Source organism: Chenopodium quinoa, unplaced genomic scaffold (assembly GCF_001683475.1).
Source record: "Chenopodium quinoa cultivar QQ74 unplaced genomic scaffold, ASM168347v1, whole genome shotgun sequence".
NCBI classification, from domain to species: domain Eukaryota; kingdom Viridiplantae; phylum Streptophyta; class Magnoliopsida; order Caryophyllales; family Amaranthaceae; genus Chenopodium; species Chenopodium quinoa.
In genome coordinates, this window is record NW_018743218.1 from 1035106 (window position 1) to 1107194 (window position 72089).

The 72089-nt window shown below is 41.1% G+C and overlaps 1 protein-coding gene across 4 annotated transcripts; it reads left to right on the forward strand.

The window, feature by feature from the left end:
• Positions 1 to 25594: 25594 nt before the first annotated feature.
• LOC110734725 (protein CHROMATIN REMODELING 4-like) lies at positions 25595 to 48046 on the forward strand. 4 transcript variants are annotated; one of them, XM_021914862.1, is made up of 11 exons: positions 25595 to 25752; positions 25996 to 26486; positions 27556 to 27657; positions 27822 to 28604; positions 31179 to 31277; positions 31454 to 34096; positions 36932 to 37086; positions 38679 to 38793; positions 43133 to 43215; positions 44634 to 45276; positions 45395 to 48046. In XM_021914862.1, exons 2-11 carry the CDS (start codon positions 26265 to 26267, stop codon positions 47705 to 47707), a joined length of 7158 nt encoding a protein of 2385 aa, XP_021770554.1. In that variant the 5' UTR covers positions 25595 to 25752; positions 25996 to 26264; the 3' UTR covers positions 47708 to 48046. The 4 variants fall into 4 exon arrangements, with proteins under 4 accessions (XP_021770554.1, XP_021770557.1, XP_021770555.1 ...); XM_021914865.1 differs by having other exon boundaries at positions 36935 to 37086; XM_021914863.1 differs by having other exon boundaries at positions 26029 to 26486.
• The last annotated feature ends 24043 nt before the right edge of the window (positions 48047 to 72089 follow it).

Below are 72089 nucleotides of genomic sequence, written 5' to 3' on the forward strand. Positions count from 1 at the left end.
AGTATGACGAGTCCGAATGTTTTTTGGCAAACAGGAACTCTCAAACCACTACTCCTACTAGGTGAACACCCTTTGAGTAAATAGCCAAGCAACACTTGGCGAATCAAGGGGACCATCCAGCCTCCGCTGCCTGGTTACTCTACTACTCAAACAAAAGTGGCGGCACCTGGTAAACCCGCGTGGGTAACCAGTCGTTCCACCAGGTATGGAACCAAAAAGTTCGAGAGTCGACTATTTTTTGGCAAACAGGGGCCCTAGAACACTATTCCTACTTGATCAAACTAGAATTACATGTGGCTATATCCATAGAAACAATTAATTCAAACAGGCGGCTCGATAACAAGCAGCCTGTTCCCTTCAAACTTGGTAAAAGAAATAAGGTGTCCAACCACCTATGTAACGCCTTAACAAAGAATCCGACCTAAGTTAAGGCAAGCTTAATATAGTTGAACTAGTTGGCACCAAGCCACTACGACTAATAAGGCAGCCCATAAATATTAATTTACAAAGCAAAGGTTAGAAGACCTAATGTATTTGCTAAAAAATGTGTTGCGGTCCGACTGGGTTCATGGCCGACTAGTCGCCAATTCTGGAACAAAGACAACAAGTCGCCCAAGGGCATAAGCAATCGGCACCATGAGTAGTCGGCACCTGATAAACCTCCATCCTAGCCTACTATACCTCGCAAAAATTTTATCATTTCAAGACAAACAAATAACAAGCTAATACAGTCGGTATGGCATTCAAGCGGATATCAAGGATCCTCTATACTTGACAAAAATAAGCATAAACAAGATGGAGAATCATTGATCAAAGAAGACCGAACAGTCACCAAATTAATATTAACAGTCGGTCGTAACGGCCATAAAAACCAGCAAAATAGTCACAAACCCCGGCCCCCTGGCAGGGTAAAGAAGATACTAGAACAAACGGCTCGCAGGCCGAAGAAGAGTTTAAGAAAATAAGCAGCTTAAGCATTGGAGAGAGGGGTCTCAGTAACGGCGGCCGCCTGATCAACTTCAGCAATGGGCGCCTGCTCCTCGAGTACACTCTCTTGTGGCTCATTAGCCGGCGCCTGTCCTTGGTTGGCGGTCTCCACCTCTTTTTCAATCTCCCCTTGTTGGCATCCACCTCCTCTTCATCTTCATCCTCACCTTCAGAAGAGGAGCCGGCCGCCTCATCCTTCGCTTCATCCTCATCGTTCGCCTACTGCATAATCTTGATGTTATATTCTTCAGTGCAGGCGGCGAATTTGGACTCCCATTGCTCATAGCTTAAATCTGGGAAAAGGGCAGTCCAGGTCATCTTCATGATGGCCGAAGAGTCCTCCATCATATCCTGGACAAGGGTCATCTTCTCAAACTCAACCTTAGCGCTGAGTTGCTTGGTCAGGGCCGCCTCCTAAGTTGACAGGCGCTCCCTTAGCTTCTGGTTTGACTTTTTAAGCTCTTCGGCCACATGTTTTGCATGTTTAAGCGGCTGAAGCTGGTCTTGAAGATCCTTGACCGCCTTCTCTAGCTCCAAGTTTTTCTTCTTGGCCGCCTCCAATTCGGCTTTGACCTGCAAGGTGGCAGTCGCCTGATAATACAGAATGTCAGTTGTCATAATTTCATTCTGGGCAATCTGAAACATTGCCCGATCACAATCAGAGGCGGTCATGGCCTTCGCAGCCTTTACCTCCTTATTCTTTTCGTTGATGGGGCGGCGGAGACCATGTATGCGAGTAAGGCCTATGAATCAACAAAACAGGCGTCAGAATCTTTCAGAAAATAGGCGGTAATTAAATGCTAATGATTGTCTAATGACGAAGAAAATTCATCAAGGTTACCTCAGAGAGTAGACCCATGATAGAGTCCAAGTCAAGGGTACCGACTCCCCTGACCGTATCCTTTCATCTAAGGGAATGGCCTTGACCATAGACTTGGCCATCTGGACCAAGTCCGGCTCCTGATGGCTACCTGCAATAAGAAGTATGGAAAACTTATCAGATAAGAGGAAAGCAACATGCCGCCTGATCTAAGAATGTTAAAATTGACAACGTAATCCATGAAATAAGTTATACCTCTTGGAGGCCGGGTGTCCCTAGGGACGGTTGTTTTTTTCGCCCCACTTTGGGGGGTCCGCGCCTGTTTATCAGACGGATGTTTCCTGGAAGAACCAGTCGTACTCCCAGCCTTCTGCTTTCGAACCTTGGGGTTCGGTTGCTCCGAGGGAGAGGTTCTGAGTGCCCCACCCTGCAACAAGAAGTCAAGATCGTAAAAAAAAAAAGAAAGGAAAAAGAAGAAAAAAAGTAATAGCATGACGAAGTGTTGCTCACCTTGGACGTCTTCTTTAAGGGAGAGTCGGTAGAAGGCCGCTTCTGGTTAATTATAGCCGCACGAAGAAGGGCGGCCGCCTTCTTGGAAGCAAAGATCTTGTCCATGGCTTTGTCTGCAAAGGCATCTCAAAGTTAGTAAAAATTCAAGCAAAACTAAAAATGCGAAAGCATAAAAAGGGGCCGACTACCTCTAGGGGTCCGTTCACTAAGGTCACAGGCGGCCAAGAAATACTCGTCATACAGCCAATTGAATTTGGGTATGCAGTTTAAGGGGATTAACTCTCGTACCCCCGTAGTAGAGTTGGCTTTGATCTCCACTTTGAAGAGACCTTGATCAAGGATCTCCTCCTTGGCTTTACGAGGAACAGGCGGCAGGCTAGAGCCGTCTGCGAGGAGAGGTGGATCCCTGTTCCACCTATTGTACCTCTTTTTAAGAAGTTTGTTGGGGCTAGAAACAATGAAGAAGGTATTTCTCCAGTCCTTCCACTTGTTCTCCTTCCCCCTTGTCATCAAGTAGCCCTTGTGGCTGGAAATCTGGTACCAGCCGGTACCGCTTGCTTTTGGGGTCCGGCTCAGATAATTCATTTGGGCGAACGCTGCAAAATTGGGTTCAACCCTATACATTTCACAGCCGGCCACAAAGCCGAGAATATTGGACCACGAGTTTGGGGCCAACTACCAGAGCCCCACCTGGTATCCGTCCAGGATTTGTTGAACAGTCGGATGCAAGGGGAATCTTAAGCCAGCCTTAATGGCCGCCTCATAGCAGCCAAAACAGGCGTCCCCATAGCTGGACCCCTCCGGCCAGACTACTGTATCCTCAACATCCGGCACAGATAGAAAGTAGTTCGGACCCATTACTTGGTCCGCCTGAAAGGTCCCTAACCTCTCGGCCATGGCCTTAATTCGGCCCTTTGGGACATGACAATAGTAGGGAGTGTTCAACTCCCTATGAGAAGCAAATGACTCATCCTAGTTGACTCCCTTTTCAACCGTATGAGACGCTCTCGCCTCATGAAGATGAGAATGTCTCTCTTTTGAGTCTAGAGACTGCCAGCTGGAGGAGCTAGACTCAGAATCGCTTGAGCCTTTAGAGGAGGCAAACTCCTCTTTCTCAGAAAGGACCGGCTCTAGTCCTGACATATCAACAAGCATGAGAGTGGCCCCCTGAACCTCCTCCGATTCTCCCGAAATTGAATCACTCGGAGTGTTTGGGGGACCAGGCGGCTGGTCCGAGAGCTCGCTCATCTGAACATAATATGAGGAGCCATCCGAATTTGTATATCTGGTCGTCCTCTTTGTTCTGGCCATAGCGTCCTACACAGACACAGAGATAGTCGGACTTGGAGCACAAGGTAGAGATTGGTCCAAAAAGGGGCAGGCGGCACTCCTAGTCCTAGATTCAGCCGTCTCCGGTGACCAACTAATCACTAACTTAGGTCGTGCTTGGTGCTTTTGGGATACCATATCTTCAAAAGAAAAATGCAAAGAAATGAAAAAGTGCAAGAGCAAAACAGACGGTTACCTGAAGTGTGTGTACTGAGAAAAGGAGATGGGAGTCTTAAACAGCCGGTCACCACGAACAGTTGGCTAGCGCGAACAGTTGGTCGATTATTAGTCGTCCAAAAGTCTCAGAGCACAAGTTCAGGGTTTCGAGTTCTCTTGCAAAGTTCACAAAATGGGAACTAGACTTTGGTCAACATGCCCTTATATAGGGTTATTCGAGAATTTGAAGGGTCACACCCCAAATTCAAAAATAGGCGGGAAAAACAGACGGCCTACCACAAGCCGACACCTGTAGCAGGTCGTCGCTTGTTTCAGGCCGACACCTGTCACAGGTGACATGTGACCAGTCACGTGCCACCTGTGAGGGGCAAATGATTAGGGGATTTTCCCCGCCCAATCACAGTCTGCCACGTGGACCAATCAGATCCTGCCGCGTGTCCGTCACATGGACCAGCCAGGGCCTGCCACGTGTTAGGTAGTTTATCAGTCCAGCATGGACCAATCGCGCCACGCCACGTGGCCCGCTATCTACCAACCTCGAAAACGTTATCACTGGTCCAATTACCGAGGAAAGCCCGATCAGACCTAGGTTTACCAATGAACCTAGTATTGGGCACGCATCCCAAGGCTATAAATACAATAAATTAGTCTTCAATAAGGGGATTCAGAATCAATTACTCTCACCAAGAAAAGCCTAAACACACGTGCATACTAATCGCTAGACCAAATTTAGCATTATTTGCACTTCTTGATCACTCCTCTCCCTAGAGGAACCAGATCACCCTTTCACTTTCCGCACCTTTTTACTCCACCTACAAGTACTAACTTGATCGTCGGAGGCGGAGCTCCCACCACCCAGAGTCTCCGTTGTTTTGCAGGTACAGGCGCACGGATCCGGTCCCGGAATTGTAACTCTCCCGCAGGACACCAGAAAACCCCGAAACAAGTTTGATTACCCATAAAAGGGAAAAAAGGTTTTAATGATTTAAATATGATTTCCTAGTCTATAAGTGATCTTTTATATTAAATAAGTATGCTGGAATTTTATTTAAGTCACCAAAAACTAAGTCTTTTTGAAAGGATTTAAGGTATCCACTTAAAGAAACTATTTATGGCTTTTATACCATTAAATTGGGTTAATTAGTACGGCCTAAAGAGTATTATAGTTGCTGGAAATTTGTGAGAGTAGTGGATTAATTATACTTATTTATTTTTCTTTGTAGGAAGCTTTGAGCTAGGTGATTTCTAGCGAGTGTGGCCGAATTTATGCACTATTCAAGGTACGTATGTGCACAAGAATATTTGTGTATGCGTAGTATCATGCTAGATTGTAAAGTATGATTTGAGTGATGAATTAGTAGCATGTTTGGTTGATTATATGCTTGGAATTGTTGTTGGATGAGCATGAATTATTATGAAAACATGTGAATGTTATTTGAGGCATGATACAAGTTGAATATGTATAAATCATGGAAGTATAATTAATTTTCAAGTATCAAGAAAGCATGAATTTAATAAGCAAGACTTATGATTAGGGGATTTATATCCACCAATCACCATCTGATACGTGGACCAACCAGGTTTCGCCACATGTCCTTTATGTAGGGCAATCGGAGCCTGCCACGTGTCAATCAAAGATACGTCCTCCATGGACCAATCGCGACGCGACACGTGTCCACCCATGCCAAATGGGAAAATCAGCCAACAAGGCCCAATCTTTGGGAAGCCCATTCAGCCTTAGGTTTAACCTAAACCTTGTATTGGCACGCATCCCAAGGCATATAAATATGCTCATTAATCCTCATTAAGGGGGGATTACGCACATTTAACACTCTCACCTAGAGAGACTAAATTACATTTTCCGCATTAATTACTCCTTAATCAAGTACTAACTTAACCGTTGAAGGCGGATCTCCAACCATCCGGAGCATCCGTTTGTTTTGCAGGTACAGGCGTCCGGTTCCAGTCTCGAAATTGTAACTCTCCCGCAGGACATCTGAAAACCCCGAAACATTTTGGCGTCGTCTGTGGGGAGAGTACTTTTGAGATGGCATCCACGTCTGTACCGACTCTTGAAGAGAGGCGTCCCCTGGACGACCCTCAAGTTTAGTCAGACCATGATACTGAAGAAGAGTTTGAATTTGAAGCTCATACAGCTTCACACAGGACCCTAAGGCCAAGGCGCACCCGTCATACCGAAAGGAGAGAACGGGAAGATCCTCAAACTGGACTCAGCAATCCAGTCGGCGCACCGCCTGCTCAGCAGCAGCCGGCTGATGGGTCTGCTCCCATTACAAGGAGCGAACTCATGACCTTCATGAGGGGCTTTAAGGGAGAGATTCAGGAGTTGATCAATAAAAAGACGCCTGCTCTGGCCAAGGAGCAGTCGGCAAAGAAACCTTCCTCTTCAGGGAAGAGGAAGCCTGTTCAAGGGCGAGAGGCGACCCCTCATCCTAACTCAAGGAAGTGGGAGCCGCCTGTCCTTAATTTCACAAAGTACCGCTTTCCTACTCCAGGAAAGAGGAAACCCGTTCGTCATATTCAGGCGGATGGGTCGAAGAAAACATATACAGATGCTCGGCTATTGCTAGAGCAGAAGAGGAACGACCGACTGTCAGAGCCGGCCTCTACTGCAGATTTTCAAGACAGTCTGCGCAATAATTCTATGAGGTATACTCAATCGCATCATGAGAGTCAGACAGGCGGTACCTCTCGTCAGTCTGGTTTTCATAGTGACCAGGCGGTACCAAACTTACCATTTGTACCACAACAACAATATTTCTTGCAGCCACCTCTGTTTGGAGGACATGCGGCAAAAAATGTCCAACCTATGGACTGGCAGCTACGGTTGCTTAGACTTGGGGAACAGCCGTCGACCTTCTCCAAGGAAATTACTGAAGCCGCTTAGCCAGCCAAAGTGAAAAATGTGTTAGTAGGCGCCTATGACGGCACTACTAACCCAGAAGACCATTTGATGGCATTCACCAACCTGATGTACCTTCAAGGGTTGGATGATCCCACTTGGTGCAAGTATTTTCCAGCGACTCTTAAAGGAATCGCACAACAATGGTTCGGCAACCTGCCGACTGGTTGTGTGAATAACTTCAGGACGCTTGCTTACTTATTCACCTCCAAATTTGCCATGAACATACCTGCGAAGAAGACAACCCTTGATTTAGGGACAATTCAGCAGAGTGAGGGGGGGCTTCGTTCTTACATCAGGCGGTTTAACCTGATGAGAATACAGATTCAAGGGCTACCGGATGAGGTGGCCTATACTGACTTTTTCAGAGGCCTCAAAGACGAGTCGACCTTCAAGTTTGATCTGGTTCAAAAGAGGGTGGCGACTCTTCAAGAAGCTTTGATTGAAGCAGAATCCTATATACAGGCGACTGATCTTTGTAGTACGGGAAAACAGTCGGACGGGAAGAGCTTCGACAAAAAAGGACGACAGAAACAGTCGTCCAACAAAGATGAGAAAAGGAGAAAAGAGGTCTGGGCGGCTGATTCCTCTAAACAGCCGGCCTAGAAAAAGAAGAAAGAATTCAAACCATACTCCCCAAAGTATGCGTTTAACAAGGATAGCCAAGCTATCCTAAAAGAAATCAAGGGACGGATCTCAATTGAGAAGCCGGCCCCCATGAAGGGTTCTGCGAGCAATCGGAACCAAGGAAAATTATGTGATTATCATGAAGACGTTGGTCATGAAACCAACGAATGCATCAGTCTCATGCGGTATCTGGACCGCCTGGCTGAGCAAGGCGATCTTGACTCTTATGTCAAGAAATCCAAGGGGAACACTTCCTCGAAAAAGCAGTCGGTCAAAAAGAATCAACAGGCCAACAGCTCTAATACAGATGATGCAGTCATCTACACCATTGCAGGCGGCTTCTCAGGAGGCGGCCCCACTATTAGGGGCAACAAAGAAAATATCAGGCGGCTAGACGTCAATACCGTTCACCAAGAACGGTCCTCCAAATATTTATTTCCTGAAATTGTAATCACTGAAGAAGATTTAGGAGGGGTAAGAGGGCCGCATGACGACCCTATTGTTATTGAATGTAAAGTGGCCAATCAGAGGGTTGGCCGAATCCTCATAGATACCGGCAGCTCCTTAGATCTTATCAGTAGCAAATGTCTGTCAAAGCTCAAATATCAGACTGATTGCATACATCTGGTATCCCACCCTCTAGTAGGGTTTGGAGGAGGAGTCGTCCACCCAGTGGGACGAGTGGATTTACCCATCCGCCTGGGTGAAAAAGGGGAAGGTCGACACATGGTGGTCCGGTTCTTGGTAGTTGAGGAACTCTCGGCCTACAACATGATTCTAGGACGACCAACCCTGAATAATTCCAAGGCTGTTATAATCCCGTCTCTTATGTTGCTCAAGTTTGAGAGGGATGATGGAATAGTCGGCTCCCTACGGGGAGATCAGAAGATGGCCCGAGAGTACTATCTCTCGGATATCAAGCCCATTGTCATGGCCGTTGGGTCAAGTGGTGGAAAAACAGACCTTGATAATGTCAAGGAGAGTACGCTTGTTTAAGAAGCAGGCGGCAAGAAGAGAAAGGCTGCCCAGATGGGGGCCGCAAGAAAAGAGAAAAAATAGCAGTCATTGGCAGAGGAGCGGTCAGGTGAATTCCGCCCTCAGCCGGCTGGAGAGAATACGGACCTGATCCTAGACGACTCGCGCCCTGACCGAACAGTTAGGGTTGGGACGACTGCTCTGAGAATTATGGGTGATGACTTTCACCAACTTTTGAAAGAATACAAGGACATCTTTGCATTCGAAGTCCATGAAATGCCAGGCATCAGTCCTGACCTGGCGGTACGTAAACTGGTCGTGGATCCTAAAAAGAAGTCGGTAAGGCAGAAAAAGCGGAACCATGGCGAAGAAAGAAGTCAGGCGGCAGCCGTCGAAGTTAAGAAATTACTTAATGCAGGGTTCATTCGGCAATGTTACTTCCCAGACTGGGTTGCAAATGTAGTGCTTGTTAAAAAGCCGAATGATACCTGGCAAATGTGTGTGGACTACACGGACTTAAACAAGGCGTGCCCCAAGGACAGTTACCCTCTGCCTAAACTTGATAATCTGGTCGACTCAACAGCCGGCCATGCTCTGATGAGCTTTATGGACGCCTACTCTGGTTTCATTCAAATTCCTCTATGGAAGAAAGATCAGGAGAAGACGACCTTCGTCACTGATCAAGGGTTATACTGTTACACGGTCATGCCGTTTGGTCTGAAGAATGCCCCGGCCACCTTCCAGCGACTGATAAATAATGTGTTCTTTGATCATATTGTGAGGAAGGTCGAGGCATACATTGATGATATGATCGTTAAGTCTAAGCTTCAGATAGATCATCTGTCGGACCTCCGAGAAACTTTCGCCACACTCAGGCGGCACTATGTCATGCTCAATCCCAAGAAATGTGTATTTGGGGTTGAGTCTGGGAAATTTCTCGGATTCCTTATCAATCAGAGAGGAATAGAGGCGAACCCTGAGAAGGTGCAGGCGGTCATCGACATGCAGTCGCCTCTTACCGTCCGAGAGGTTCAGAAGTTAACAGGTTGTCTGGCGGCTTTGGGAAGATTTCTAAGTCGATCAGGCGACAAATGCTTATACTTCTTCCTGGCCATTAAGAAAAAGGCAAGGTTTGAATGGTGGCCGGATGCTGAGGCGGCCTTCCAAAAATTGAAAGTTCACTTGCATTCCTTGCCGAGGCTGGTCAGCCCTTTGCCCAAAGAAGTACTTTACATGTATCTGGTCGTCTGAGATCATGCTTTAAGTGCTGTCCTTCTTGCTGAAAGAGACGGCTGCCAGCTCCCGGTCTACTTTGTCAGCCATGTACTGAAAAATGCTGAGTTGAGGTATCCCTTAGTGGAGAAATTTGGTCTCGCACTCTTCATGGCTATTAAAAAATTGAAGCCCTACTTTTTGGCACATGCAGTCGTCGTGTATACAGATCAACCAATCAAGCGGCCACTGACCACCATGGAGTCGTCAGGCCGGATGATCAAATAGGCCATAGAAATTCTGAGCCTCGAAGTTACATTCAAGCCTAGAAAAGCAGTGAAGGGGCAAGCCTTTGCTGATTTTATTGTTGAGATGACTCGTCCCCCTGACTCTCAAGCTCTAGACCAAGTCTGGAAGGTATATGTGGACGGAAGCTCTACTTCAAATGGTTGTGGAGCAGGCGTCATATGTCAGTCGCCGGAGGGCGACAGGTATGAGTATGCTCTACGTTTCAGTTTTCAGGCCTCAAACAATGAGGCAGAATATGAAGCTTTACTAGCCGGAATTCGCATGTGCAAGGCGGCAGGGGCAGAAAGATAGACGCCTATTCTGATTCACAATTAATAGTGAGTTAATACAATGGTGAATACGAAGCAACCCATCCGACAATGATCAAGTATTTACAGGCGGTACGACAAGCAGTCGGATCCCTTGAGGATTTTCATCTGACTCAAGTGCCGAGATCAGAAAACAACCAGGCGGATGCTCTTTCAAAATTAGCATCCTCGGCCTCCTGTGATACTCCCCGAACTGTTTTCTGGGAAGTAATGGAAAAAAGAAGCATTGAGGAAGACCTCATTGGAATCCTAGATAGATGTTCAACCTGGATGGATCCAATCAGGGCATATCTGACAAACGGCACCTTGCCGGATGATCATCACCAGGCGGCTGCACTGAAAAAACGGGCAGCCAGTTTTGAAATGATAAAGGGAGAACTTCACAAAAGAGGGTATCTCCAACCCTACTTGAAGTGTGTTACTCCAGAAAAGGGGCGAGAGATACTAGACGATCTTCACTCTGGTTACTGCGCTTCCCATATAGGCGGCAGGTCGCTTTCCCAACGGATAAGGCGGCAGGGCTACTTTTGGCCTACTCTAGAAGCAGATGCAATGGAGATGGTGAAAAATGTGACAAGTGTCAAAAGTTTGGAAAACTAATTCACCGTCCGACTACTGACCTCACTACCATTCAAAGTCCACTACCGTTTGCTAAGTGGGGCATAGATATTCTGGGTCCCTATACGCCTGCTACAGGTGGTAGGAAGTACATACTTGTTGCAGTCGACTACTTCACTAAATGGGTGGAGGCGGAGGCTGTAAAGGGAATCAAGACGAAGGATGTAATTTCGTTCATCTGGAAAAATGTCATCACTCGGTTCGGGGTTCCCATGTTTATGGTTTTTGATAATGGTCCCCAATTTGAGACGTCTGTTCTCAAAAGCTGGTTGGGTGACCAAGGTATCGCACACTACTTTGCATCAGTCGGTCGTCCACAAGCAAACGGCCAAGTAGAAGCCTTCAATAAAATCATCTCAGACGGTCTTAAGAAGAAGATTGAAAGAGCAGGCGACCTATGGGCGAATGAACTACCACATGTTCTCTGGGCCATTAGGACAACTGAAAAAGGGGCGACTAGAGAGACTCCATTCCTCCTAACCTATGGTGCGGAAGCTGTTCTTCCAATTGAACACTACGAGCCGACTTTTCGAGTAATGTTATACGACGAAGAGGCGAACTGGGAATCCATGCGCCTGGCATTGGACTCACTCCCAGAAAGAAGGGGCAATGCCGTCTTGCGCCATGAAATTTACCGTCTAAGAATGACAAGATCATACAACAAAAAAGTACACAGGCGTCCACTCAAAGTGGGGGACTTTGTACTAAGAAAAATGGAAGCAGTCGGTAGGGCTAATGAGTTTGGCAAATTAACTCCCAACTGGGAAGGACCCTACCGAATCTATGAAGAGGTCAGGGACGGTACCTACCGTCTGGAAGCACCAGACGGCCAACCGTTGCCTCGAACCTGGAATGTAGATAATCTTAAGAAATATTATTTTTAAATGATGTAAATAGCTGAGAGCTACTTAATAAAAGTTTGTTGTTTCATTCAATTTTGTACTAAGAGGGGCATGCCTACTGACAAACAGTTGTCTACTCTCCATGTTTTATTTTCCTACTTAAGAGGGACATGTCGTTTGTTCCACACAACCGGCTACTCTCCCATAACATGGTTCAACAAGAACTATCAAAGGCTTATGGCCGAAATGATCAGATCAGGCGCCATGCCAACTGATTCAAACGATAAACTAATTCGACCTGTCCCAACATCATAGCAGGCGTCCAGCGGCATCCATCCGGATGAAATTCGTCGCAGAGGGCAGCTCCCTTTTGGGTGGAACATTGTTCTATAAAATAATTACACGACACATATACGACTTTCTAACCAAGACAACCACGTAGCCGTTTCTCAGACAAGGATACCTCTCACTTAACCTAGTAATTAGGTCCAACAAGTGTTTTTAGTAACCATCTGTGTCAGCCGACCGAATGAACTACTTGGGATAAGAACAGTCGGTACCTTATGAGTTAATAGCCAACAAACATTGGCGAATAAAGGGGAACAATCGGTACCCACCGTTTGAAGCCCCTACTACTCAGTCACTCGGCGTCTAAGTAACAACCATGTTTACTTGGTCACTCCTTAAAACATGGTATAAAACTAAAAATGTGTTCATATATCGCATGTTCTCACTAAGTTAACACAGAGGGACTAGCCGGCCCAGACCGCCTAGTTTCTCTCGCTTAAAACCATGGCAGGCAAGAAACCATCTTCCTACTTGGTTAATACTAAAAATGACAAGACCGCCCGCCTAAAGGGGATCCAGTCTTCAAAATAAGTCAGATACCAGTTGAATAAATGGCCGACTAATCGCCTAGCCTGGAAACAGACAACCAGTCGTCCAGGGGCATAGGCAGCGTGACTACCCCTTACCTGTCTAGCGTGACTACCTCTTACCTGTCTGCAACTATCGGCCATGCAAGAAACAGTCTGTATAGTATGCAACTGGATATCAGAGTTTCGATACTTAGCAAAATAAAAGCGCAAATTCGAAGAATTTGAAGCATTTTGGCAAAAAAAGGCGACCTAAAATAATGGTCGCTTAAGTTATATTAACAGCTGGCCACAAAGACCGGCATAAATATTCAAAACCCCGGCCCCTTGGCCGGGTAAAAGATACAAAAGAAGCCGTCCATTAAGACCGGCAAAATATTCAGAGCCCCGGCCCCCTGGCCGGGTAAAAGAAAGCAAACGGCACGCAGGCCGAAGAAGACAAAGCTTAAGATGGGGGCAGATCTTCAATAATAGCAGCTGCCGCCTGGTCAGCATTCTTCTTGCTTGACTCGGCCTCAGCTGCATCTTTTTTCGACGCATCCACCCCAATCGGCACTATGGCCACTATCGGATCCTCATCCTCCATTGCCTCGTCCTCAGCAGCCGCCAGGATCTCTTGATTGTATCTGTCGGAACACTGGCAGTACGTTTTTTCCCATGAGGCAAAGTCGGCATTGGGGAAGAGGCGGCCCCAGGTCAGGCGCTGAATTTGAGCCGAATCTTCCATCATCTCTCGGACGAAGTCTTTCTTTTCCTGCTCGGCCTTTGCCGAGATCTCCGCAGTGAGACTCTTCTCCTGAGTCGCCAAGCGATCTTTAACGCGCTCCAAGGATTTCTCCAAGACGTCGTATGTGGTCATTTTTTGGCGAAGAGGTCTCAGCTCGGCCTTGAGATTGTTGATGGTCGCCTCCAGCTCATTATTTTTCTTCTAGGCCGCCTCCAACTAAGCCCGGATAGCAGAAGTAGCCTGCGCTTGATAATAAAGAATATCAGTTGTCAAAATCTCATTTTGGGCAATTTGAAACATTGCCTTATCACAGTCAGAGGCGACCATAGCTTTAGCAGCCTTTACCTCTTTGTTCTTCCTATCAAGCGGCTTGCGAAGGTCGTTCACTCGGAGCAGAGCCTAATCAAAAGGAAACAGGCGTCAGTTTTCAAACAAAAAACAGGCGTCCTGGAGTTTAAACGACAAGAGTATGCCAAGTATACCTCAGCCAGGACCCCTGCGATTCCGTCTAGGTCAAGGGTGCCGACACCCCTGACCGCCTCTCTCTCAGCCGCCGGAGGGACGGCTTTAATCATAGACTTGGCCACCTCGATCAGGTCCGGTTCCTAAGGGGCGGCTGCATCAAGCATAAACAAGCATGTTAGACCTAGTAAAAGGGAAGCAAGTCTGAATTCGCAAGACAGGTCCATACTCCTAGGCGGCCTTATTGGAGTTTGAGAGGGGGTGGCCAACTGTTTCTCAGTCGCTGCATTTTTCCTGGCCGTGCTAGGAGAGCTCGCAATAGTCGTCCTCCGGGTCTTGGAGTCCGACTGTTGGGAAGAAGAAGTTCTAGGAGTGCCCGTCTAAAAAAAAAACAACAAAACACGCGGTCAGTCTCTGCGTAAACCCAACTTCAAAAAGGAGAATGTGTGAAAGGCTTGGAACTTACCAAAGGCGCCTCCTTGTTGGGAGAGTCGGTTGAAGATTGTTGCAAGATAGAGGCTCGCAACATAGCCGCCGCAGTCTTGGAAGCGGTGATCTTGCTCATGGCGTCCAGTGCAAGGACAAATACCAAAGTTAAATAAAAAGTTATAACAAGTAATGCATGGCAAAAGAGAGTATTCGACAGGCCGGCTACCTCTTGGACGCCTACTGCTGAGGCCACAGGCGGCCAAAAAGTACTCATCATAGAGCCATTTAAAGCTCGGGACGCAGTGCAGGGGTACTTGCTCTCGCACCCCTGTAGTAGAGTCGACCCTCGACTCTACTTTGAAGAGTCCTTTGTCCAGGATCTCTTTCTTAGCCTTTGGAGGAACAGGAGGCAGGCTACGGCCGCCTGCAAGAAGAGGCAGATCCCTGTTCCACCTGTTGAAGCGCTTGTTCAGCTCTGTGTCTGGACTTTCAATGATAAGGAAGGTGCTTCGCCAATCCTTCCATTTATTTTCTTTACCTCTTTTCATGAGGTAGCCTCTGTGGCTCGTCAATTGATACCAGTCGGTACCGCCTGCCTTAGGGGTTCGGCTGAGGTAATTCATGTGGGCGAAAACCTCAAAGTTTGGCTCCACCCCGTGCAGTTCGCACCCGGCCACATAGCCGAGAACGTTGAACCAGGAGTTTGGGGCTAACTTCCATAACCCCAACTCAAACCCATCCAAGATCCGCTGAACAACCGGATGTAGTGGGAAGCGCAGCCCAGCTCTGATGGCCGCCTCGTAGCAGCCGAAGCAGGCACTATCGTAGCCGGTACCAGCCGGCCAGACGACTGTGTCCTCTGGATCCGGCACAAAAACTAAAAAGCCGAGGCCCATTGTGTGGTTCGCAATAAATCTCCCCACTTTCTCTTGCATGGCCTTGATCCGGCCTTTTGGGACAATGCAGTAGTAAGGGGTATTTTGCTCTCTGTAAGAGGCGGACGGCTCCGCCCAATTGTCCCCCTTCTCAACTGCGTGAGAAAGCCTCGCCTCTTGTAGGCGGTTGTTTTTCTCTTCTGTGTCTAGAGAAGTATGACCAGAAGAACTAGACTCGGACTCGTCCTCTGACGAATCCGAAGAGGACGACTTCTCTCCTCTCCCAGAGGGGCCCGCCTCCTCTCCTTCGATGGGAGCAGGAGAAAAGTTAGACATGTCAACTGTAAAATGGGAAGGGACCACCTTGACCCCTCCCTAAGAGCTGTCGGCGGTCAAGCCGCCTTGGATTACTTCAGCACCTGGCGCCTAGTCAGATGTCTCACTAATCGGCACCTGGTAGGAGGAGCCGTCTGAGTTTGTGATCATAGCAGTTCTTTTTGTTCTGGCCATTATGTTATGCATAGACACAGAGACAGTCGGACTTTGTATAAAGGGAAAAGATTGGTTCGGAAAAGGGCAGGCGGCACTCCTAGTCCTAGATTCAGCCGTCCCCGGTGACCGGCTGATCACTTACCTAGGTCGTGTCGTGTGCTTCCGTGGTGCCATTTCAAAAAGGAAAAAATAAAGAAAAATTAAAAGAGTGAGAGAACCGACGGTTACCTGAACGAGTGAGAAGTTGACGAAGTTCTGAAAATTCTGAGAAAACGGCCGACTTGTCAGAGCAGGCGGTAGGTAGAAAGTAACCGGAATGTCAGAGCAGGTTCAGGGGTCCGAATGTTCTCTTAAAAAGTTCTCAAGTGTGAAAATGACTGAAGTCAACACACTCTTATATAGGCAAAATGAGAAGGCGAAGGGTCACTCCCAAATTCGAAATTTGAGCGGGAAACCTCTCTGCCTTTCATCAAGTGACACCTGTAGCAGGTCGTCGCCTGTTACGGTGCGACACCTGTCACAGGTAACACGTGACCAATCACGTGCCACCTGTGAGGGGCAAATGATTAGGGGATTTTTATCCACCAATCACCATCTGATACGTGGACCAACCAGGTTTCGCCACATGTCCTTCATGTAGGCCAATCGGAGCCTGCCACGTGTCAATCAAAGATACGTCATACATGGACCAATTGCGACGCGACACGTGTCCACCCATGCCAAATGGGAAAATCAGCCAACAAGGCCCAATCTTTGGGAAGCCCAGTCAGCCTTAGGTTTAACCTAAACCTAGTATTGGCACGCATCCCAAGGCATATAAATGTGCTCATTAATCCTCATTAACGGGGGATTATGCACATTTAACACTCTCACCTAGAGAGACTAAATTACATTTTCCGCATTAATTACTCCTTAATCAAGTACTAACTTGACCGTTGGAGGCGGATCTCCAACCATCCGGAGCATCCATTTGTTTTGCAGGTACAGGCGTCCGGTTCCAGTCTCGAAATTGTAACTCTCCCGCAGGACATCAGAAAACCCCGAAACAACTTATGTATTTTTAAAGAGCTAAATTTAGAATTATTGAGCATGATTTATGAATTTATTTCTCACCCATTTATTATTGGTGTTTAGTCAAGAAGTTAGTTTATTTATTTACTTACTCATGTAAGTTGAGTTTAAGTCAAGGAAGTTTAATAGTGCATCTTATGTACCAAGGTAGTAATCGTGCAATTTTGTGCACAAAACTAGGCAAGGAACCTTAATTAAAATAAATAGTATGTATTCACTAATTAATTCAAGAATGAATTGGAAGTATGAGATGAATGTTGCTATGTTTGTTCTTGATTGATTGGTTGGAGTCATCACATGTTAAATTGGTAAATCACGTAAAGTGTAAGAGGACACGCACCAAAGCTCTTGGAACGTATACACCTGGAGTATGAACATATGGAGGGAGTTATGCGGTTTTATATTTAACCATAGCTTTTACAAGGGAACAAAACACTATACTTTCTTTTATTATTAATGCGCTGAAATTCCGTCACAAGTGTGACATTTTAGGAGCCAATTGGGGTAGCTCCGTAATTGGAAGCTCAATATTTACTGGGCTATATTTTCAAGAAAGGAAACCCGTTCGATGCGTAATCATGTTGACTTGTGATTGTATGGCGAGCATGTTTTAATTGTTTTTGTTGATGCTAGGATATTCATGTTACTGTAGTGTATATGTACTCAGCTTTTGCTGATTCGTACTTTGTTTTTTGTGTTTTCCTTTCCTTTGGATTGGCCCTACTACGACCATTTATATGGTGAGTAGAGGGGTTGAATTAAAGAGAAAGTGACAGGTACTCGAAGCATGAAAAGCATGAAGGGAATGAGTGCTAAGAGTTACTTGTTATGCTTTCTTAGTTTTATGTTTTGAATTGATGGTTTATTGTTTATGAACTAACTTTGTTATGTTTATTTTTGAGTTGGTTTTAAAGGGCCATGATTGAATTGGTTCCAACTTGGAATGATTTTATTCTACTTTTGTTTTGAGGTTGAGAACTCAAGTTTTATTTTGCAAGTTGGTTTTTATTTTTAGACTTCCGCTGTGTGACTTTGAAAAATAGCGTTAATCGTTATCACAGTGGCGGTAATATTTTGGTTATTTCCCAAAAAGGGTTTTATTTAGAGTAAAATGAGTATTTTAAAAGAAGGAAATTTCCAGAGTATTACAAAAAGAGATCAAACCTGCCTAAACCGGCCTCTACTTAATTCTTATGATATTCATGTGCGCTTTTTGGTCAACATACATACATCAAATTAATCTTCAGCATATTTAATCTACGTTGGTTGATTATTAATGTACAATTAAATCTATTATTGGTTATCACTTGAGTTAAAACCATATTTGCCTAAATTCAAATTATTATTAAATATCTTATTAGGCGTGATTTCAAGTACAAATTCCCTTTAAACCTGCAAGAAAGGGTGTGATCAAACAATAACAATAAATCATGAATAATCAAGCAACTTATAATTGACACAACAATCATCATCATAATAATACCATCAAAACATGATTATTAGCAAGATCTTAGATGATACTAAACGGAATAATAACAAATCCTAGCATATCACTAATAGCAATCAAAGCACTACCCCTAACATGATACTAGAAAGATTATTTCACACCCTAAACATGATACTAGGAATCAACATCAACATCCTAACATGATACTAAAAATTAACATAAGATTTTAATCATAATTTCTATATCAAAAGAATAATATTAAGTAATCAAATTACTTAGTTTGATGCCTCGTATATCTTTCTATCAACACAATACACACGTTAGTAAAATTCAAGAAAGATTAAATCAAATAAATAAATCAAATATGAATTGAAATATAGATTTGGGACCAAACCCTCAGAACTATCAACCTTTGACGTCGAGGTCGAAGGCAACGTTGAGTATGGCTAGTGGTATTCAAATCTCGTGAAGGAAGTATGGTGTTTAATCGAAGAGAGTATCATGGGTGTGTGTTTGGGATGTGTTTAGGCTAGGCTAAGACATAAGGAAATAAGAGAGAGAAAAGGAATTTAGAGAGGGTATTGATGATGATTGTTAGTGTTGATCAAGCTTGTTAATCATTGAAAATGAGGTGAAACGACCTCTATCTATAGGGACAAAAGAGGGTCGAAGATAATAAATTGTTGGAAATCTCTTGAATTCTAATTTCCAACCCAATTAGAATCAAATCGATATATTTTGTAGCATAAAAGATATGGCCGAAATAGTGGAACAGTGTCAGTTTTGGATAAAGTTTGGTATTTCGTTCATATCGTTTTCGTTATAACTCGAAATTGGGATTATGATATATCATTGGAAAGATAATTTCAAGGGCTATCTAACCATCCAAGATTTGGAAAACATTATGAGACACAAAAATAATATCCAAGCGTCTTTGAATTTGAACGGGATTAAGATTATCAAAAGAGAAGTTTTATTCAATCTCAAACTCTTTGATCTTTATCTTTTCAAAAGGATAGATTAGAACCTTCTAGAGACTTCTAGAATTTCCTAATGAAACCTAATTGGTTTAGGATTGGGATTAAGGTATTTGGACCCTCACATGACCATTGGGTCGTAGGTAAGGTGGACTTAGGCTCGGTTTGGGCTCGGTTTAGTATTTTGGCCATAACTTATTCGTTATAAGTCGGATTTGGGCTTATAACATATCGTTGAAAAGTACTTTTCAATCCCCATCCAAACGTACAATAATTGGACCGTGATTATGGACCAAAATAATCTGATTTAGACATTTTTATGAATTCAACACGAAATGAATGATTTTAAGGACACGAAATGAATGATTTTAGGTTTAAAGACACGAAATGAATGATTTTGGATTAAAAAAATTTAGGAAAGATTAGAAATGGTCAAGGCTAAAGGGAAATTCACGAGACTCTTCAACTCTTCACCTAACTCGATAATCAAAGACATAAAAGGTACTCATCACTGGGTTTGGTTTTTGGGGAGACACAATCAAGTGCTTACGTACAGCTCTCAAGTCGCGCTCTCATGAAATCATGGTGTTGAACCCACCGTAAACTCCATTTGAATTTTCCTTACTTGGTGACTATCATGAAGATATTGCGTGCACACACGAGGACTCATTTGCAAGCGCACAAAGTTATAAGGACTCGAAAAAACCTGGAAGAGCGCGGGCGCGCCATCTTGTTTTACGGATTGTTTCGATTTTGTTTTACCCACCTCTTATAATTACTCTATTGTAACTGATTTTTGTATGAAGTTTTTACACATTATTTTAGCTCAGCTGAGAGTTTCCCTCTCTAGTTTTAGGGTTAGTTTTAGGAGTAGATTTAGAGAGAGAAAGTGAGGGATTTCAATGGTGATTTGAGAGATTGAAGATGCAAGGGTGACAATTGTATTGAAGATCTTCTAAATAATCAATGAGCATTTCTTACTCTATCTCATCGTATTGTTTTCTTTAATTTCATTTTTGTTGATTTAGTTTTGTTGCTTTGATTCTTGATTAGTGTAGTTGTTCTTTATATTGATTGATCTTTGAATTCATTACTTGTTTATTTTGATTAGATGATGAATTGTAGTGAGTAGTTGCTTGCCAGGGTTTGGGTAAACTTGTATGATTGATTGATTGTGATTAATTTGGGAATTATGTTAATTGATTGTTGAGATTAAATTGATTGATGTAATGGTGCATGTGTGTTTGGATTGATAGGAGTAGCTAGCCTAGATTTCCATGCTAGATTGCATTGTAATTCCTAATGAGTAATGACATGACCACTTGATTTAGGAATTGCTTTTGTTGATTGAATTGAATTGTAATTCTCCTAATTTGTTATTCATAGAGGAAACTTAGTTTAACGATTAGGCGATAGACCTTTGATCCCATTGATAGCTTTTACCATTAGTCCTCACAACCATTAATTGGCTTAACCTTCCCAAGTTGTTGCAATTGTCATTATTACATGTTAATCCCCATTCCCTAGTATTTCATTTGTTTGATTGTTCATTGCTTTGGTAGTTGTTTAGCCTTCCTTCACCTTCGACTTCGGCCTACCTTAGGCATTTGATTGAAAGCACTTGAACATAACCGTTCCTAGTGGTTCGACCCTTGACTTACCTCTATACTTGTATTTAGGTTTATTAAGTGATTATAAATTTTTTTTGGCTCTAGGGAGGATTAGTCAATGACCTACTTCACCCTACGTCAATCACTATAGCAACTAATTAGGTTACTTTGAACAACAATTAAAATAGAGCATTATGAATTTCGATTAATTAGAAGATTGATTCCAGTTGCATTTGATTAGGATGTTAGTTGTGATTTCTCTTTTGTTACATTAGGAACAACATTCTGGAACAGATTACCATGTATTTCAATTTTTAACAAACAATTTTTTAAAAAAATCTGATTAATTAAATTTGGAGATATAAATCACCTAAAATTTGTTTTCCTACATATTCAGAGTTAGGAATGTTATTGTCATCATCAATTGGAATGATTTCATCTCCAAAACTCTTTGTTGCGTCTTCTATAATAGTATGATTTACGTTGATTTCAACAAAAGAGTTCAAGTTTTCCATATTATTCATCAATGAAGTTTGAATTTGTCGCTGCATTTGTAATAATTTGAGCATTAGATTTTCTTGCAATTTGAGGTATTCAATTGATTTGATGATTTCGCTATCGACAATAGAAGAATCTAGGTATGATGTTCCCTTTTTCACTTTCGCTTTACATGTTCTCACTTTCTCTCTCTTCCATTGTTACCTTTTTATTTTTTTTGTTCAAGTTTTGAAAAAAAATTATTTAATTTTTCTCTCACACGTGCTAAGTCATGGATTTACATTAAAGTTAGTGTAAACCGAGGGGGGCATGGAAAACGAATTGTAGTAGGAGAGAGAACAATAAAATAATAGTGTGCTCTTTCTAAATAAGGATATGTTGCAGTTATTATAAAGCGGGTGTACAATAAAAGTATTGCGATTATTATGAAATAGAGGGAGTTATAACATTCCGTAGATATAAATCAATAAAATAAGGGGTCGTTTGGTTGGGGTATTCAACAAAGGGAATGGGAATCGACGGGAATCATTCCCTTTGTTGTTGTTTGTTAGGCCACTTTTCCATTTCCTCTTTCCCCCTTCATTCCCCTAAATCCCTCCAAGTTCATTCCCCACCCCCCCAAGGTATTTCCATTCCATTCCTTGGCCACCACCACACCACCATACCACCACCCTCCTACCTACCCACATCACCGGAAAACTGCACCACCGCACCACCGCCTACCCTTCGCCGCACCTCCCCCACCCCTCGTCGGCCATCCCCTCAACTCCCTTGAAATAATTCCCTAATCCTGACCATCCCCACGTCGCACTACTCACCGCCCCTCCCTAACCCTTCGCCGCCCCCTGAAACTACCTTCCCTCCCTGGAAAACTTCCCCAAACCCACGCATAGCCCTTGAAAACGCCACCCCCTCTCCTCGAAAATGCCACCCCGACCCTAGAAACCCTTCTAAGTCGAACACCGTGTAGTTGAAGGGGTTAGGTCTGAGCGGCGAGGGGTTAGGGATTGGCGGCAAGGGGTAGGGATGGGGGTTAGGGTTGCGTCCAGCCACCACAGCCTTCGAAACGCGGTGAGGGTGTGTGGGTGTGGTGGTGGTGAATCTAGTGATTCACATTGTTTTTTTACAACCAAACAACATACTACATTTGAGGGATTTTCATTCCATTCCATTTCATTCCCTTTGTTCATTCCATTTCGTTTACCCCGTGCAAACCAAACGGCCTCTAATACTCCGTACTAAAACAAACACTAGGAATTGAGGTGCAAAATTTTCTCTCCAATGTCTTTTTTTCTTTTTCTTTTTATTTTTTTTATTTTTTATCTAGCTCTTTTCTAGGAAAGTTTTATTGTGTTTGGCTAGAATCTAATTATTTCCTATTGTTACCTATGATTCAAGATTTGAATTTATTTTTCTCCAAATTTTAATAAATTTGGTTAATACTACCTCCGTTTTTTTTAGTTGACACGTTTTGACTTTAGCAATATTCACACACTTTTCTTTGACCGTGGTTTGTGATTTATATGTAATAAAAAAATATAGTGATGTGAGATCTTGTTAGAATCGCCACGATATATATTTTCTAAATATCAACTTTTTATCATTTTTGCTTATCGGAAATTAAAGATATGAATGGTTGAATTTGTGCATTAGCAAACATGCCTAAAGAAACGTGTCAACTAAAAAAACCGGAGGAAGTAGTATATTAGTAATCTTGTTTTTTTCTAGTCGTTTTCCTAGATTATATTTTTTTTTCTGCACACGAGGGGCTAATCCCTAGCGTTTTCCTAGATAACTTTCAGTGCAATTGCAATCATTTTTTTTAAATAAATTGTAATCATTTTTTAATCATTCTTTTTTTTTACGGGAAGAAATAATATCATTATAAATATCTATACGTCATCTACAATAAAAATAAAGATTTATAAACCACAAATATAGATAAATAAACATAACTTTTATAATCAAATCATAACTAATTTGCATATTTGGCATAGCTCACACTCCACCGCTTCAACGTTGAGGCGAACAGTGATTTTTGATGTCTTTCCATCTTTCCAAGTAGAGACCTTCGCAATCTGCGCTGATGTTTTGATCGTAGAGTTGATAACAAACCCTAAATCCATGTGAATCCAAATCACCTTCCCAATTATTATCAGAACCCTATGTAGAGAATTTTTCAAACTCATCTTGAGCCCTACTGTGGTTCATGCTTTTAGGCATGGCGGCGTTCCAAGGAAAAGAAGCTAGAGAAAAAGAGTTGCCAACAAGTTTTAGGAACTTATATACTGTTCACAGGTGTGAAGGTTACACACTTACACCCCATTCACGATCACGGATAGTGGTCCGAAACCATGACTATATGTTCGGGGATGGTGGTACGAATCCAACTTAAAAGAGATTGAACCTGCCCTAAATAGGCCTCTACTTAATTTTTATGATATCCATGTGCACTTTGATCAAATATGCATACATCATCTTAATCCTAAACATGTTTAATCAATGCACAAATAAATCTATTATTGGTGATCACTTGAATTAAAGTCATGTTAAGCCTAAATTCAATTATTAATTATCTTATTAGACGTGATTTCAAGTACAAATTCCCTTTAAACCTGCAAAAAGGGGTGTGATCAAGCAATAGCAATAAATCATGAATAATCAAGCAACATATAATTAACACAATAATCATCATCAAAAAAATATCATCGAACAGTGTTGATAGTAAGATCCTAAGCATGATACTAAGTGAATTAATAACAAATCCTAGCATGTCACTAATAACAAAATCAAAGCGTTATTCTAAACATGATACTAGCCATTTAAATCAACATCCTAAACATGATACTAGAAATCAAAATAACATCCTCATCATGATTTCTACTCCAAAACCAAAAGACTAATTAAGTAATCGAATTACTTACTTTGATGCCTCAACTTACTTGCTATAAATCAATACACACATTAGTAAACTTCAAGAAAGTTAAATCAATAAAGTAGATAAATCAAATATGAATTGAAATATAGATTTGGGACCAAACCCTCAGAATTATCAACCTTTCACGTCGAGGTCGAAGGCAACGTTGAGTATGGTTTAATTTGGAATTTTCGAATCTCGCGAAGGAGGTATTGTGGATGATTTAGATTAGAGGTGATCAAAATTGGGCGGGTTTGGGCAAGCATAAAAACGCATTTCTAGTTTAAAACCCGAACCCGACCCAGAAAAAGCTCAAAAAGCCCAATTTGGCCCGAAAGCCCGCTACTTTTTGCGGGTTTGGGCATGATATACTATATTAAGGCCCGGCCCGACCCGAAATTTTGATCACCTCCAATTTTGATGTCTCAAGGATGTGTTTAGGCTAAGAACATGGATGATTAATGATGATTGGAGCTGGGTGGTTATAGCTTATAATTGATGGTTCTAGCTGATTTGAAAATGGGGAAAACGACCTTTATTTATAGGGAAAAAGAGAGTTAAAGTGATAAAAAAAATTAGAATTCAATTTGAAAAAAAATTAGAATTCAATTTGGAAAAGAACAAAGCTAAGAAAATCAAACAAACCAAGCAAAAAACTTAATTAAACTGAAGAAAAAGGAAATTAGACTATTTTCGACCTAAACGACCCAGAAAACTAAAAACCCTAGAGAAGAGAGGAAGGAGGGGAGAGAAGATTTTTTAATCATTCTTATTTGTAGTTCTTTTGTATAATTATACAAAAATATATATCCTTTTAATAATCAAAAGAAAAAAAATAACAACTATAACATTTCTTAAACATATATCAAAATAAATATGCTAATATTCTTTTATCTACCATAAAATATAACTATGCACAAACATACAAAATTTGACCGTGCTTGTTGGTGTTGCGTTGGAATATTGACGATGATTTAAAGTTATTTAAACACACATTTTTTTACATGGGTTGGATCGTGCTAGCGAGACATGCTATTTATGAATGAAATTATGATCACCTCTAATCGACATAGATACATCTTATAAATAAAATAAACCTTATAGATTTTTACATAGACTATTAATTTTGAACGATACTAGAATTCCACAGCTTTTTAATTAATTTCTTTTATATGTTTTACAAAGTCTCTTTATTTAATAATTTTTTTATTAATGTTATAGGTTGTGCCAATTTGTGATTCATAAAGTCGATCATGAGCTATATCACCTATGACTAATTAAATTTGATTAAGGTATTTGATTTCCTTACAATCATTAATTTTTTTATTTTTTTGTTGTAAAATAAAAAGTGATTGAATTACAATGCCCTCTAAATTTTGTATAACCATACATTGTATGAGACATAAACTAGTCATATTATAAGACTTAAGAGTAACACATTACACAATACACAATACACATACATTTCGCTAAATACAAACAGAGGAAGTAAAAGATTTTGAGGTGGGATCAAGTTTTGGTACATTTGTAGTTTTAAGTATTTTGACAATATAATATGCGTATATATTATTTTCTTTTTCCCCCTTTTAGAGCTTTTACACGTTTGCGCTGCCTTGCTGCACCTCTTCCTCTTCCTCTTCCTCTCCCCTCTCTCTCTCCTCCATTGTACCGTACTCCGAATTCTCCATTGAAGTGAGTTGCAAGCTTTCTCTCCTCCATTGAAGCAGCTTATGAGGTAAGATGAATTTAATTTATAAATCGTTGAATATCAATTTCACAGTATAGTGTCAATCGTCGATTTCATTGTCAGTATACTCAATTTTAGGGTTCTTCAAAGGTGAATTATTGGTTATAAATTCTGAAGTTGTGAATGATTGCTAGAATTTTTTTATTCTGAAACATATGCGAGAAGAATTTAACATAAATTTTGGAGCTTAGTTTGATAATTGAGTCAACTTTGGTTGCTAATGTGTTGCAGGATTTTGTTTATGTAGTAACCCTTTAATGTCAGGACTAAGCCATGAAAATGGCTCTTTTCTCCCTGGGCTCAGGGCAGCTGCCCCTCCTGTCCTTGCTCAGGGACGAGCCTGATGCTGGAAGATATGCACGGGCCGAAAAATCGGATGTTTCTGATTACTGATACATCACCTTTGCCTGTGTTATTCCTGCTAGAAACAGAAGAAGCTACTATAAATTTCAAATTACCACCGGCATTGCTTTTATAAATGCTGCATTTGAGGGTTGAAGATGAAGGAAAAGGGTTCAGCACCTAGTAATGTGATTAGTAGAAATTGGGTTTCGAAACGCAAGCGTAAGAAACTTCCGTATGGACCAGATGTATCTGTTAGGAAGGATAAAGGGGAGGGATTGGCGACCAAATCTGCTCAAGTTTCTTGCTCGACAAAAGACTTGTTGGATACCGAAACAAAACTTGAACGGGCAAAGGCAAAGAGAAGAGGAAATGATGGGGTATATTATTAATCCTTGTTAGTGTATTTGCAATAAATACCTAGATAGTAAAGTAGAAATGTAAATGGGTCTATCAAATCTTAGATTTTAAAGATATTATTTCCTGTTGAAGTGGTAATGTACTATTGGTGACTAATATGCCGAATTAACTCCATTTGTTGATCTGTCCAATTTTCTTGAATGAATTTAAACTGGTGGCATCACTTCAATTTAGCTGGCTCATCTGCCGTTACTTTTAAAAAATGCCTCATTAAAGGTTTATCTTTTAGTTACCTAATTTGCAAACTCTCCCGTGGATTGAAAAAGGCAAATTAGTACGTATTACATGAAAGTTGTATAATCTGGTGTAATTTATGAACTCAGGTAGCACATTGTTCCCGTACCATATCTTGTACTAGCAAACTAAGTAGCAATGTTTGTTTTTTTGATGTTCAAGGAAGGTAATGTCTTGTGAAAGGGAGCTAAGGCTCTCAAATTTTAAGCAGCTGATTTTTGGGTAGGTATAATCATCCTTGCCGTTTTTCATATTTTGAATATATGAAAGATAAGTAATCCAAAGGATTAACTCTCGGTGTTTGTAACTTGTCCATTTTGGTAATAAAATTTCTATTTGCCAAAAGAAAAAAAAAGAAAAATTTCACCAGAAACCAGCTGCTTATGTATGTTGAGAGTCATACTTTAGGTTAAAGAATATGCACGAGGCTTATGGTTTTTATAAAAAGCATTTTGATAGGTAATAGGGTGGTATTTTCTTAGGTTGCATGTGTGAATGTGCATTTGCAAATGCTAATCAGTGAACATCAAAAGTTTTGATTTTCTACTGGTTTTATATAGTAGGTGACATATTTTTCCTGGTTCTATGTATTGGCAAAATGTATTCCTGGAATGTAACTTCTTATGTTCTTAATAAAATACACATGGAAAGATGGAAGATTCGCGTATCTTATTTGAAATTATTGATTTGCATGTTTATGCTGCAATGGCTTTTCTCTCTTCTTTGTTACTCTGTCCTCTCTTCCTATTGGTTGGGGCTATAAATATGAGTTAACTTGTTCATCTTTTTGTCCAGTATTTTTATGAATGTGTAATCTGTGATCTCGGAGGGAGGTTGCTGTGCTGTGATAGCTGTCCAAGAACCTACCATCTTGAATGCCTTGATCCGCCTCTTAAGGTATTTGTAAGTTGAACTATTACGTCACCGATCATTTGTTTTGTATCCTGTCAAATGCATTGTAAATTTCTGAATTGTTTTTTTTTCCTTTCTTCTTCCCCTTTTCCTATAATTATCTTTCTCTACTTATCTCCTTGCTCTCTTACTTTGCTTATTATCTTCAGGATATTCCAAATGGGAAGTGGCGGTGTCCCTCCTGTTTGCAGAAAGTTGATTCATCAGATTCTGTCAGCCCCCAAGATTTCATGCCAAAACGATCTAGGACAATCAATCTATCTCAGAAACTAAAGGATGGCGACAAGCCTTCTGGTACCCTCAAAGTGTCTCAGTTTCTTGGGAGGTCCATTGGTAAAAAAAGATCTTCTACCAAAAGAAAATCGGTTTTATGTGACAGAAGCCAGTCTCTAAGGAAGCTAGAATCTTCAAGAACTGATGGGTCAAGCTGTAGCAATATTGGACTTGGTTCTGTGGGTGTTTCCTTGCCATGTGAAAGTGCAGTTGGTGAAAGGAAACTTCATACAGCAACCAAGGATATTGAAAAGGTATCTGAGTCATCAGCAGCTAACAGGAAGTCTAACTGTTTGATGGAACATAAAATGTCCCTTCCTATGCATACTAATTTAGAGCTGAAGAATAAAACTTCCAGTGGAAGTGATGATATCTCTAACAATATTCAGTGCACTGCAAAGAATACTGCAACTGCAATAGGGGTTGTTATTGATGCTCGGAAAAGAAAACATAAACCTCATAAGGGTGGTAACAAGAAAAAATCTAAAATATCTGTTGTGGAGAATCCTGCAAACAATGGCCAGAAGAATAAATCAAATTCACATTTTCCTTCTCCAAAGATTAATAAGCCACAGAGAAAACGTCGATCTGTTCATCACAGAATTTCCCTTTCGCAGGAGAATGCTGTAACAGAAAAGATAGAAAGTCAGCTAGAGGAGGTACCATAACCATCCATTTTTTTAAGAATAATGATATTTATAGAATTATGGTTACATTTTTACATACTATTTTTATAATATTCTGTGATATATTCATTTTTATTTCTTTTCAAGATAGCTTAGGAGTTAGGAGAGGTAAAAGGGCCCTTATTTTATTTTCATGTTTCTTTCATTACTTATTAATTTTTTTTTTCTTTTTCAATGTAGGGTTTACTACGTTTGTTTATAATTTCATTGTTGAATTTTGGTGCTGTATTTATTAAAAAGTAGGAATATGAGAAACAGCTTGTTATAGTTAATGACAATAGGTTTCTGGTAGATACTAACTTCCGTTTTATAACTCACTGGTACCATAGAAAGATTGAGAGGAATCTTTGCCATCCCACATGTACTATTGCAGTTTATGTATGGATTTTTGGTCATTATTATCCGTTAATCAGGTGAAAGATCATCAATTACATAACATTCTGGTACCAAAGAACCTGACTTCTCATCAAATCCCTTTCTAAGGGAGATTGAGAGGTATCTTTTTCATCCTAAATTTACTATTGCAGTTTTTGTGTGGGTTGTTGATCATTACTCCTCCATTTGTATTTAGTTGACACGTTCAATTTAGGCACACTTATTTAGGAGAAGTGAGATAGACATGTGAAAGACAATAATACCTCTACTTAAGCTACCCTTTCCTTCCTCCATGTACCGCTCAGCCTTATGAGCCACCACCAGCCCACCCCAACTCCACCCCACCTTTATCTACTAATTCTACTCCACCACCACCATCATCACCATCCAGATCAGCCAGATATACTTCTCCGGCACCGCCTCGCCTTTGTCACTACCTTCATCACATAAAACCCACAACATTACTCAACCTTAATAAATATCTAAAAATCCAAAAGCATTCACAGCCAATCATTGCTACTACCTTTAGGGGCTTTAGATCTCAATTCTCAAATACTAGAAAAAGTAGACGACGGCAACGAAGGATGACAAATATGATGCTACAATCAAGGTTCCAGTAATTTAATTAAAAAAGTTGAAACAAAGAATCCCATATCTACACTTTGTTAGTTTGTTATGTGGGGATGAAATTACTTGTCCATCCAACGGAATCGTAAGAGGAATGATGTGATTGATGGAATCCAGATCTTAATCTAGCGGGTTCGATGATTGGAGGGTTTTTAATGTGTTGAAGGTGGAGGGAGGAGAGAGAAAGAGGTGACGACTAACAAGTGGTGGTGGTGGTTGTGGTGATGGTGGTGGTGAGGAATGAGATACGATACTATGATGTGGGTGGTCTGTTTATTAGGTCAGGTGAGAGAGAGAGGAGAGAGGAGAGAGATTGGTCTAATAATCAAATATGAGCAGGAGAGAAAAGAATAAGGGTATAGTTGACCATTTACCATAGAAAATATGCCCAAAATGGAAACGTGCCAACTAAAAAAAACTTCCAAAAAAGGAATACGTGTCAACTAAAAAAAAAGGAGGTAGTATTATCCAATGATCTGGTGAAAGATCATCACTTCTATCTTTGTTTTACTTCAGTAGTATTACTACTACAAATCCAATGATCCTTTAAAAATACTGCTGAGACATTACTGTAATCCTCTGATTTAATTGGTTCTCACAATACCTTTTATAGTGGATCAAGGAGTGCGGATATGCAATGTTAAAGTGAAGTTGATAAAGAAGTTTATTAGACCTTAAGAAATTAGGTCTTGGAGTGAGACAAGAAAAATGTTGCATCCAGAAGCTCTTACATCATTTGTTACTCACGATTTTTCATTTTAATTTTGCAATCAATTTGAACTTGACTCTTGTAAAAGATATCATATGGAAGTTGGGCACCGTAAATAAAACAGATATTATTGAGGTATCAAGGAAAATAGCTCAGAATGGTCCTAGAATCCCATGCACATGCCTTGGGTTTCTGGGTGTAGCATTAGACTTCATCCAACTTTCATATTGTTTGTTTCTTATTTTGTTTCCTTGTTATCCATCTGCAATTGATGGTTATGTGACTTATGTCATGGTTTGTTGGTCCTAATGAGGTTGTTTGTTGCATTTCCGTTTGCTGAATGGTTGAACCTTTTGGTTTCTTTTCATTACTTCTGAGTATTTTTGGTCTGACTTCTTGTACCATCAGCTGATGCTGTAACTTGCTGGAAATTTTAATTTAAAAATTCTTTCTTAGATCTTGTCTTTTTTTGTGTGGTTATATTTGTTTTGGATTAGGTGTTTTGATATAAGAAAGATTTTATTAGTATCTGGCATTGACATAGTTTATAATCTTTTAGATTGCTCTCTTTTTTTTTGAAATATTGGGAGAAACCTGAAAAAATGTGAGAAAATAAAAGGAGTCGATGAAGTAATCATTTTTTTTTTCTCTATATGGTATAGCAAGCTTGTGGTTGGTTACTTGTTTTATTTCCTTTCTGGCTATAGCATATATTGCGTATGCTCCCTATTTTGATTCTGAGATGGGAATTCTTAGTTTTATTACATCTTTCTCCTTTTGCTTGCCCTTCATCAGCAATATAGCTTTCTTTGGTTGATTAATTCTCTTCGGTGCAGGTAAGTCCTCAGGAAGAAGAAGGTTTGTCAACAAAAGAGGACACCAGGCCTGATAAGTTACTATCATCTGATGATAACTCTTTTGAAGAAGCATTACAAGTATACAGCTATCTAAAGTTTCTCAAAATTTTCAGATATTTTGTGTTTGCTCTATGTTGTTCTGTAATGTCCTTTCAAAAGACCCAACAAAAAAAAAAAAAAAAAAAAAATGTTACAGAAATTTTATTGAATTGCTGTGGTTGATACTCTGCTTGTTTATAATATCAATATTACAGGTTGATAGAGTCCTGGGATGTAGATTGCAGGAAGATAAAACACCTCCACATTGTCAAAATTCTGAGTTAAAGCCAAGTGATATATTGGTAGGTGAACCACAAAATTCTAAAGATCGAATGTGCAACGCAGACCATAAAGCTGTTTCTGATCTGGTAGAAGATTATCCCGAAAATCCTTCTGCGGCGCTTTGCCAGACAACTGAGGGGTGTCTTGTCGATGATTGTTCAGGAGATACATTACAGGTATATAAGAGAACTGTGTCTAAGGATTGCAACCCAGAAAATAGGGTGGCTGAGGTAGGGAAAGAGTTAGGTTCTAGCATTGTTACTGGTGAAGATAAATGCAAATCTCATTTTTCAAATGAAAATTCGCATGTACCTCAATTGTTAGAAGACCAAACAGTGGCAAGAAATTCAGTTGTAGATGATGGAAAGTACGAAAAAAAGGCCTCAGAGCCAATTTTGATGGAAACAAATTTTGATGGAGAACATGTCTCTTATGAATTCTTAGTTAAATGGGTTGGAAAGTCTCATATTCATAATAGCTGGATTCCTGAGTCCAGGCTGAAAGGTTTGGCCAAAAGAAAGCTAGATAACTACAAGACAAAGTATGGAACTGCTGCTATGAATCTCTGTGAGGAAAGATGGAAACAGCCCCAGCGGGTGATAGCACTTCGGTCATCTAAAGGGGGCAGAACTGAAGCTTTTATTAAATGGTTGGGCCTCCCTTATGATGAATGCACTTGGGAAAGGACAGATGAGCCTACAATCCAAAACTCTTTGCAGTTGATTGATCAATTCAAACGGTTTGAGTGCCAAACACTGGAGAAAGATGCTGAAAAAGACTCTATTTCTTGGAAAGGTGGTTTTCAACAAAATGAGGTTGTCCCTCTATCTGAGCAGCCTGAGGAACTCAAAGGTGGTTCACTCTTTCCACACCAGCTAGAAGCTTTAAATTGGTTGCGCAAATGTTGGCATAGATCTAAAAATGTTATTCTTGCTGATGAGATGGGCCTTGGGAAAACAGTATCTGCTTGTGCCTTCATGACATCCTTATACTTTGAGTTTAAAGTAAAGCTTCCTTGTCTTGTCTTGGTGCCTCTTTCCACAATGCCAAACTGGATGGCAGAGTTCTCGTCATGGGCTCCAGACTTGAATGTGGTGGAGTATCATGGAAACGTTAAAGGAAGAACTTTAATTCGTCAATATGAGTGGCATGCAAGATATCCAGATGATTTGAATAAGAAAAGTGCAGCCTACAAATTTAATGTTCTTCTGACTACTTATGAGATGATTCTTGCTGATTCCTCTCATTTACGAGGAATTCCTTGGGAAGTTCTTATTGTTGATGAAGGGCATCGTCTTAAGAATTCTAGTAGTAAGCTTTTTAGCTTGCTAAATTTTTTTTCCTTCCAGCATCGTGTTCTATTGACTGGGACCCCTCTTCAAAACAACATAGGAGAGCTGTACAACTTACTTAACTTTCTGCATTCAGCTTCATTCCCTTCTCTGTCATCATTTGAGGAAAAATTTACGGATCTCTCTGACGCTGACAGGGTGGAGGAACTCAAGAAACTTGTTGCTCCTCATATGCTCAGAAGGCTGAAGAAAGATGCAATGCAGAATATTCCACCTAAGATTGAAAGAATGGTCCCTGTTGAGCTGTCTTCTATTCAGGCTGAATATTACCGTGCAATGTTAACAAAGAACTATCAGATCTTAAGGAATATTGGGAAGGGAGTTCCTCAGCAATCAATGCTTAACATAGTCATGCAATTGCGAAAAGTTTGCAACCATCCTTATCTTATCCCTGGCACAGAACCTGATACTGGATCAGTAGAGTTCCTTCACGAAATGAGGATAAAGGCTTCAGCTAAGCTAACTGTCTTGCACTCTATGCTGAAATTATTACATATAGAAGGCCATAGAGTTCTGATATTTTCGCAGATGACAAAGCTTCTAGATATTCTAGAAGATTATCTGAATGTTGAATTTGGGTCCAAATCATTTGAGAGAGTTGACGGCTCTGTTTCAGTAGCTGATCGTCAGGCAGCAATTGCACGCTTCAATCAGGATAAAAGTCGATTTGTATTCTTGCTGTCAACAAGGTCTTGCGGCCTTGGAATCAATTTGGCAACCGCTGACACTGTAATAATTTATGACTCAGATTTTAATCCTCATGCAGACATTCAAGCAATGAATCGTGCTCATCGAATCGGACAATCGAAAAGACTTTTGGTGTATAGGCTTGTAGTTCGTGCAAGTGTTGAGGAACGTATCTTGCAGCTAGCAAAGAAAAAGCTAATGCTGGATCAGCTTTTTGTAAATAAGTCTGGATCTCCAAAGGAGGTGGAAGACATATTGCGTTGGGGAACTGAAGAACTATTTAGTGATTCTACTGGAAAGATCATTGGTGAAAATGATATGAACAAGGACGAAACTGTTCCAGAAACAGATCAAAGAAGTAAGAGAAGAATTGGTGGCCTCGGAGATGTTTACCAAGATAAATGTACGGAAGTAAGTAGCAAGATAATTTGGGATGAGAATGCCATCTTGAAACTGCTTGACCGTTCGAACCTTCAATCTGGACCACTAGATAATGCTGAAGCAGATGCAGAAACTGATGTGCTTGGCTCAGTAAAGGTATGTCACATGAATATGTTATGTAATTTTATGAATTTTCAGTGCTTACAGTTGAGGTAAATGATTTATCATACTTGTTATCATTAGATTATTAGGTTTATGGGAGATTTAAATTTTAATTCAGTTTGCGATAAGTTATTGGTAGTATGATGCTTCTTTCTTTGTAGCCTTAGCAGTTGGAAGTTTTCTTTTGTGAGAGATTGCTGTACCCTTTGAATATTGTTTTTGTTTTTTTCCGGAAATATTGGTGAAATAATCCCAACTTTTGACTATTCACTTTTAATGATCCAAACTTTGTGTCATCAGATAATCCGAACTTTTGGTGTTCTTTTAGGTCACCCGGAAATGCGTCAACCCCTAATTGGGTAATTTTTTTTTTAAAATCCTCCCTAACCCAGCTGAGCACTCACTCCCTTCCTCAGCCACCACCGTCCCCCTTCCCCAACCTCCTCCCCTCCCCTTCCTCCACCATCGAAACCCTCCCCCTCCCGTCCCCCATCGCCGATAACCCTCCCCCCTTCGATTACCACCAAATCCTCCCTCCTCCCCATCCCCCATCACCAAAAGCCTCTCCCATCCCTTCCCCACCGGAGAAACAATGAATCGAAGAGGAGAGAGAAAGAGATGTGAGAAAGGATAGAGGGTAGATGAGGGATATATGGTGGCAGAAGGGAAAGGACTAGGGGAAAAGGAAAGGCTACTGGAAAGGGGGAAGGGGAAGGAAAAGGTGCCAGAAAGGGTGGTCAAAGGGGGTCAAACTAAGGAAAAAAAATAAAAATTTTCATCCGGTAACTGGTCATCTAGGACCAACGAAAGCGAATACCTCACACAGTTCGGATTATTTTATTTTATTTTTTAATTTTGTCTTTGAAGAAACAGTTCGGATTATTTTAAAAGCGAATGGCTTAAAGTTGGGATTATTTTTACCAGTTTTTTTCCGATATTTGTTTGGGTAAAGTAAGTAGATATCATTAATCACCTAAAAAGTATTTATACAATGGGGAAACAGAACATATGTATAAGAGTAATTAGCTGATTATTGTAGGTACTTTAATATTTGAAGGCATATAGTTTAGCAAGTATGAATGAAATATTGATTGAGAGCGTTAGTGGGGGCCCCACATCACATGTGGCATGGAGTAGAGAGAGAAAAATTGAGTGGGTTGGGTGGGTAAAAATTCAATATATAGTAGTATATTAGTGTTTGGTTGTTGAATATTCATGGTATCTTCATGTAAATAACCCCCCTCCCCCTGCTGTTTAAGTATCTTTACACTATAAAATTTCGTTTGGAAAGCAAAAGTCACTCTTAAGCTGAGAGCTTTGTGTGAATGCTAGCTTTGGGTAGGCTCAAAATGAATGATATGCTTCAAAAACATGGGCCAAGGTTGCCTATCTCATCTGTTATATGTTTCATTTGCCGAGCTTGTATGAGTTGTGCTCACACTATTCCTTTATTTCAAAACTGCTAGATAACTTTGGAGTAGAATATTTACGATGTATAAAGAGAAAATTCAAAAGTGGTAGATTCAGATTTTGAGGTTTGGTTGGGGGAAAGAGAGAAGCCACTTTGGTGAAATATAGCGATGGCTATCTTTTGGGGTGTTTGGCTGATGAAAGTTAAATCAGAGGCTATGTGAGGGGGGCTGCTTTTTACGTTGTTTGCTGACTTTGCTCAACTAGTATTGGCAGTACCTTCAATCAATCTTTTTTTAGCGGACACATGGTTGTTTATATTGGATGGAACCACTTTTACGTGCAATGTGGATGGTTTGTGGCCGTTGTAGCCTTGTCCTTGTATCTTGATCACAGTTAGCTCAGAAACCTTACAATGTGGTCACGATCTGTTGATTCTGTCAAGAAATTATACCATGAATAGAACGGGTTTGGCAATGTGACTTCTCATCAATATGTCAGGTTTTATATCATGAGCAGAATTGTGTTTGGTGGAGGGACTTCTACTCTATTTGCTGTTAGCTAGTGTTAGCAGTTTGGCAGTGCCTTAGTAACAAAGAAGGGAGGAGGTTCCATTAAATTCATTATTTAATTATCATAATTATTATTAGAATTTATTCATATAAATGTAAAAACGATCCGTTTTCGACATTTTTGAAAAGTTGATTTGGTTATTGTGTCCAGTGATAGCCATGCTATTACATGCTGATTTGAGAATCTTAGAAATTTGAATATGATTAATAGCTGTTGTTTTCCTTGCACCATAAAAAAAGTAAACAGAGGAAATTGGATATAGTCTCAGCTTTTAATGGTATAGTTTTGAAGAAAATTCTTTATGTGAAGGATTGCATGTTAACTAGTATATGAGATAATACTCTAGACAATAGTGTAAAGAGTTCTTGTTACATTCCAATTTCTAAAGAGAGACAGTGGCTTCTGACTTGTGATGGAGAAAGGGTATATAGTTTCTAATATGGTTTTTACATTCAGTGTAGACCTTTAGATGTGATGATTTCAAAGTTGTGACATTATATTTCACAGTTGATCTAGATTTTGTGGGTCTTGGCCTCTAAATAAACAGGAAACTATTCTTTTTTGTGTTAGAGGTTGAAGGTAAAGACCAAAAGGTAATTCTAAGCTCTATATCAAGTTTTTGCTGACTCTATCTTTGCCACCTTACCTAACCTCCTATGCACACCCCGGGAAAAGATCAAAGGCTAAATCATCATGATTGGGTTCTTTATTATACTTTGTTTAGTGTAAGCTGGATCTAATTTGAATTTTCTTTGGCTTATTGTTTTCATCCCTAGTACTTTTGTTGCTTTTTATTTAAAAAGCTTATCTATTAATCATTCTCACATGTTGTAACCATATTTGAAGCAGTCTGTGGAATGGGGGGATGAACCAGTGGATGAGGAAGGAAAAGTTGAAACACCTATAGTTATCACAGATGATGCTTCTGCGCCTAGTTCTGAGAAAAAGGAAGATGTCAGTGTTACAGAAGAAAACGAATGGGATAGGCTTCTGCGTGTGAGGTGAGCATTCACTGTGTATTATGTTAAATATTTATTGATGACCTATTATCTGTGCAAAATCTTGTTTCATGTGCTTTTCCTATATAATCTTGCTGCTACTTTTCTTGTCTCATTCAATGTAATGGATACCATTGGAATCTGGAACCTCTTTCCTGATAAGCTATATGTTGACCAAGCCATAGATTCTATAGGCATGTTAAATTAGCATGACAATTGCCTATAATTTTTATATTTCTATATCGGATATGTGGATAACTTGATTCATGCAAAAGTGCCCAGGCCTTATATTAATTTTTTAAATGTTTTGGTAACCGATTGAAAAACACGTTTAATGTATAGGATATATTTAAAGAAAATGGAATTCTACCATCTGCATGGGAAACATGATTTTTTTGAGTAAGAGCCGTGGTTCAAAATTATGGTTCTAGTCATGCTCGCGAGAAAGAAAATGATGGGGTTATCATAGATTGCGTCTCAACACGAATTTGGTTTCAAAGTCTTTGAATTTTATTATACTGTATGCTATTATAGTAGTTGAAGCGGACAATTAGAAGCCTAGAGCAATTATTGGGGAGACATGAAGAATCTTCCAATGTTTTTTTAAATAGCATGTAACATTTGAGTGAAACACAAGCTTTAACTTTGATTGTGGGTGATTTGGGGTTGGAACGTTTGATTCGTACAAAATCACGAGGTTTTGAAACATCTTGAAACTGATTAATTCATTTCAGTAAATTTCAGTTTGTATGATTTTGGGTGAACCACAACGTCATGGCTGTGTATTTGTGCCATGGCAAGTGCTGCTACCCCTATCCTCCCTCTCCAATCCCAAAATTGAAAGTTGCTAGTTTGAATGAAATCCGAATTATGAAGTTAATTTATTAGTTCACGAGAATATCTCAAATAGGAGAGCTAAGCTAAGTAATCTAGCACAAAGCAAGGGGTTATGCAGTTGAATAAATTTCCACAATAAGGATTCAAATGGTTCCACTAAAGAAATATTTGCATTGGAAAAATCCCATGATTTGGATATAGATGTGCTTACCTTGGCTAGGTTTGATTCCTCAATTATGTGAGGTGTAGGATTCTGGGAGGTGTGTGGGTGATTAGGAAGCTTCTCCCGTAAGTCCTTTTATACGTTACTTAACCTGCCTTTAAAGCATTCCTCTTCTCAGTTGATGATTTTATATGGAAACCAGGAGTTACCCTTGTGCCAATTTATGTGCTAATAAGGGAAAACCTTTATCTAAATGTGAAACCATTGTGCCATACATAATCATCTCTACCACAACTTAAACAGCAAAAAGCTAGCTGGTAAACTACATCTAGTCTTGTGTGATTGACAAATGATGATAATGAAGTCTAACACTACTGCTGATTAAAAATAAAATGGTTTTTATTTGATTGGTTGAACAACAAAAACAGTCAGAGAATAGAGAAAACACTTCCAGAAACCACAACTGTTTAGGGGGTTCTTTTTGACTTTTTGTTGCGTCTCTGTGTTGGAAGGGGGGGGGGGGGGCGACTAATTTCTATTTTGTAACTTTGTATAATAGTCAAACTTTTTATTGAGTTCTTTGGTCTAATGCCAGGTGGGAAAGATATCAGTATGAAGAGGAAGCTTCTCTAGGTAGGGGGAAACGTCTCAGAAAAGCTGTCTCTTATCGGGAAGCCTTTGCACCTCATCTTAATGAAACTTTAAATGAGGTAGCTCCGAGTATTATTGAATTTTGACTCTTATGTGGACTTTGATCTTTTTTTTACTAACTAATTGCGTTGACTTGCTACATGGATAAATTATCTTCATTGTAAAGATATGTACTGATATATTAATAGGTCTGTTGGTCACTATACCTGTAACTATGGTTTGGATTGTGGGTATAATATGGCAGGTTTTCTGTAATTGGGGTGCATTGGAAAGTTTGGAAAATGTTGACCATATCGAGAACCTGACTTGAACTGAACTGGAAAGAGCGGGTTTGGTCTGGGACTATCAACACATTCTTTGAATCAAAATTGAATTTTCCTACTCATACATGTGTTATGGATTGGGTCGATTAATATTTTAGTTTCAGCCTGTTCATTATCAGTACAATGACATTCTCAATCTTAAACCTTACTCAACATGCCTATTTTCAAGCTTTAGTCTAATCTATATTTTCAATATTTCATTCTGTACCAATCTGGAAATCTTGGCCATTTGCCACTAGGTTCTGTTCTCAGGACTATGAGAGATCTATACATTATTATTGATAGAATGATTAGTTTTGAGATGAGTTCTAGGCTTTCCGGCTCTACATGTAGTTTGTAAACATGCTTTTTCAAAAAAAGTAGTAGCACTGAAGACATTTAGGGTGATTCCATATGGTGTATTTGGTTGCTGTACAAGGAGTGAAAATTAGGAAGGACCCAAGGAAGACCCGAAAATGTAAAATATACAATTTCTAAATAGGAGCTTTATCTGGTTACAGTTGATGGAGCAGCCAAGAGCATTTATTTCATGCTTACTTGGCCTTCTGATTAGACAGGATCTAGGAACAGATTCGTAGATGGCTTTAGTGTATTGTGACTTTGTTTATTGTGGAAAACTGGATGAGGTTCACATTTAGTGACTTAAGAGTTTCTTTATATTCTAAAGGTTGAATAACTATCCACTTGTTATTAGAAGGTCAATTAGCTTTGTTTATTTAGTTTCCAAATTTGATGTAGGAGCATCTTCACTATCATGGAGACACGAATCAAAATGAGAATTCGGAATTCACTCTTTGGGTCTTTGATAATTTTGGCTAGTAGTTTCATGGTCAGGCCATGGGTTTGACTTTTAGTAATTTAATAGCTCTTTATTGTAGGCATTAGCAATCCCTTGATTTTTTTAAATGTTGTAATGCTTGGGCACCTCTCTTTCCCCCCCCCCCCCCCCCCCCCCCCGCAAAAACACATCATGACTTGGGTGCACTCTTGTCGGATGACTTGGGGAAAAACACGGTGACATAAATCAAGTGGGAAGGGTTAATATTTGCCCGATTTTCAAATTTCTAGTTTTAAATATTGAGGCATCAAATGGAGAGGAAGGATATATAAGGTTTGGGCTATTGGTTGTATGAGTGGTAGCCCATCTACATGTATTCCGGCCGCCAATGCCTTTGGCATGTTGCAGCCTTGCAGGGAGGGAGAGAGTCATGTAAACCTGGGCACGGGCCGGGTTGGCCCGCGTGCCGCCCGGCACGGCCCGAAGTCAAGCACGGCACGGCACGAAGTTCAACTTCCGTGCCACGGACACGGTGGAGAATTCCCAGGCACGGCCCGGCACGAGCACGGGCATGGCCCGCCGTGCTGGCCCGCAGGCACGGCCCGCGGGCCAACGGCTATAAAACGGCTATAAAACGGCTATAAAACGGCTAGTTTTTTGCCAAAAATTCTATAAATACTCACCTCCATTTCATTCCCAAATCACAAAATCACAATCTCTTCTTCTTATCTCTTATATTCTCTAAATCTCTAATAATCCTTATTTTCTTAAATTCTCTAATTATTCTCTTAAATTCTCTAATTATTTTCCTAATATCGGAAAAAATTAAAAAGTTCGTAATCGTAATTAGTGGAGCGTTGAAGCACGGTTGTCAGATCTAAACTAATCTTAAATTTATTATTGTTTTATTGTTATTATTAGAATAATCTTGTTTAATTATTATTGTTGTTAATTGTTATTGTTGTTGTTATAATTGTTGTTATTAACTATTATTATTGTTACAATTGTTGTTATTATTTATTTTTGTTGTTATTGTTATTGTTATAGTTGTTGTTATTAATTATTATTATTGATATTTTTATTGTTAAAATTGTTGTTATTAATTATTATTATTATTATTGTTAAAGTAATAGTATAAAGTAAATATATAAATATAAATATTGAATATACAAATTATAAAACATAAATATTCAACTTATAATTATAAAATTCATAACTTAATAACTTATAACTTATAAGTTATAAACTTATAAGTTACCTTATAAAACTTATAATTATAATTTTATAACTTATATACATTATAAACTTATTAATTTATAATGTTGTCATTAAAAAAAAAAAAAAAAAAAAAAAAAAAAAAAAAAAAAAAAAAAAAAAAAATGAAAACTGCACCAGCCCGCGCAGGCCAGCCCGCAGGCCGGCACGTGGCCGGCACGGCACGAGCCCGCCAGGCACGAGGGCCGTGCCGTGCCGTGGGCTGGCCTGTGAAAATGGCCGGCACGGCACGGCACGAAATCCTGGGCCCGCCGGCACGACCGGCACGGCACGAACCAGCCCGTGGCCCGCCAGGCACGGCCCGCGGCGGCCCGGCACAGCACGGTGCCCAGGATTAGAGTCGTGTCAATTTAAGAGTGGGGAGGATAACAAGTACCCAGTAAATGTTTATCCCGTACGTTCCTGAAATTTCGATTCACTTACTGCGGACTCTTGTTTCTAGTAATGCATGAGTTAAAAGGTGGGTGGGTGTAAGAAAATTGTGGATAAAGTAAGAGAGAGTGCAATAAAATGTATAATGTGGGTTAGGAGGGGTAAGATATTAAAAGGAGTTTTCCAAAATAGGAATAAATTAAAGTGAGTAAAACTTTTTGAACAATTCAAAATGTAAAGGTAGTCAAACTTTTGAGTTCTTTTAAAACTTTTTTTTAAAATACTGATTTCCTCTGTTTTTTAAATTGCACCTTGTGGTGTGGGCACAAGATTTAAGAAAAAGGTTCGAATGTGGGGAATGCCAGAATTGCCCATTTGATGCCCAACAAATGAGAGAGAGAAAAGGATGGGGGGGGGTAATAAGGGCTGTTATCAAATGTATAGAGGGCTATTTAGGGTATTTGGTGTGTGAAGGTGAGTGACAAGATAAAGTCAATAAAGCATACCAAATTTGGAATTGGTGCGATTAATATGTAACTTCCTGAAAAGCCAAATGGTGAATTATTAACTATCGAGGAAGTATATCTTTTTTAATTAAAAAAGAATCAATAAATATTTATAAATATTTTATATATATATATATATATATATATATATATATATATATATATATATATATATATATAATTCTATTTTTAAACCTCTGTGTCTCACTACCAATTCCAAGTTTCAAATACTCTTGAAACGTATTTACAATTCTTTAATTTTGGAATTTCCTGAAGTTGACGGTAATTTTAGATTTTAAAGGCATGCAGACTTTTGTGGAGATGATTGGGATGGCTTTTGAATTAAGCCTGGGCCTAATACAGCTCCCAGTATTGCTTCAAATTTTGGTTTTGCTGTGTGATCCTAGCTGTTGGGAAAAGTCTGAATGCCTGGAGTTTGGTCATGACCATGATCATCTGTGATTAATTCTAAATCCACTTTTGTCTGAAATCAATGCAGGGTCAAATACCTTGGATTACAGACACCATTGAATGACACTGTTCCCTTTTTCTTACTCCGTAGCTACAGTAGGGTTGTCACAGTGGTGGTTATGGCCAGTAATGCTGGTGATGATGTTTAAAAATTCTCAACTCAGCTAGTGTATGATTACCCTTCCTAATTGTTTTTTAAAAAATAATTGTTTCCTTGATTTGAAAACATAAACTCCTAAAATGCCCCAAGGGAGGGAGTTGAGAAATCGCCTTATGTGTAACATCTGAACCCAGATTTAATTTATCACCATTGAAAACTGTGGAATCCTATTAATTTGTGTTTAAATTAATGGCGTGATGCTCCACAACATATCAATCCGTATATCTACTGAAATCTCTTAGACTCTGATGAACGCTGCCTGAAAGGTATCATTTGAGTAGAAATTTTGATACTAAGTTGTTTTGTGACTTACAAAGAGGCTTATTGGGTGTAGATTTTTTTTCCTAGTATCTCGCATTCTGAGTGATGACTAATATTAATGACTTTGCTGCTAATCTTTATAATTTATCTTTTACTTGGCATGAGAAACAACTTTTATTTTGTGTTTGTGAGCTCTGAAATTTTAGCCTAAATAAAAGATGCCTGTTCTTAGTATTGCTGGTTATATTTCAGACTAGTGCTGAAGATGACCGAGAACCAGAACCAGAGCCTGAAAGAGAGTACACACCTGCAGGACGTGTTTTCAAGGCAAAGTTGTAAGTTGTTTGATTCCATGATCTGCATAAGTTTTCGATCCCTCTGTTGATGTAGTTGTCAATTTTATGTTTTATATCCTATGAGTGCTGTTTTGTTTACTTCATTTGTATGTTTTGTTTGTTTTGGTGGGGGGGGGGGGGGAGGAAAACCATTAGTTGAAGTACCTTTAGTTATGGGCTATGCTTATGGCTGTTTACATACAGCCTAATGAAATTGTAGACTTGTTTTCTTTAGCACCTTTATAATTGAAATAGACATTGAGGTTTGGGGTCTTATTAGTATTGAGAAATCTTAATTTTCTATCAGTTAGAGCCTTTCTCTCTCCTCCATTGAAACTCACAGCTCCTCTCTCTCTCTCTCTCTCTCTCTCTCCAATGAAATGCACCACTATTCTCACTCTCCTCAAATGTAACTCAAAGATCCTTTCTCCTCTATTCTTCTCCTTGCTTTCTCCATCAAATCTCAAAGATGGATTTTTTTTTTCTCTCTTGTTGGTTGCTTCAGGAAAAGACATTGAAGCTTGAAGTGACTCTGCCTATTTTTCCGTCTTTGATCACGCAGGTGATCAGGCAATTTGTGTCCTCTCATTTTTTTTGGGGGGGTTTACCATTTAATCAAGAGCTGATTTTGTTTTCATCATCAAATTCAGTCATACCTTAAAAATATGATGTATGACGGGACTCAAAAGTCTTTAAATTGCTTTGTCATACCTTATTTAGTAATTAATTCAGAGATCCAATATCAACTTTCACTAGCATAATAAGTTTAAACAAATAATACAGTATTTGGATCATATGGTATTGTCATGAACAACTATGAGCTCATTGCAAGAACATAAATGCTTGTAAAAAACAAAATAGAACAAACACATGCTTGTGAAAAAAAATAGAACAATTATACCATTTACATGGCAAAATTATCTATTCTTAGCTGTACGAAGGTTTGTGTATCCCAAGCATTAGTCAAATGATTAAATTCCTCTGCAATATTGTGCAAGTACGTAAAGTAACTTGACTAATGAACCTTCCATTCTCTTGTTTAGTGAATAGTAGGATGGAGTCACATTGTAATATCATTTTACATATCTTGTAAAATGGGTAAGCTTTATTGTTTATGGAAATAATTTTTTGCTTTATTGATGCTAATTTAATGTATAGCTTTTTGCCCCGTTAATATTATTACTATGGATTGGGTAGATTTTAAGAAGTCTATAACATGTCTGAATGTTGTAAACTGTCCAAGTGTCTGTTGGCCAGGGACAGGATTTTTAGTGCACATTGCATTTCATGTTAGACTGGTAGATATTATCTTCTGAATCATTGGATGAATATATACTGCTTGATTAATGAATTTGAACTGCAAGCAGCATGATTTATCTCCTGTTTATTCTATATACTAATGTGCGAACTTGTACCAGTGCTAGGCTTCGTGCTCGGCAAAAAGATCGGCTTGCTCAGAGAAAAGCACTTGAAGTTCTTTCTCCTGTCTGTCCTGAATCTGAATTGCTTTCAAAATGCCATCCACATAATATTGAGGACAAGGAAGAAGTGACAAGATCTGTTGAACTACCAGGAGAAGCAGCTACATCATTTGAATTGGAGGATAAAAAGTTGAGTGAAAATGAGGTTCCAAATAGCTGTAGTGGCACTTCTCAAATGAATAGAAAACTACTGAAACATAAATTTGACAATCTTCACAACCCATTCCCCAAACTCCACGGAAACTCTTCTTTGAAGGTGGTTTCTGGTCAGAGTATAGGTGCAAATGTATCAAAATCAGCTGCTGCAGACAACCTTTTGCCTGTTCTTGGACTTTGTGCACCAAGTGCTTATCATCTTGAGCCATCTAACAGAAACATGTCAAGGTCTACAGAAAAAAGACTAGGAAACCAGTCAGATTTTCTTTCAAGCACATCTGCTTGTTCTGGAACTTTTACAAAGAAAGACGGAATGGAACTTGAGACAACAATGGGCAATTTAAAACTTCCTGAAGCACCATCAGAGTTTACACCTCAGTATTTGAAGAGTCGTTTTCATGACAATCATTTCTCATTGCCTCTGGTGCTCTCTCTTTCCTCCCATCTCCCACTGGCAACTCTACTCTCCCATTTTTCTGACTAAATTAGTAAATTTGATATGCAGTGAAAATTGTAAATAACATGTTTTATTTTATTTGCAGTGTTCCCCACCCTTCTTTCAGCGTAGATTTTCAGATGGTCTAGAGAGCTCAAGTGCCAGTTCGGCTGATATTCTGGAGAAAATGGGATTGCCCAAATTGCCTTTCAATGACAAAGTACTGTCAACATTTTCCATTCCACCTGAAACCTTGCAGAGCCCAGCACCTAACTTTTTAGGCGATTTGTCTCTTGGAGGAAAAGATGATGCTGCAAATATGCATCCACCTGCTGCAATGCCATTTTTGCCAAGTTTGAAGTTTCCTTTGCATGACTTCCCTTATTCTAACAAGGAAGAATTAGATATCTTACCCACACTAAGTCTGGGGCACAAGCCAAATGCATATTCTTCAATTCCTGAAAATCACAGGAAGGTTCTTGAGAATATAGCTATGAGGACTGCAGCAGGAACAAGAAACTTACATAAAAGAAAGTCAAAAGCAGATGTGTGGTCAGAAGACGAACTTGATTCCCTTTGGATAGGAGTTCGTAGGTATGGACGAGGCAATTGGGATGCCATGCATAGGGATCCGAGGCTCAAATTCTCGAAGTACAAAACTCCAAATGACTTGGCTTCACGGTGGGTAGCTGAGCAACAAAAGATATTGGATGCTTCTCCTAGCATGAGATCTATTAAGCATGCGAAATCTCACAGTTCTACACTATTCCCAAGGTTTTCTGATGGAATGATGGCACGTGCTTTGCATGGAAGTAGGCTAGCTGGACCCATAAAATTTCAAAGTCACTTGACAGACATGAAATTGGGGTTCAGTGATTTTGTAACAAATTTTCATCCCTTTGAACCTTCTAATTTTTCTGGATCCCTAGATGAAACCCATGCTCTCTTTCAGACAGGTGCTGGATCATTTTCGGCCAGGTTCTGTGGAGACCCATCCATCACTCCCTCTGATATTCATGGTAATTCACCAAGTATACAACTGGAGCCACAAGGTCCTTGTAGTGCCTTTGGTCCCAGAAACCTGACTGTTCTGGGTTTAAATTCCTCAAATGGGTATGCTGTACGGTCTGAAGATGAATTAGATGCACTTACACATCAAAAGCTTCCTTGCCAGCTAGATGATTCAGTAAAAAATCGTCATGCTCCCAACAAAGATGCGTGTAGTAGTAAGACACCAGCTGCCACTTTGTTCCACCATTCAAACGACGGGTCTCATCTTTCTGGTTACAAAGGGAAAGAAGTGGCAACAGAGAGCAGTTCTTTGAAGAATAGGCTACCACATTGGCTTCAGGATGCTTTAGGAGCTCCTTCCAAAATTCTAGATGGTAAACTTCCACCTACAGTCTCTGCCATAGCAAAGTCAGTTCGTTTGCTTTATGCTGATGAGAAACCTTCCATTCCACCATTTGTTGCTCCTGGACCACCTCCTTCTCAGCCGAAGGATCCTCGGAAGAATTTGAAGAAAAAGAAAAAACGAAGACATCACATGATTGGGCTACTTCCGACTGATATTACAGGCAGTAGCCAGGACATCCATGGAAGCTCCTCTGGCGATAGTCATGCCTCAAAATCAGCTCCTATTCAGTCATCTTTGCCAATGCTTCCTTCAAATGCGGAGCCTATGAACCTTTCATCATCTTTACTTATGGACCCCATTAGAAAAGCAAGTTGTGGATTGGCCCCATCTCCTGAGGTACTGCAGCTTGTAGCATCTTGTGGTGGTCTAAGTCCATGTGTGCTTCAGAACTCGTGTGTTGAGCTTACAAATCCATCACCATCTGTACTTTTGGACCCAATTGGAAAAGTAAGTAGTACATTGACCACATCTTCTGAAGTATTGCAGCTAGCAGCGTCTTGTGGAAGTCCAGGTCCATGTGTGCCTCAGAAATCGTGTGCGGATCATAAAAATCCATCACCATTTTCACCTCCGGATCCCATTGTAAGATCAAGTTCTGGATTGGCCCCTCCCCCGGAAATGCAGCTAGTAGCATCTTGTGGAGCTCCAGGTCCATGTGTGCCTCAAAACTCGAGTTTAGCTCTAGATTTGGACATTATTGATAACACAAGTTGTAGGCTGCCCCCCTCAACTGAAGTTCCGCAGCTAGTAATGTCACGTGGAGCTCCAAGTCCTTGTGTGCCTCAAAGCTCATGTTTAGCCTCCACATCAATCCTCAACAATCAGCAGAACTTGCCCCAAAAACTGGATCAAGATGGAACTAAAGATGCAGTGGTAAATTCCCTTCCAGGAGTTGTGGACCACTCTGGGAATTCTAGTAAAACTCAGTCTGAGCTTCCCAATGTCAACCAGCCAAATGGTGACGATGTATCATCAGAGAAAACCATGTCTTATCAGACATAACATCGAAACTTAAATATTGAATCATTGTATGTGCAGCAGAACTGAACTTTTGTTGGGAAGTTCAAAACATGTAATGTTGTGCCATACAGTAGGCTTGTTAGGGTGTTTATTAGCATCTTTGTAACCGTAGATGACAATTGGGGTCAATTGGCCCCTGTTTAAGTCTTAGGCCCGTAGTTTATATTTTGATCACAGTTTTGTAGTTAATCATTGAGGTTGCGAGTGTTAACTTGTAGCCTTAGTACAAGAATATATCTAGGAAATATTTTGTAAAGCTTGTGTATCTGAAAATGGAAGTATATAAATGTACCCCATTTAGGGGGCGTTTGGTTCGGTAAATGGAAACGGAGTGAAAAGGAAACAACTAAGAGGGGGGAAAGGAATCATTTAGCTATACCTTTTCATTTATTTGGTTTAACCATGGAAAAGTTATTTGTTAAGAGGAAGGTAATCGTAATTGTTATCTCAAGTTTTTGAGAGGTAAGAAATGAGGGGTAATCAATACCCTTAGAAATGGGGAGGATTCTTTTTTACTTATCGATTTGAGTGATCGGTATTTAATGGAAATGAGTGGACGAGTCTCAATAGATTCTTGAAGTGTATTTTGCAACTTAATTAACATTGTCTCATATGCATCTATTTGTATTAGGGGCATCATGGACTAGGTTAGTAGTCCCCAAAATACGTCGATTTTAGGTTACCTTTTTTGCCACACAAGTACGTGTTCTAAGTATGTGGCTAGCAATAGGGATTTATGCTTTACCAACCTAAAAACGCTCAGGGCAATAAGGGCCGGTCTTAGAAGATTGTAAATCCACCAAGCCAAAGAGTCGGGTTCGATTTCATCACAAATCTGTAAAAGCAGTCTGAAAGCATACACCCTCAAAAGGTAGGCTGCCTCGCACCAAAACTCTTAACCGTGCTACCCTTTGCACACCCAATTTAACCGACCTCAGTATGAACATGCATCCTTTGTTATGTAGTGGAACTCATTGCACCATACGTGACTATGTGCTTGTGCATTTTGACGTTTTTTTTTTTTTTTTTTTTTTTTTTTTTTTTTTTTTTTCCGACTAATCGTTACATGTTCGTGTTTTAATCATGTGCTTATGTTTATATTTTAATTCTATATTTAACCAAGTTTGTCTGAAACAATAATTGCGCTGGTGTTCAATGACAATAGCAAGGGTATTCTGGACATTTCACAAAATTAGTGAATTGGGTCCCAATGAAATTTAAAATTCGAAAAGTTTGAAAATAAAGCAAATTTACTTTTAAAAAATAATGTCTAAGTTTTTATCTTTTGTTTCTTTTCCATTTTTTAAATTTTCTGAAACAATAACATGTCTTTCTCTTTCACTTTTTCTTTCTTAAATTTTCGTTTTTGCAGTTTTTCTCTCTTCAATTGCAAAAATTTTGTCTTCTTGGTGATTATCTGAGATATGTACAACCAATAAAGGAGAAATAAAGCTTGGCTAATTTGGTTGAGTTGGTTAGAGGTTTGGAGATCCCACATTTCATATCCATTTGGATCTTTTTCTCCTCCTGTTCTTGCAATACCAACAACCATAATGAAGCCCTCAATTCATTCTCTTCTTCATAGTGCTCCCTTTAGATTTTGTTTTTCCCTCGTCAATTACGGTTTCGGCATTCTATAATTGAATAAAGAACAAGATTGCAACTTTGATTAATACTTGTTTTCCCATTTCACTTTCTCTCTCTTATTTTCATTTTGGGGCCACTATTTTCACCAAATAATTTTGCTCTTCTCCTCCTCATTTGGCTCCAAGTTTTTTTTTTCTTTTTAAAATTTCCTATTATTTTATTCCTATTCTTGCCCAAGAAGACAAGAGCAACTATTGGCGTGGAGTTCCTCGTTTTATTACATCAAATTTTTGACATTTGACCCCCAAAAAATAAAATAAAGAAAGCATTAGGTGCAAGTGTGAGTAGTGTTTGTCCCACATTAAAAAAGAAAACAAACGACTTTTTGTTTATAACCTAAGCGGGCTACTTCTCCTATTGCCAATTGATTTTAGGATAGAACCTCGTCGTGGGCTCTAGTTTGTGGCCTTTCGGGGCTCCTTTCCTTTGTGTTCTTCCTATCTGTTCTAACAAACAGGTATCAGAGCTAGGTTTGATTTAATTGCACCATCTGATTGGGTCACCGTCTATGTTAGGTCTTACGGCGTTAAGGATTGTCTATGAGTGTCGTCTTGCCTTAGAGCTAGGCTCTATAGGTTCTGGGTGCGTTTTTGTTCAAGAGGGAGTGTATAGGCTCACACTTAAGAGGGAGATTGCTAGGTGCAAGTGTGAGTAGTGTTTGTCGAATATTAAAAAAGAAAGCAAATGACTTTCAGTTTATAACCCAAGCGACTACTCCTTCTATTACCAATTGATTTTAGGAAGGAACCTCGTTGTGGGCTCTGGTTTGTGGGCTTCCTGGCTTCTCTCGTCTTAAAAATCAAAATTCTAGTACAATACGGATAATAAGTTTAATTAATTTTCATTGGTTGGAAAGCATTTATTTACAAAAAGAAAAGAAGTGCAATATGTACTTTTTAACTTGTCATGTAACTAAATCATTATTGTTGATTTAATAATTACAATTAATCAAATAAACTTTCATAGTGATAAACTGATGATTTTGGAGGATTATGAATTGAGACTTTTAGTACTCCGTAATTTTGTTTATATAATTATGTGTATTAATGAAAAGTAAAATTTAAAATATTAATAATAAAAAGAAATCAATACCTTGTGTTTGGGGTAAAAAAACCCCCCTATGCCACGTGGCCCAATACCACGCTGACACGTGGCAGCCCTTCAAAGGCCCAATGGGATCCAATCGGATGCTGACACGTGGCATTATAACCCTAATGGGGGGCAGATCTTCATCTGCTATAAATAGAGGAAATTCCTCATTTATTACACATTCACAAATATACACAAAAAACCGAGCAATATTAATTGCGGAATCTCTCTGAATTAGGGAGAAAAACCCATTTACTTTCCGCACTTTTACCCATCCGGAATCATACTAACTTGATCGTCGGAGGCGGAACTCCACCCAACCAGAGTTTCGTGGTTTTGCAGGTACAGACGTTAGGCGCGCATTCCCAAAATTGTAACTCTCCCGAGGAATTCCAAAAACCCCCGAAACATTTGGCGCCGTCTGTGAGGAGAGTAGTTCTGAGATGACATCCGACATTGTACCGCCTGTTGAGGGCAGACGGCCTTCGGCCGAGCCTGAGGTCCACACGGACCAGGATAGTGGTGACGACTATGAGGTCAACACCTATGTGGCCCCAGACGGGTCGCTTCGATCAAGGTACACCCGTTCCAAAGAAACAAGGGAACGGGGCCAAGACAAAGCTGGTACTAGCAACCCAGCCGGCAAGCCTGTTGGGCAACCCCAGACGGCGTAGGGCACAACCCCAGTCACCAGAGACGAGCTCATGAAATTCATGACGAGTTTTAAAGGGGAAATCAAGGACATAATCAAGAAGTCAACTGGCTCAAACAAGGGTCAGCCAGCAAAGAAACTTTCTCCTTCTGGGAAGAAGCAACTCAAAGACCGGGTGCCTACTCCTCACCCCAAACCAAAGGGGGCGGATGGGCCCCTGATCGACCTCTCCAAACTTCGTTTCCCTGATTCAGGGAAAATGAAGGCCATCCGGCAAGTTCAGCTCGATGGGTCAAAAAAGACTTACTCTGACGCCCGGATGTTCATCCAAGAGAAGAGAAGTCAACACATGTCTGAGTCGGCTTCAACGTCGATTTACCCAGACAGTTTCAGCAATACTTCAATGAAGCATTCGGAGACACATCAAGGGAGTCAGTCACATGGCGTGTCCGCGCGCACTGGCCCTCATATAATGCAGCTGGTTCCGTATGTGACCCAACAACCATACATGCCGTATGGATCACCATACATGCAGCCGTCCCCCTTTGGGGGTCAGGCGGCACATCAGGTCCAGCCCATGGACTGGCAGCTCCGGCTGCTGAACCTTGGGGAACAGCCTTCAGCTTTCTCCAAGGAGATAACCGAGGCGACACAGCCGGCCAAGGTTAAAAATGTGTTGGTCGGTACCTACGACGGTACCACCAACCCGGAAGACCACCTAATGGCATACACCAACCTTATGTACCTATAGGGGCTGGATGACACCGCCTGGTGCCGATGCTTCCCGACAACATTGAAGGGCATAGCCCAACGATGGTTTGGCAACCTGCCAGCCGGGTGCATCAACAAATTTAAGACGCTTGCATACCTGTTCGCGTCCAACTTCTCCATGAACATCCCTGCCAAAAAGACAAGTCTCGACCTAGGGGCTATTCAGCAGGGAGACAAGGAGGGACTACGGTCCTATGCCAGGCGGTTCAATATGATGAGAATTCAAATTCAGGGGCTGTCTGACGAAGTTGCATACAAAGACTTCTTCATGGGTCTGAAGGACGGGTCGACTTTCAAGTTCGACCTAGACCGCAAGAGGGTTACCACCCTCCAAGAGACGTTGATGGAAGCCATAGCCTACATAAAGGCGACGGAGTTCTGTGCCATCAAGAACTCGTCGGAGCCCAGAAGGTCCGACAAGAGAGACAGCCGGCCTGCCCAGCCGGCCAAAAAAGTAGAGGGCAAGAAAAGAAAAGAAGTCTGGGCGGCGAATCGTTCTGGTCAGCCGTCCTAGAAGAAACAGAGAAAGTTGGAGCCGTACGTCCCCATGTACGAGTTCAACAAGGATTGCTCCTCCATCCTCATGGAGATCAAAGACCGGTTAACTCTTGAAAAGCCGGCTGCAATGAAGAGTTCTATCAAGAACCGTGACAAGAGCAAATACTGTCACTTCCATGAGGATGTTGGCCATGACACCAATGGTTGCTATAGCCTCAGGCGGCTATTGGACCGTCTGGCTGATGAGGGGGCTTTGACATCCTACCTGGTGAAGTCCAAGGATAACCCCAAACCCAACAATGGACAACCGTCAAAGAAGCCGGCTGTGAGTCATGATACTTATGAAGAGCACATCTTCACCATAGCAGGCGACTTTGCAAGCGGAGGTCCTACCATCCGGGGTACTAAGGATAACATCCGGAAACTATCCAACCCAGAGGATGAGGGCTAGGCGTCGAAAGACACCTTCCCTGAGGTCTTCGTCTCCGAGAAGGATCGGGGTATGGTCAGGCGGCCCCATGATGACCCAATTGTCATCGAATGCAAGGTTGCCAACCAACGAGTGGGCCGGATCCTCATCGATACCGGGAGCTCGTCTGACTTGATCATCTATCAGTGCTTGACAAAGCTCAAGTATAAGCCTAGCAGTATGCACAAGGCTTCTCACCCCCTAGTTGGCTTTGTGGGAGGAGTAGTGCATCTGGTGGGGAGGATTGACCTACCCATCCAGCTAGGAGAGAAGGGGGAAGGACGACACATGGTCATCAAGTTTTTGGTGGTCGAGGAATTGACCGCCTACAATCTCATTTTGGGCCGTCCTGCCCTCAACGAGTCCAAGTCAGTCATCATACCATCCCTCATGCTGATATAGTTTAAGAGGGATGACAGGTCAGTCGGTGCATTGAGCGGGGACCAGAAGACGGCTAGGGAGTGCTACCTCTCAGACTTCAAGCCGACTGCTATTGGAGCCGACCATAACGAGGAGCCCATGGACCTTGATGACAATGAAGCCGCGCCTGTTCCCAAGGCAGCCGACAAAAAGTGAAAGGCGGACCATCTGGTGGTCGGCAAAAAAGAGAAGCAATAGCAATCACTGATTGGGGAGCGATCAGAGGAACTCCGTCCCTAGCCGGCTGGTGATACCATTGACATTATTCTAGACGACAGCCGTCCGGAAAGAATCGTAAAAGTGGGGACGGTTGCTTTTGCAAAGATGGGTGCAGGCTTGCACCACCTGCTAAAAGAATTAAAAGACATCTTTGCCTTTGAAGTGGAAGAGATGTCAGGCGTCAGCCCGGATCTTGCTGTCCACAAACTTGTCGTGGATCCAAAAAGAAGCTGGTCAAGAAGCTATTGAATGCCGGGTTCATTCGGCAATGCTACTACCCGGATTGGGTAGCCAATGTCGTCCTTGTCAAAAAGCCGAATGGGACCTGGCGGATGTGTGTTGATTACATAGATCTGAACAAGGCAAGTCCGAAGGATAGCTATCCACTTCCAAAGATCGACAGTCTAGTCGACTCTACATCCGACCATGCTTTGATGAGCTTCATGGATGCCTACTCAGGCTTTCATCAGATACCCTTGTGGAAAAAAGATCAAGAGAAGACGACATTCGTCACTGATCAAGGGTTGTTCTGTTATACGGTGATGCCATTTGGGCTGAAGAATGCGCCTGCAACCTTCCAACGGATGATTAACACAGTCTTCATTAATTAAATTGGGAGTAATGTCGAGGCGTACATTGATGACATGATAGTTAAATCCAAGCTTCAGACGGATCACCTTGCTGACCTCCGAGAAACCTTCACCACCCTTAGGCGGCATAATGTCATGCTTAATCCCAAAAAGTGCGTCTTTGGTGTTGAGTCTGGGAAGTTTCTTGGATTCTTAATTGATCAAAGGGGGATAGAGGCCAATCCGGACAAAGTGCAGGCGGTAATTGACATGAAGTCACCCCGCACTGAAAGAGAAGTCCAAAGACTCACTGGTTGTTTGGCGGCATTGGGGAGATTCCTCAACCAGTCAGGTGACAAGTGCCTCTACTTCTTCCAGGCAATCAAGAAAAAGACTAGATTTGAATGGGGGGAGAATGCTGAGGCGGCATTCCAGAAATTGAAGGAGCACCTCCACTCTTTGCCACGGCTGGTCAGCCCTCTAGCAGGAGAGGCTCTCTACATGTATTTGGCCGTCTCAGATCATGCCCTCAGTGTCGTTCTCCTAGCTAAGAGAGACGGCATTCAGCTCCCAGTCTATTTCATTAGCCATGTGCTCTGAAATGCTGAGTTGAGATACCCCTTAGTTGAAAAATTTGGCCTCGCTCTTTTCATGCCAGTCAAAAAGCTAAAAGCATACTTCTTGGCACACCCGGTGGTGGTCTACAAAGACCAACCCCTCAAGCGGCTAATGAAAACCCTGGAGTCATCCGGCAGAATGCTCAAGTGGGCTATTGAATTACAAAGTCTGGAAATTTCTTTCGAGCCTAGAAAGGCAGTGAAGGGTCAGGCGTTCGCCGATTTCTTTGTTGAAATGACGAGACCGGTACAGCCGGAAAATGTTGATCAGGTTTAGAAGTTATATGTAGACGGGAGCTCTACTACGAACGGCTGTGGTGCAGGTGTAATTTGCATATCTCTGGAAGGGGACAAATATGAATACGCACTACGGTTCAAGTTCCAAGCCTCCAATAATGAGGCGGAATACGAGGCCCTGCTAGCCGGTATACGCATGTGTAAGGCGGCAGGGGCGAGGAAAGTTGATGCTTGCTCAGATTCTCAATTAATTGTTAGCCAATTCAATGGTGACTATGAGGCCACCCATCCGGCGATGATCAAGTATCTGCAGGCGGTCAAAGGCGAGGCCGGGACGCTTGACGAATTCCATCTAAGTCAGGTGCCCCGGTCAGAAAACAATCAGGCGGATGCAATTGTCCAAACTGGCCTCATCCGCCACTTGTGATACGCCTAGGTCAGTCTTTTGGGAGGTCATGGAAAAAAGAAGCATTAAACATGATCCCATTGGAGTTCTTGACCAAAGCTCTACCTGGATGGACCCCATTCGGGATTATTTGGTAGACGACACTCTGTCGGTTGCCCCTTCAGAGGCGGCAATATTGAAGAAGCGGGCTTTGAGCTTCGAAATGTACAAGGGGAGCTCTTCCAAAAGGGTTACCTCCAGGCATTACTGAAGTGTGTTACCCCTGAAAGGGGAAAAGAGGTGCTAGAGGATCTGCATGCGGGCTTTTATTCTTCACATATAGGCGGCAAGGCTATTTTTGGCCCACTCTTGAGGCAAACGCCATGGAATTGGTGAAGAAATGTGACAAGTGCCAGAGGTTTAGTCGGCTCATACACCGTCCGGCAACAGATCTGACGGCCATCTACAACCCGGTTCCATTTGAAAAATGGGGCATGGACATCTTAGGTCCTTATACGCCTGCATCAGGCGGAAGAAGATACATTCTAGTGGCTGTAGATTACTTCACCAAGTGGGTTGAGGCAGAGGCGGTTAAGGGCATTAAGACAAAGGATGTAATCTCCTTCATTTGGAGAAACATCATCACCCTGTTTGGGGTTCCTATGTCTATGGTTTTTGACAACGGTCCTTAGTTTGAAACGCCTACCCTCAAGAGTTGGTTGGGAGATCAGGGGATCTCACATTGTTTTGCATCCGTTGGCCGGCCCCAAGCAAACGGTCAAGTTGAATCCTTCAACAAACTCATCTCAGACGACATAAAAAGAAGATTGAAAAAGCTGGCGGTCTTTGGGCAGATGAGTTACCTCACGTCCTTTGGGCTATCAGAACAACTGAAAAAGGGGCAACCAGTGAAACCCCGTTTCTCATGACAATACGGCAGTGAAGCCGTCCTGCCAATTGAACTTTATGAGCCAACACTCCGAGTCATGCTCTATGATGAGGAGGCTAATTGGGAGGCCATGCATCTAGCATTGGATTCACTCCCGGAACGCAGGGGCAACGCCGCCTTGCGTCATGAGATATACCGTTTGAGAATGACGAGGGCCTATAACAAAAGAGTATACAAATGGCCCCTCAAAGTGGGGGACTTTATGCTACGGAAAATGGAGGCAACCGGTAGGGAAAATGAGCAAGGGAAGCTAATCCTTAATTGGGAGGGCCCCTTCCGGATTTTTGAAGAAGTTAGAGGTGACACATACCGCCTGGAAACACCATACGGCAGGCAGCTAGCCAGAACCTGGAATGTAGACAACTTGAAAAAGTACTACTTCTAAGGATTTGTAAATATTTTGTAAATAGAGTATATTAATGAAAGATTTACTTTATTTCAATTTTTTTCGGTATAAAGTCCCATGTGTAGTGCACAACCGGGCAACTTCTAAGTCCCATGTGCAATACACAACCGGGCATCTTCCAAGTCCCACCTGTGCAATGCACATCCGGGCACCCGTTTGCTCAAAATGGGTAGAAGGCTAAGTACCTAACTTAGTTATTCAAAAGGCCCAAGGCCAACATATTTTAAACCGCCTGCTCTAACCATGAGCAGGCATCCAGCGACGCCCATTTGGGTGAATTTGTCGAAGAGAAAATCTCCCTTCCGGGTAGTACATTGTTCTACAGGTCATAGACTCAAACGACTTTAACCGGTTAGGTTATAGATAACCCATGGCCATTGGAATGACCTATTGAAATCAAGATACACCCGGTTATTGCCCCAAGGTAATACTGACGGTGAATTGAATCTTGATATGAAGCCGGCTTTTGCCAAAAAGTACTACAGCCGGCTCCAACTTCCATAAACAAGGTCAAAACCTTGTTGAAATCAAGATACACCCGGTTATTTCCCAAGGCAATACAGGCGGTGAATTAAATCTTGGTCTGCAGCCGGCTTTGCCCAATGGCACTACAGCCGGCTACCATTTCCCTAATGAAGGTCAAAACCTTGTCAATTAACCAACAATGGTTTAAAATGCATACGTCCGGCCACAGGCCGCCTACATGCCAACCAACGGCATTGTCGGATACCCAAGGGGTAATCCCCAGCCGGTTAAGCGCGTATTCTAAGTTTGATTTAGCCGGCGCAGCCGGCAGATCCGACTTGGTTTCAATTATGTTTTAAAACGGACAAGGACCGCCTATATATTCATCCGGATTCTTGTGAACGGCTGCTTGCTTCAAGTTGGTAACTATTAAGCAAACAACCATCCAGGGGCAGACAGGGCTAATGCATTCGGCATATATCAATTCAAATTGCAACAAAAATTTCATTCAAGGCAAAAATTGCAGAAAATTGAAACAAATTGAAACAAAGTGGAAAAGTAAACCGACACAATTGGCATCCCTGTCCGGAGAAATTGATACAAAATTACACGGCTCGCAGGCTGGATGAAAGTAGGAGTTAAAAAATAATTGAGCTACTGCTGCTGCTGTTGCTGTTGTTCCGGCTGCTGACCCTAACCAGCAATAGGGGCATCTTGGGTCTGCTGGGGTTGGGCTTCTCCTGCCCCACCCGTCACCTCTTCTTCTGCCTGCTCATCCCCTATGCCGGCCCACTCCTTGAAGGGAGCCGGTTGCTAAATCCCAAGAACTTGAACATCAAATACCTCTATTGCGTATTTGTACCTCAAGTCGAAGAAAGCATAGTCAGTATCCGGATGCATCATGGACCATGCCATCTTCATGCGCGCTTCGCAGTCGCGCTCATTCTCAGTGACTAGCCGGTTCTGTTCAGCCGACAGCTGGTCCAAATGCTCCTTTTTGGTCTTAACCAGCTCGTCCTTCAGCCGGGTGACCTTGTCTTTCAGCCCAGCGTTCTTCTTGTCAGCCTCCCCCAAGGCCTTGACAGACATCAAGTAATTCGGCTGCCCATATTTGGGCATACCTTACCTCCTCTTGCTTCTTCTGCAAGGGGGGTTTTAACCCTTCAACCCTCAACATTACCTGCAATGTCAGCCGGAAAAGAAGTTAGTTCAATTATATAACAACCGGCAATTAGAAAAATTGCCCAAAAGTACCCCATCCAGCAAATAGAAAAATTATCCAAAAGTACCCCAACCGGTATATTACCTCAGCCAGCAATGAGGTAATGCGGTCAATGTTGACCTGGTGGACACCCGGTACCGCCTTCTTCTCGGACTGGGTGAGGGTCCTCAACATTCTCTTGGCGTAATTTTGCATATCTAGCCAACGAGAAGCAACATCTGCATCATGAGAGATATTTGTTAAGTGTTTGGCATAAGCGGCTCCTATATTCAGGCGGCTTCCGGAAGAATCCCCCGACTGAGAAGCTTGTGACTTGACTCGAACAGGCCTAGGCGGCCAGGGGGGGTCAAAAAGAAAATTTGTACCTTCGTTTTCGGGCTGAGGGGTGAGACCACCCCCAGCCGCATTTGAGCCGGATGCGACAGCAAGCACCCGACCAGAGGGAGCCTTAGGTTCCTTAGATCCGGCCTCAGCCGGCCCTGAGCTCAAACTCTAGCTTTGCAAACTTTTGCCTGCGGTTGTGGGCCTATCAGGAGCCGGTGTTCTACCGGCTGAGGTTGGTGCGGGGCCACTTGGGACCCTCCGCCTCAGTGAAACAAGCGGGGGAAGTTCCTCCCCCGGTCTCTTCACCATCTGCCTCAAGGAACGAGGAACGTTCTGACTCCCCGTCTGCAAAAGATAGCAAAGAGACAAGTTAGAATCAAGACTGTTTGCAAGACATACAGACGATAATATATCAGCCGGTGCTTACCCCACCGCCTTTGGCCGCAAGTTGGGCCCTTTTCTGCTCAAGTTGCTCCTTCCTAATTTCGGCGGCTGACTTAGCCGACGCTTTCTCTGGAGGAGTCATCTCAAGTCCTTTCTCTGCAAAATAGTAAAGAAAGAAAAATGTTAGAGCATTCAAACACCATACAGGCGGCATAATACGCCGGTTAAGCAGTAAACCTACGTTTGTCCCAAAAGGTGCTAATAGAGCCTCGTCTATGAACCAGTCCAGATGAAGGACCCAGAATTTGGGGACAATGATTTGTGTCCCATCATCCAGTGGCATTGTAGTCTTCTTAAACATCCCCGGCTCCATAATGGCATCCCAAGATTCAGCCGGTATCTTGGGGAGGGTGCATTTCTTTCCCAATAGAGCCGGATTCTTATTGTATCGGCGCAGCCGGTGATTTGCAGCCGTAGATGGGGAAGAGACGAAATAGAACTTGCTCTTCAAGCTAGTCCATTTGGAGGGCTTCTCCAGAGTCATCATGTACTCCGGATGCGTGGTCAGTGTGTACCACGCATTCCAGCCGCCTAGAGCACGTCTCAGGTAGTGCATGTGCACGAACGCCTCCCAGCTAGGCGTCCGTCCTGCATCTCGCAGGTGGCAATATATCCCAAAATATTCACCCAAGAGTTGGGTATGAGTTGCCAAACGCTAAGGTCGTAACCCCTTAGAATGGCTTTGATTGTTTTTTGGAGGGGAAACCGGAGGCCGGTTTTGAATGCCGCCTCATAGCAGCCGAAATAATTATCGGCGTGTTCCAGGTCGTCATCCTAGACGACGGTTGCATCAGCAAGCGGGACGCCGACCTCCCATCCGGCCCCTACAGGGCGCTTCTCCAAAAAAGTCGGGAGGGTTGCATTTAATGTCACCACATCCCGGGCGCTCGTGTGCGCCTCTGTTGGATTATTTACTGATGGCCAATTATAGGCCTCCTCATCGTCTTGAGGGGCATCCGACGTCATTGTAGACTCCGTTAAGTCGGACTGCTGGACGGTTTCCTCACCGCCTGAGCTCCCAGGCTCTTCTAATATCTCATCTCCGGGCGTACACACCCGATTGGTCAAAAGGAGCATCCTCGGAGTTCCGGTTGAATCATCTGATCGGTACTTGGGGTCAACAACCGTTTTCCTTGTCCGAGCCATTCTATCCAGCGCATGAACAGAGACGGTCGGATTCCTAGCAGAATAAGGGTGATCAAACACCCCTAGACGACATCCCCATTCCTAGACTCAGCCGTATTCGGTGAACGGTTGACATCTGCCTTAGGTCGTGCCGTGTGTGTGTTGGGAGAGTCCATTATGCTCTAACCTATGCAACCGGGAAAAAGTTACGAAGGGAAGAGACGGTACCTTGAAATTTTGAAGAAGTTTGTAGAAGACGTTATCTCAAAATGTGGCTTGCAGATGCCACAGGCGGAAGATTCCGGTTGCGTATGCTTTGAAAGCTGAAATACAAAACAAAACAGTTAGACGTCTGCATAGAAAACTACTCAAAGATACCACAGACAGAAGGATCCGACTGTGGTTGTTTAGAAAGTTGCAAAGAAAGCAGATGGCCATGCATTTTGAAAGAGAATTGCTTAAGATACCTCAGGCGGTATCTGTGGGGGCGCATTTTGTGAAGATTGCTCCAAGATACCCCAGACAGAATAAGACCGGCTAAGGATCCATAAGGTGCAGTATTTTAAGAAAATTGCACAAAAATACCCTAGATAGCACAAGGCCGGCTAAGGGTCAATCAAAAAAGAAAAAAATGCTTGAAGATGCCCCAGACGGCACAAGGCCGGCTGTGGGTCTATAGAAAGCAAATTATGAAGATTGCTAAAAAATGCCCAGGCGAAATATTTCCGGCTGTGGGTCTGTTGAATGCAATCTTTCGAAGACAATTGTTTGAAGATCCCCCAGACGGAATATTTCCGGCTGTGGGTCTGTTGAATGCAATCTTTCAAACACAATTGTTTGAAGATCCCCCAAACGGAATATTTCCGGTTGTGGGTCTGTTGAATGCAATCTTTCGAAGACAATTGTTTGAAGATCCCCCAGACGGAATATTTCTGGCTGTGGGTCTATGGAATGCAATTTGTGAAATAAATTGCTTAAAAGTGCCCCAGACGGTGTAAGACTAGCTGTGGGTCTATTGCATGCAATTTATGAAATAAATTGCTTAAAAGTGCCCCAGACGGTGTAAGACCAGCTGTGGCTCTATTGAAATCAAGAAGAAATTGATTAGGTCAGACTGTTCCTTAGAAAGGGTCAAAGAAGTACTCAACGGTACACGGATGCATCTGAAGGAAGAAGCTTGTTGCACAAATGAGCAGCCGGTGCAAAGTAGAAAATGAGAGGAGAAGGTCTCCAATTTATAAGAAGGGGGCAGAAGGCAAACCGTCACCTCCCCCTTCAATTCAAATTCGAATCCAAATTCGAATTCAAAAAAAAAAAAAAAATGGAAGGAAGGAGACGAACCATCATCTTCCCGGAATGTGACACGTGTCACAGGCGCCACGTGGCAAGCCGCGTCACACCTGTGAGGGGAAAATGTTTGGGGTAAAAAACCCCCCATGCCACGTGCCCCAATATCGCGCTGACACGTGGCATCCCTTCAAAGGCCAATGGGATCCAATCGGATGCTGACACGTGGCATTGTAACCCTAATGGGGGGCAAATCTTCATCTGCTATAAATAGAGGAAATTCCTCATTTATTACACATTCACAAATATACACAAAAAACCGAGCAATATTAATTGCGGAATCTCTCTGAATCAGGGAGAAAAACCCATTTACTTTCCGCACTTTTACCCATCCGGAATCATACTAACTTGATCGTCGGAGGCGGAACTCCACCCAACCGGAATTTCGTGGTTTTGCAGGTACAAACGTCAGGCGCGCATTCCCCGAATTGTAAATCTCCCGAGGGACTCCAAAAACCCCCAATACTCCTTGTACTACTTTTTTTTTTTTTTTTTTTTTTTTAATGATTCATCTGTAATAACACCTAGGAAGTTTGAATTTCCATTAGTGGCGTCCTTTTTTAAAAAAAAAAAATCATTAATGGTAAAAATATGCTTCTTCATCTTCATGCTTCCCTTTATATTTGCTACCCCATATTCAATTTTCTCTCCAATAACAAAAATAGAACAAAACCCAAAATTCATGCTCAAATTAGTGAGTCAACAATATAGACATTGTATGATTTTTCTTTCTTTTGTTGCTGCTTGATGTTATACAATTTCAGACGTGTCTCTTTCCCACTTTCTGCTCCATTGAAGCAGCACTTTGATGATGAAGTTCACACTAAAAATGATCAATTTCTGAATTCCAAGTGAGCTTTTAATTTTCTCCTTTATTGGAGCAACTACGTAGTAAAATATTTTTCTTAATTACTAAATTTTCAATTTCACAATCAAGTATGAATCTAATTCAATTTAGCTTCTATGTGGGATATGAGTATGTTTTAATTTCAAACGCATATGTATGAATTTGTTCCCAAGTTTTCAAACTTTGGCAAACATTGACTTAATAAGTTGAGTTTGCCGCGTTTGTCTTTATATATATATAAAATTCTGGTTTATATATATATACACACACATGAATTGATTATTGAACAATTTATTATTGAGATTTGAGATCTTGAGATAATTTTAGGTGATTTATTTTATACTCTTAGGGACTTTAATACTCAACCATTCAGTATCATGAAAGAGTATTCCCTTCTCCCAAAACAAATTCAATTTAGGGCTTCTTTTTTAAAATATTTTATTTATTGATTATTGAGATTTGAGATCTTAAGGAAATATTATGTGATTTATTTTATATTCTTAGGTACTTTAATCCTCAACCTTTCAATATCATGAAAGAGTATTCCCTTTATGTAATATCGAGTAACCTCTTGATTGTACTGTTCAAGAACTTGCATATAGTTATGTGGCATATTTGGATGCGTTAGGAGTAGACTTGATTCCCGACACTACTTTGGTCCATGATGAAACTTCAATTCACCCTACAACACTTGAACTCAAGGCTTTTGAAACAATGTTTTGGGTAAATAGGGGGGTTGTTAATCAACTACAATAATGATTCATTATGGAGAACATGGATTCTAGACGATAATTTCCTAGAAAATAAGAATTTTACTAAGGTTGTTCAAAAGAGCACTAAGGTTTTACACTATGTCAATAATAGCGGTTTGGCAACACAAGATGATACACCTCCGACAGTGTATAGTAGTTATAGAGAAACTAAGACTCAACATGAAGATCCTAGAGAAAATTCTAATGTAACATGGAGTTTTAAAATTGACCAAGGGTTTCAGTATTTTCTCCGATTCCATATTTGTGACATTGTTAGTAGAGCTTTGGATGAAATGCACATCAATGTATATGTCAATTCATGCATGGGTGGTTGCATAGAGCTTAGACATCTCGGTTATGAATTAAAGGAGCTCGTTTGGATAACCCTATTTTTTGGATTTTGTCACTCCTATAATCATGAATAGCGAGCAACTTCATGTACAAATTAGACCACCCCTTTCATATGAGAATGAACATGATGTTGAATTAAAAGGGCTGAAAATTTTGAAGATGATTGATGTTTGAGTACTGAATGGGATTAGTGTTCCTCCTCATGTACCACATTTACCACAATCTAATTTAACTCCGAAGAACAAGCTAGAGGTGATAACAAAAGAAAATATTGGGGCTTTCATTCTATTTGTTTTTTGCTAGTCTTCTCTGTCTCTTTAGTAGTAGAAAATCAATGTGTGCATGTAAGGATGCCAGGATGGTGGATGGGTGATGTAGATTGGGAAAATTAAGGAAGATGGAATTAATTAGCAAAACAAGTGTAATAATAATCACACGAATAAATGAACTATTATATTCAGTGAAGAAATATATTAGCATTGGTGTAGAATAAATAAAATATAAAATATAATAAATAATATATTATGAATAATATACAATATAAAAAATGATTTTTTTATTTTTTTTATTTTTGATATTTTAACCCATTAGGAAATTGTGTATATTTTTTTTTTATAATTTAGTATTATAAAGTTGTTCACATTAGATTAAGAATTAGTTTTGACTTAAACCCACTTGTAAAAACTCTAGATCAACCATATTATGTATTGGGAGATAAAACGAAGCTCAAAACTATTAAAAGTTTGAAACATATGGTCAAAGGGGTATAAATATATAGCCGAATGAAATATCATTCAATTTGACTAATTAGAAGATTGTATTGTGTTTTTCCCTTTAAAATTATTGTTGTCTGATGGGCGTGCGAACGGTCGTACATTCCACACTCAATCAAACACATTTATTAACAAACACCTTACAAACCAAGCATAATGACAAGTAAGAGTTCGGTCCACAAGGAACAGGATATGATTGCCAAAGATCTTTACACTTAAGCTAGCTCGAAGTCAATTGGTGAATAGGGGTTCGTCAAGAAGACAAACAAACTATGGTTCTAAATCAATGAATTAAAGATACTAGGGAATGAGATCCGCTCAACCAAGGCAAATAGGCAAACGGGGAGTAAAATAGACAAGATATAGCAAGGACTATATGTAAAATCAACCTCATGCAATTAGAAAACAACTCACACTACTAAACTTAGATTCCTCATTAGTTTAGCAATAGATGATACATAATCAAATTACAATAAGTAATGACGTACTCAATTTACACTTCCATGTCAAATTAGGCATATCATACTATCAAGCTCCTTAGTCAAGGGTAGCTAAACCTATCATGAGGAACTAACAAGCAATCTCATATAATCAATTTAATTGCAATACAAACATCAATGCTTCTCCCACATTTGCATAGTTAACCCAAAAAGGTCGAGCTTCACCTAACCCCTAGCAAGAAAACTACTCACAACTCATGTTTATCAACATGCAATCAAGAATTAGGGTTCTAAATACTTCAATAATTGGGGAAAAGTGGTTAACAATTGAAATAACTATCATCCAATAACAAATTACCAAGAACTAAGAAGATTTAAATAACATGCAAATACCAAATGAAATCTGAAATTAAAAGGAAGAAGGTTGGAGAAATTACTAATTGAAGCTTCAAATGTTGAATACAAATTGCCCAACTTTGAGAATAATTCTTGAATTTCACTAATACAATGATTTGATTTGATGAAAACTAAGCTAAATTAATCCTAAGGAATGTTTCAAACTAAGGGAGGTTTCTGAAAACTAGGCTACTGTCCTGCTTCTCCCGTCTTCTTTTAAACGATCTCAAAAGGACCTTAAATAGTCCGTACAAAATCGGCTGAGATCGGGAAAAGGTCCGACCGAACTATGGGTAAGTTCGGTCGGACTCAGGGTAGGTTCGGTCGAACCATGTGTAGGTTCGGTCGAACCTCCCTGATCCTTGTTTGGTCGAACTTTTGAGGTTCGACCTCTTCTGCAAAATTGCTGAAAACAGGTTTGACACTGCCTTCACTGCACCCTGGAGGTTCGGTCGAACTTTTGAAAAGTTTGACCACACCAAGGTTCGACCGGACCTTTCAGAGGTTCGGCCACACCTCCTCTTGCACTTCCTTTTCTTGCTTCCTCTCCTTCCCTTTTGCCCCTCTTTCCTTTGTCCATGGCTTCCATGCTTGGCCAAGGGGCCTCCCACCGTGCATAGGACTGTCACGGAACCTGCAGAAGATACCAAAGTTCACGAGAGCATGGGGATGATAAAATAATGCATAAAGATTATCAAAATAAGCATTACTTTTCATCAACACAAAAAGAAGCCATAAGAGGATAATGAGGTGGAAAAACCTAAGAAAAATAAGAGGAAAAAGACCTAAATACTACCCCTAAGAGTGACATAAATGTCACTCATTAAACTCCCCCACGCTAAGCCTTTGCTCGCCCTCGAGCAAAGCAAAGGAAAAAGAACAAGGGAGAAAGAATTAGTTATTCAAACATGCAAGGAACAAAAGAAAAACCGAAATTGCTTTTAACAAAAGCAACAAGCCATTTAAACCCCAAGGTCGCCGATGAGGACGAGTTGTGATCTCGTGAGGGTTTCCAGAGAGCATACCCCACAACTCTTACAAAATTGCGTTCAAGACAAACCAAAAACAAGGGAAAAAGAAACAACAAATCCAACACAAATCATAGCCAAATCGAGCTTTTGGAGATAACAAACATGAATGAGTGTCAAACTTTCTGAGTAGTAGAAGTGAGCATGCAAGGGGATGCCGAAAGTTGATTGAAGGATAAGCTATGCTAAGCATAGAGAACTCAAACATGCACCACTCCCCCCGCATTCCATACAATCTTACCGCGTTCCCTCATCTAGATTCAAATCCGCCCTTGGAGATAGCATCAAGTGACTCCTCAAAGGAGCCAGAACAAAGATAAAACACTGCAAAATAGGGGAACCCGACATCTCACCAAGTCATGCCTTCTCCATATGCTTGAGTTCCAACTCCCTCCACCGATAAGTGACTCAACCAACCTAGGTCAACAGGGCATTGAAAGGGTTATAACGATGGCTAGGGGGTAAGGGTGTAGAGGAATTTGGAAATTGGTGCTTAGCCTAACCGTGAAGCAAAGGGTGATCAAACCTCTTTTTCAAAATCAATCATCAACCAATTTTCAAACTACGTTGCCACAATCTTGAACTATAAGGCCAAATACTTTTGAGCTTTCGCTTTCCTCTTACATCTTCATTCATCAACCCTTCGTTTGTCACATTCTCTCTCTCTCTTTTTTTTTTTTTAGCTTCAAAGGCTTTTTCTAGGATTTACATTTGCTTTTCTTGAACATATATTCACAAAAACACTGCTTCACTTTCCAAGTAGAACCATTCCCTTCCAAATTTCAAATCAAAACTACAATAAACCCTCATGGCTTGAGCTTCACGATTCTAAGGGTGAAAGTAAAACAAAAGGGCCATGGGCTTGCAATGTGCTATAATCAAGGAGGGGAAGATTCAACATGGTAAGGGCAAATGCAACCCAAAAATACAAAGAAAAAAAAAAAAAAACTAATACTAGAAAACAAAAATAGTCACCGAATGAAGAATGCCTTTGTCATTCGTAGGTTAGTTCGGTCTCGATCTCGGGAGCCAGACGCCAAGTTCTAGATCTAAGCATGCCTTGGTGAGGATCCTACGCCGCTCATACAAGTAATGTTGGAGGCTTGAACAATAAAGCTCACATCGGGTTACAAAAACCATCTCTAGGGCTTCAAATCCCCTAATGAGAGCAACACCTTCTTACCACAAACAAGTGAATTTGGGTTCGATGGGCCTAACGAGTTCTAGAACAACTACCTTAGCATGAACATGTCCCAGAGTCAACCAATGGCAATCCCGAAGCATGCAAACTTATAACACTCAAGAAGCAAAGCATTCAAACACACGAGTCAACATTATTATGCTCGAAATGAAAATGAAACAACTAAGCTTTTCGTGGTTTGCCATGAATAAAAAGGAAAATCTTTTTCACCCCCTTTTTTTCTTTTTTTTTTTTTTTTTTTTTTTTTTTTTTTTTTTTTGTGCAAGGAGTACAAGAGAGATAAGAGGCTATTAAACGTATAATTCTCAATCGACAAACAAAGATCGTTCGGCATCAATACCAATGATCACCAGATTCCGAGGAATCAAATGCAAACAACCTCGAACAATCAACTCCATTCTAGTCTAAGCTAACTATGCACACAAGGAAAAAAAAAAGGAAAATAGGGAAAGATCTCACCAAATGCTGCTTGAAATAGAACACAAGGCAAAATTGCGATCTCACCAAGGTTTCCGGAGCTTGAGTTGCTCCTTATCCCATCATTTTGTGCTTCCGTTTTCAAGCTACAAGGAAAGTGAGCCAAAAGAAAAGAAACACTACAACGATACAAAGAAAAGTTAGTGAACAAAAGGAAAAGACTAGAATTATAAACAAAAGAAAAAGATTGACAAAAAGCTATCTACAAAATTTGGATTTTGGGATTTGGATTTTGGGATCAAGAGAGAAGAGGGAAAAACAACTTCAATTTTTTTTTTTTTTTTTTTTTTTTTTTTTTTTTTTTTTTTAACATCATCATCATAAGAATATTACCAACCAAAAATCATCTCTAACTACAATAAATTCATTATCCGTGATGGTTCTCCATATGCACAAGCTACCATCCTACCACACTACCCTCCTATGTACACTTCAACCAAAAGGAACATCCTCCCCCACGCTAGTCTTTTGCACGTCTCGAGCAAAAGGAATAGGCATGAAAGTCCGGGGGGGGGGAAATGGAGGGAGAGAACCCTCATTGGGGGTTTCTATCCTCCCGTTCCTGAGGGGGGTTCATGAAATCAAACCCCGGGCGATCCATGGATGGATGGAAAGGTTGGTTAAAGTGCTCATAGGGCCACCCTTGGGTACCCCAACCACCATCAAAAGGATTCGGGGTTGATGGACTTGCCGGATCATAGGCGTAGTCACACCCACCCGGCCGTTAAGGGTTGTATGGTGGGGTACCAACACGTTGGGATGGGTCGATAGAACCTTCCCAATAAGCATAGGTGTTGGGGGAGGGGTTGTTAGGGTCATAGGTGTCCCAATGTGGAACTGGGCCCTCTTGAGGCGGGTGGTAGGGATAGTTAACATAGGGCGTTTGAACGCCCGCTTGCACAAGACTATCATAGTTCATCCTTGCGTAGTACCCCCATTGTTCAATAGAAGCCTGATTATCAAAACGAATACCATCGAGGGTACTACGCAGGGCACTCATATCAAAAGGAGAAGAGGAAGAAGAAGAAGATGTCTCACCTCCCCCACTAGGGGGGGGGGAATTATGCTCCACTTGGTAGACCGGTTGAGGGTGAGGGATTGCACCGCGGGCTTGTTTTTTCCTTAATTCATCGGGGATGAATTTTCGCGCAATCTTCCACCTTAGCGGGTTGGAAGGGTCTACCGAAGTGTGAGGAGGATCCGGGAGGACACACCATTCTTCTCCATTATCTACCAAGAGGATAAATTTGCGATTCTGGGTGGAGTAGTTGATGAAGCGTTGGTTGCGAAGAGCAAAAATAGAAAGAGCATAAGGAGGGTAGCCGACGACCTCTTCTTCTTTGTTTTGGAGCACATGGGGGAGCAAATCAATTTGGTCCTTGTAAGCTCCACCATTCAAAGAAAGGGCAATGAGGGTGATCATGCCCCCCATGTGTATCTCATCACCAAGCCGCCCATCTAGAGTGTCCAACAATCTCGAGATAAAAGTGGTGGAGCATTTGAACTTTAAACGCTGAGGATTGTCGGCCAAGAAAAGGCAAGCTACCTCATCTTTCACCATAGAGCCGAGGTTTGCCTTGAAGAATACGACATACTGAAGGAGCCGGGCAAAGTATCTCAAAGCAATATGGATGATGTTGTTGACCTTTGCGGTGTTAGTGCGAAAGATGGGCTTGGTGGAGATGCTCTGCCACCATTCTTGTTCATTATAGGGAATGCGACACATTGAGGTCATATCGGAAGGCCGATGCATCCCGGTTGCTTGCCAATGGAAGATCTCATTGAGCTCACTCTCGGATAGGGAATGGTCTTCGTTGAACATACGAAAGTGAAGAATAATTTGAGATTCATTCCCTTCATCATCTTCTTCAATGACTTCCTTGCGGAGGGAAGCAAGGAAATCCAATGTGACGCGCTCATAGGTGTGAGCGTGGAGGTCAATGAACTCGCCCCAACCAAAGTTTTGTGCGAGCCGGACTACTTCATCCATGATGCCAAGCTTTCTTAAGGTGTTCCCGCAGAAGAACCTTGTAGAACGAATGGGACGGTCTATGAGGGTTTTATAGACATCCCAAAAGTGTTTGTTTGGAGCGATGATGCCATGATCATAGATGCCGGGAGGAGGAGGAAAATTTGACGATGAAGATTCACCCGTCCTCTTCCTCTTGGACTTGCTTTTGCCAAAAAGATGCATTGTGAATCTACAAAAATCGCCAAGAATTAACATTAGGAAGATTCAAGCCAAAAGGGGGCACAAGAAGCTCGTCGAGATTAAAAGTGTGTGCAATGAGAGTAAAAGCCATGAGTTGTGAAATAGATGTAGACGGTAGCAACAATACAATTCAAGGCATTAATGGACACTTATAAACCAAGGCATGAGCTAAAAATCATATGGCAATCGAATGCAAATCCTAAGAAAATCTAGGCGAAAATGGGCATGACGTCCCCTAAAATTCATGAAATCCACTAAAAACTCATCGAAATCAAACCGAGAACAATGAGTAATAGTCACAAAATTCCATCCAACTCAAGAATTTCTCAATCAAAATGTAGCATGAACAACCTAGTGAAAGATTAACACATTCAAGCAAACAAATTGAAATCATGAAAACCCAAGTCATACATGCATATTCATCATGAAACAAGTTCTACTAACAACAACCAACCAATTACGACAAGGAAATCCCAATAACCATTTAAATCAAACAAGCCATGACTAACAATATCAATTGTACCACATATCATACTTGAACATGTAAAACATGGTAAAACAAAGAGAAATTGAAGAAATGAGCTTGCAAAAGTTAGAATAACCATACCACAATTGATTGGAAGTAAGTAGAAATCAAGAAGTTTCAAGTCACTCAAACCCTAGAAATTGGGGAAAATTTAAGGAGTGATTTTTATGGGAGATTTTAGGAATTGAGTAGTGGATGTAAATGAAGTGAGGAGGGAAAAAGATAAGAGTGATTTTTATGGAGATTTGAGGTTGAAGGAGGGGTGACTATGGAGTATTAGGGTGAGAAGGAGAAGAAAATGGAGAGGGAGAGCCGAATGTAAGAAGTAAGAGTGAGAAAGCAGCGGCTCAAGTCTATTAAATCTGGGCAAGATCGAAAAAGGTTCGGTCGGACCTTATGAGGTTCGGTCGGACCATAATAAGTTCGACCAAACTTTTTAAAAGTTCAACCGAACTTTTGGATTTTCCAGAAACTGCCAGAATTCAGCCTAATTTGATTTCCAGAACAGGAGCGGCCGAACTTTCTGAAGGTTCGGTCGGACCAGCATAGGTTCGACCAAACTTATGAAAAGTTCGGTCGAACTCTTTGATTTTCCAGATTTCGACAGTTTTTAGCCCATTTTGAGTTCTAGGGGAGGAGCGGCCGAACTCTTGGGTGGTTCGGTCAAACTTTTGCAAAGTTCGGCCGAACCTTGCTGCAGTTTGGTCGAACACCCCTAAATCCCTCTATTTGAAAATTTGCACAAAACTTCCCCTCAAGACACACTAAAATACAACACAATCATGCCTAAGGTATATGGAAAATGCATTCCTTTTTAAGGCAAGACAAACAAGAATACCAACACAAACCAAATACACGCAAAACCATCAATCCAAAGTTGTGAAAGAAGAAAAGAAAACATCAAGCAAATAGAATAGAGGAGGGTTAGAAACTCGGGTTGCCTCCCGGAAGCGCTTCTTTAACGTCACTAGCTTGACGTACTTCACACATTCAAGAGATGAGACTGCATTGCATTGACTCAATCAAACCAACATGAGCATCCTCATAATAAAGCTTGAGGCGATGCCCATTGACCTTGAACGACCTCGATCCATCCAAATCATTTAGCTCAACTTCTCCATGGGGGAACACCTCCTTAACGGTGAATGGACCACTCCACCTTGACATGAGCTTTCCGGGAAACAGTTTCATCCTTGAATTGTAAAGCAACACCTTATCTCCAACATTGAAGGTCTTCTTTTCAATTTGCCGGTCGTGCCACTCCTTTGACCGGGTTTTGTACAAGCTTGCACAATCATAAGCATCCATCCGTAGTTCCTCTAACTCATGCAAGTCTAGCCACCTTTGTTCACCCGCACTCGCCAAATCAAAGTTGATCTTTTTGATAGCCCATTGAGCACGGTGTTCAAGTTCAACCGGAAGGTGACAAGACTTACCATATACAAGCCAGTAGGGGGTAGTGCCGATGGGGGTTTTGAAAGCGGTTCTATAGGCCCAAAGGGCATC

What these genes read in the sequence shown, in the direction of transcription:
- LOC110734725 (XM_021914862.1), top strand. Translation starts at nt 26,265, where the DNA reads ATGAAGGAAAAGGGTTCAGCACCTAGTAATGTGATTAGTAGAAATTGG. An exon ending in AGAGAAGAGGAAATGATGGG is followed by an intron (nt 26,487 to 27,555) that starts GTATATTATTAA and finishes CTTTTTGTCCAG; the next exon opens with TATTTTTATGAATGTGTAAT. An exon ending in ATCATTTCTCATTGCCTCTG is followed by an intron (nt 45,277 to 45,394) that starts GTGCTCTCTCTT and finishes TTTTATTTGCAG; the next exon opens with TGTTCCCCACCCTTCTTTCA.